Source organism: Durio zibethinus, chromosome 22 (genome assembly GCF_047325235.1).
Source record: "Durio zibethinus cultivar Kanyao isolate XHJ-2024 chromosome 22, ASM4732523v1, whole genome shotgun sequence".
Lineage (NCBI taxonomy): Eukaryota > Viridiplantae > Streptophyta > Magnoliopsida > Malvales > Malvaceae > Durio > Durio zibethinus.
Genome location: NC_143183.1, coordinates 1,309,367 through 1,381,455, shown reverse-complemented (window position 1 = coordinate 1,381,455; position 72,089 = coordinate 1,309,367). Strand labels below are relative to the sequence as shown.

Here is a 72,089-nt window from a genome sequence, read left to right as displayed (position 1 = left end):
GGCTCTATCCTAGGTTTAGGCACCTCTAAGGTTCATTATATGTGATTCAAGGTTAAAATCTAAAGGTTTCCAAATTGCTCCTTACATCATTGTCCATCACAGACTAGTAAGGCACCCTAATCCTCACCCATTACAGGCTACAAGCGAAAAAAGTTCAATTTGAATGGGAGTATTTTGCTAGCCACTGCGGAGGCATTAAACCTCATGAAAGTAATAGGTACTTTACTCCCTCCTAGAGGGACAAAGCTCGGGTATAGAGCTCATGTTATGCATATGCATATGAATGACATAATTAATAAAGTAAATAAACATGAATGAATAAAAAATCTAAACAAAAAAGGTTCAATTTTATTAGGCTTTTGGATAACACAAATTTATTTGCTGGCCTGACTCTTAGAGTTCCCCAACAGAGTCGTCAAGCTATCATAACGTCTAGATCCGGGGATCCATCGCTAGACATTGACTTAAAGGAGTCACCACCAATCTTTTTTATTTAGGTGCGATTGACCACCTAAGGAATCTATCCTTTCAGGGAACATCTAAATTTAAGGGTCCCTAAAAGAATAGGTTCGGGTCTACTAACCAGAACAAGGTTCGGGAGTTCGATTACGTGTGAGGAAGATTATAGCATCCTCACAACGCCAATCAAAAAATGGTACCAGCTTAAATTTGTGTTATCCAATGAGCCTTAAAATTTTACCAAGTAATTAATTATTAGAAATTATTCTCAATTGACTCTAATACTTTTAGCAAAAAATTGAAAAAATTCCTTCACCTCAAGAGTATGCAAGAAAACTATTGTTTCACTTGCAGAGGCTCCATCGTCGGATTATTTAACATTAACAAATAAAAAGGAAGAAAAGAATGATTGTTTTTTGTGCAGAAAAAATTGATACTTGTAACTTTTCCCCAAAATATTTTTTTTAGAAATTTTAATCTTGAGAAAAATTGATACTTTCAACTTTTTCCCAAAATATCTTTTGAAACTTTAATTTCGAGGAAAATTGATACTTTCAACTTTTCTCCAAAAATATTTTTTGGAAACCTTAATTTCGAAGAAAATTAATACTTTCAACTTTTCTTCAAAAACCATTTTAAAAATTTATTTTTAAGGAAAATTGATACTTTCAACTTTTCCTCAAAAACCTTTTTTGAAAATTTATTTTTAAGGAAAATTGGTACTTTCAACTTTTCCTCAAAAATTTTTTTTTTGAAAATTTATTTTTAAGGAAAATAGGAAAATTGATACTTTCAACTTTTCCTCAAAAAATTTTTTTTGAAAATTTATTTTTAAAGAAAATTGATACTTTCAACTTTTCCCCAAAAATATTTTTTTTGGATTTTATTTAAAGAAAATAAAATAATAAATCAAAATAAAAGTGAAAATAAAAAATAAAAAAATAAAGAAATAAAATATATATAAAAAAATTGGAACGGCTCGGCTCAGAGGTGTCGGCTTGACTCAGCTAACGGCTCGGAGAAGCAAGACACGCGCAGGTCGAAAGCGAGTCGACGCTCGGGTTGGGTCGGATCTCAGCAAAACGCGCAAATCCTCTGGGTTACTTAATGCAAAAACGACGTCGTTTTGAGAGGGCATATAAGGCTGATTCCTTCATTTTTTTAGTACACCGAGCCTCCTCTCTCTCTCTCTCTTCCTTTCTCTTCTCCTCATTCTCTTTAAAATTTTTGAAGAACTTTGGTTGAATATTCACCGGATTCTGGAAAATTCATCAAAATCTGGGTTTTTCACCGAAAGTTCACCGAAAAGTTGGTTGGTTTCTGGGAATCTTCATCGAAAACTAGGCAGCTGGCCGAAAACTTCAATCTTGACCGAAATTGTCACCGAAAAATTTAACTTTCGTCAAAAAATTCAATCGGAATCTGAAAATTTTTCAAAAATTTCCAGAAAAAATTCGCAGAAAAATCTTCAAAAATTTTCCAACGATTCCTAAAGCTATTCTAACGCCTCTAAACCCTTTTTCAGCTTTCAAATCTCTTCTGTCTGCCTTTTTCTTTCAGCCAGTAGCTTTTTCCTTTTGTTTTTCTGTCTGTTTTTCCTTTAATCCTAAGGGTCCTTTTATAGGTATTGATCAAAAGAGTTTTTAATCAATCCCAACTCCTCTTTGGATCGGGATTCAATCATGGAATCCAACATGGACTCTTCTGATTGAATCCCAATCCAATCTTCAACCGAATAAATCAAAAAATAAAAAATAAATAAAATAAAAATATTAATGAAAATAAATCAGATAAATCAAAAAATTAACAGATAAATTAAAATTAAATAATAGATAAATTATAACATATAATCTGATAAATATACATATAAATATTAACAAAAAAATAATAATAATAATAAGGATATATATTAATAAATACATAAGATAAAAATAAAAGAAGAATATATATAAAAACAATAATAAAAATAAAAATAAAAATAAAATATAAAATATAAAAATAAAAAAAATAGATTTACCTATTTGGATCAGGTCCAATTAATCTGAACCTGGATCAAATTGGATGTCTACAGTGATCATAGAGGATTAAAAAGAAAGTACAACCAGCAGCTTGACCTATTCTTAATTAGTTAATTTCTAAATTTATATTAAAGAGAGTGGCTACACTGTTGATAAGTATAACACTGGATTCCTCTGATTGTGGAAAAAAAAAAAAAAAGGAAAATTCCTCTTGAAACATAATTAAGGGAATTAATCAAAAAATAAATTAATCAAAATTAACAGGAGACTGGCCTGTTCTGCTTGATCAAAATTTGATTTAATTCATATGAGATTGTTTGACTTTAAGATTTATAATCCAATAATAAAGATTTTACTTCTTGGCCAAAAACAAAATGCTTTTTCTTTGTATAAGTATAATTGAGCTGGGCTGCACAGTCAGTGCTATTTAATTAATTAATATCTGACCGTAGTCTTTCTTGTCTTAATCAATATCTCATTCTTTGAATATATCAACGATTAAAAAATTGTATGAATTTTTTTTAGTTTTATATTGTACAAATTGATTTATATATATATATATATAGATAGATAGATAGATAGAGAAAAGATTAATTTATACATATAAAACAAAAAAACAATTATATATTTTTAATTATTTATTTTAATATATCTAAAAGATTAGATTAAATAAATTTTTTTATTTTATACTAACTCTCTCATGTCTAATATCTATCGAAATTAATGATTAAAAAAATATATAAAACTTTTTTAATTTTACATTAAATAAGTTAATCCTTTTTTATAAATATATAATAATTATTAAATTTTTTAATATAGATCTTGAATTTTAATTTTATTGATTCATGTAATAGCTTTTAAAAAATAAAATTGATTTACCTAATAAATTTAAAATTTAAATTTCAACATTAACAATCCTTTCTCTTATATACCTTGATAAGGAAAAAATCAATATAATTTTCTCCAATAATTTTGAATATTTTGATAAACTTGCTTAGTTTTTTTTATCTTGTATTTTATGAAGAGAACTCAAATCTAACCTTCAATTCAATCTTCATTATTTTCCTTATCCATTTCATTTTAAGTTCTTCTTTTGTTTCTTTTCTTGTTTTGATCAGATTTTTATGTCTACAATTAAAAGATAATTCCTTTTGAACTTAACCATGTCAATTTCAATGCTAAAAAATCTATTAGGAACGGGCCTACCGTGAATAGTTTGATTTAAAAGTAACATAAAAGCCTTGAGAACTAATCTAATGACTGGCTAAGTCCTAATCGAAATTGCTCGCTATAAATGCCCTGCAGCACTCCAACCATTCCCAAAACTCACAAACTTGAAAAGAAAGAAAATTAATTCACAGCAAATTCAACTTTCTAATCACTTAACCCTGAAGTTTTTGGAACGACTTTTCTGAGTCTATGCTTAAGATGGGAAATATAAAGCCTTTGACTGGCAAACAAGGACAAATTCGTGACAACTAACTGTAGGAAAGTGAACTGGTGAAGCAAATTGATCCTTTCAGTGACAATTTTTCTAAAATTTTTTATTATTTCAAGAAATCATTTTGATAAATAGTATTCATTTTTTTAATGTTAAATAAGACATTGTAAGTCTTCAGTACGAAAAGCCACACGGAAGATCTTCGGATTAATATTGTTTGATTCGTTGTGCTCAATTAAGAATTGTTTGTTTCAGGTGTATAGAACTTTGTTTTCACCAAACAATCTCATATTCTTTATTTATTTATTTATTTATTGCTATTTGAGGCCTCGAATAATTGTGGTAATTAAACTTTCCAAGATATCAACAAGAGTGCCGCATGACATATATATGCACACACACGATTGGCATACCAATTCAACTTCGTCTCGAACAAAATCATCTAATTATTAATCCAGTTATCAAAATGAATTCCGTGTAATACTTTTCAACTATATGAGCTTGAAAATATAGAACTTCTTGTTCAAAAACCGTCTGAATAGACATGAAAGCTGTAAAATACATTCAAAATATTGTTTGGGAATAAGATTGACAACAGAAAAAGCTAAACCATCTCAATGTCCTTCATATTACTACTCTCTGTCTTAAGGATGTTCATAATTTAATTTTAACTGAATTAATCGATTTAATCGATTTAATTCATTTAATCAGTTAATTTAAATTCGTTCGATTAATTTTTAAAATTAATAAATTTGATTCAATTAACGAAAACAAAATAATTTAATTTAAAATTAATCAAACCAATCGAATCGATTTAATTAAGTTTATCGGTTAGTTTAAATTCGCTCAATTAATTTTCAAAATTAATAAATTTGACTCAATTAATGAAAATAAAAAAAATTTAATTTAATTAATTTAATTTTAAATAATTTGATTTAAAATTAATCGAACCGTTCGAATAAATACCCTACTCTCTCCAACTCTTCTACCTTGCACTATGACTATCACCAAAATTCTATTATTGATAATTATCATATCTAAATTATTTTATTAAACCAAGTTCCATGGTCAATCGGCTCCGCTTTAAAGCATGATTGCCAAAAAAAAGAGTTTGAAGCAATGACGAATCAGTTGATCATAAAGGATAAAAAAACATATACAATCTGCAGGTTAACCTATTCGTAATTAGTTAATAATAGTTAATTTCTAAATATTAAAGATACTGATTACACTGTTGATAAGTTCAACAGTAGATGCCTTCGATAGAGGAAGAAAAAAAAAACAAAAAAAAAAAGAAAACTCTTGAAACGTAATTAACAGAATTAATCAACAGATACATTAATCAACGTAATCAGCAGGAGAATGGCCTGTTTTGTTCGGCCAGCAAAAAGCTTTTACTTTGTATTATTATGATTATTATGCTGGCCCGCACAATTAATGCTACTTAATTAATATTTGACGATTGCTTTTCTTATTTTATATAATAACCCATTCTTTGACTGTGTCAAAGTGGATAATGTATGATATCCATTGATAAGAAAAAAATATATATGTTACCTCACGTAGCAATTTAGTTTGCTCTTGTTTCGGTTGACTGGAATTTAATTTTATTAGGTCATCGTAAAAAGATGATTTTTATTAATTCGATATGAACGTAGATAAATCTATTTGGATTAATTCAAAAAGGAATGTACTAGATAAAATCTAAAATTCTTATACTGTTTGAAAAAATGAATATAATTTTTCTCCAATAATTTTGAACTTTTATCAACTTGCTTTTTAATTTTCATTTTTATATACAGGGCAGAAGGATTTAAAACTGAGTCTGCTTCAACGTTAATACTTCAATAACAGGAAGTAATATTTTGAAACTTACCTTTTTTTTTTGGTATTGAGTCATAATTTAAGGGTTTAATAAAGTTTGTTCTAACTTTTTTTTTTATTATTTTTAGAGCCACTGTACTGATAATGATGTGATAGTTGAGTGTGTGTTGGCTAGAAGGCTAAGAGAATTGACATGGAGCATAGAAATTATGGCGGAAAAAAAATCTCAAAAGTTGAATGAGTAAGGCAACTTCAGTAGCTGAAATTAGGGGTTAACGTATTGAAGTTGAATCAGTTAGTTGATTAATTAATTTAAAGTGACTCGCGAAGAACCGGTCAAACTGGCCAAGTCCCATATTACTAAATCCTTATAAAAATAATTCTACTTGATTGATTGTTATTATCATTAATCACTATAAATAGTGACACCAACTCAACCAAAAAAGTCACAGAAAATTTCAGACAAACTAAGCTCAAAGCAAACTTCAGTTAAGTTAGTAATTGTCATGGCTTCTCGTGTTCACATCCTGTTTCAAACCTTTGTCTTGTCGGTTCTTGCAGCCACAGCTTTCTCATTATCTCCGCATTACTATAAAAATGTTTGTCCCAAAGCTTTGCCAACCATCAAAAAACTAGTGGAGGCTGCAGTGCACAAAGAGCGACGGATGGGAGCATCTTTACTTCGTCTTCACTTCCATGACTGCTTTGTTAATGTATTTTACAATATATTTTAGTTCTAAATATTTTTCAGGAAATCTTAAAAAATTAGCTGTTGAGGGTATTGACTTGAACTGTTTTTGTCTTTGTAATTGCAGGGATGTGATGCTTCAAATCTTTTGGATCCGACGCCTACCCTTGATAGTGAAAAGAATGCTACTCCGAATAAAAATTCTTTAAGAGGATTTGAAGTGATCGACCATATTAAGGCGGAGGTGGACAAAATTTGTGGATGCCCTGTGGTTTCTTGTGCTGATATCTTGGCCGTAGCAGCTCGAGATTCTGTAGTTGCGGTGCGTATTTGCGTCTATCCTATTACTTATATCATTATTTTGTTATGCCATGAATAGTTACCTAATTTGTTGGTAAAAAAAATTGTAATGGAATATATGGTTTTCAATTGCAGCTAGGAGGGCCATCATGGAAGGTGCGGCTAGGGAGGAGAGATTCAACAACAGCCAATCGAACACAAGCAAACCTCGACCTTCCAAACCCGTCCATGGATCTCCCTGCATTAATCAACAATTTCAAGAATCAAGGTCTGAAACGGAGAGACCTTGTAGCTCTCTCTGGTGGCCACACCATTGGGTTTGCACGATGTTTTCTCTTTAGGAACAGAATTTACAATGCAACAAACATCGACCCTGTCTTTGCAAAAAAGCGAAGAGCAACCTGCCCATTCACTGGAGGAGACTCTATCCTTGCTCCTTTAGACCCAACACCTGTACACTTTGACATTGCGTACTTCAACAACTTGGTGAAGCAAAGGGGGCTGTTCATCTCAGATCAGGCACTTTTCAATGGCGGCTCCACTGATAAACGTGTAAAGACTTACAGTTCGTACCCTGAAGTTTTCTGGAAAGATTTCCGTAAGTCAATCATTAAGATGGGAAATATTAAGCCTTTGACTGGGAACCAAGGACAAATTCGTGTCAACTGCAGGAAGGTGAACCAATAAAAATGACAAGGATCTTGGTTCCAATCTAAGTTTAGTGGTAAAATCAGTTTGGAAAATCGAAATTACTAATGTCAAAATGTTAGGACAGATGTTTCATTCTCTTAGCTTTATTTTTAATCTTTCTTTATAAACAATAATGTATATTTCTTGTACCCTGTGATATCTATAAATGAAACATAACACTCACTCTGAGAAAGTAAGTGAGGTTTTCTTATTTTGTAAAACTTTAGCAAGACAAAAACAATTGATAAATTAAATTACTTTGACCAAAGTTTTTCATAGCACTTGGAACAAATCAGGTGACAGACCTTAATTGTTGATTAATTGTTTCAATCTATTTTTTGTTGGATTAATATTATGAATGCCTTTGAATTGTAGTGAAATATTAAATGAAGTGCCTAAATTTAAAAAATTTTTAATATGATATTATAAATTTATTAACTAATATGATATTTACTCCTAATGTACCTAGTTCTACATTATGATATATGAGACACAAATAACCCTCTAAACACCATCTTAATTAGTTAATAAATTCAGAATATGAGTATCATATTAAAAATTTCTTAAGTTAAGATATCAAATTTAACATTTCATTATAATTTACATATAGGCCATTCATAATATTTACCCTTTTATGTTCAATTCAAGGCTATAACAAAAATTGTCTCTTTGAATCTAACCATGTTTCTTCCGATATATTGCTCTATCAAATCCTACTATTGTATTTTTCATTATTATCAGAATCAGATCGAACCACCAATTTGATTGATTGAACCCATAAACTAGTGTTGAAATCAGTATAATTCTATAATTAAACAAGCTTTGTAATTAAACCATTTTAAATCATTGTGAACTGATGGTTTACATAATAAACCAATAAATTATGCGAATTTTTTTAATTAGATTGATTCAATACCAACTAGTAAGTTTAGGTAAAATATGAATAAAAGCCCTTCAAGTATTCAAAATAATCTAATTAAGCTCTTATACTACCATTTCATCTAAATAAACTCCTCAACTCTTGTTTTTTACTATCAAAACCCTTGTATCCTTATATTAATGATATGTTGCTATATTTTAAGACATATGGATAATGACATTGTAAAAAAAAAAAAAAAAACTTATACATGTGTAAAAATAAGCAATTTAAAAAAAATAATCTAACAAAAAATTGTATTAATTGATACCATAATTAAAAATAATTATAAAATTAATAATATATAAAATTAATAAAAAATGAAATATTAATAAAAATGATTAATTATTTGACAATGATAGAAAATAATTAATAAAAGAAAATCTATATATGTAAAATTAATAGAAAAAATCTACATTCATATAAAAAATATAAAAATGATTTTAATTTCCTTTGTACTAATTTATATAAACATGTAAATATTTCCTTTTTATTAATTTTATATATGGATATTTCTTTTTTATTACATAAAGATTAATTATTATATATTAATAAATAATATTTATATTTTAATAAATATAAATAATAATTATTGTCATAACATATAGATCCGAAAATCTATAGCTAGACTTAATAGATGAATGAAGTCGCTACTAATTTTTCTTAACTAGGTGTGATTGGTTACCTAATAAATCTATCCTCTTAAGGAACTCCTAAGCTTGACTAAAGGTCTCTAAAAGAATAGGTTTAGGTCTACAAATTAGAACAGGGTTCGGGAGTTCAATTACATATGGGAAAAGCTTATAGCATCCCCACATACCCTTCCGAAGGATGGTACCACTTTATTTTAAATTTATCCTAAGGTCTTGATCTAATGGTTTTAAGTTTTTTTGTTAAATATTGAAATAATTCATAAGATTCTTCCATCAATTTGATAGAATTCTTAAAAAATATTTTCTCACATCAAGAGTATTCAAGAATCCCATTTGATTTTTTAAAAAGACTACATCGTTGAAAAAATGTTTAATTATTTTTTTATTATCGAAAATATATCTAATTACTCCACTATTTTGTTCAAATTAAAAATATTTTTTTGTTTTGAATTTCTAAATTCTCCACCATTTTGGCCTATTTAAAAATTTTTTTATTTATTTATTTTTTTGTTTCAGAAAGAAAATAATATGACAATTATTTTTTATTAAAATTTTATTTAAATTCTTTCACCATTTGAGACAAATTTAAAAAAATTTCTCACCTAGAGATTTCTTAGAAAATTTATCATTTGAAATTTATAAGAATCTCATCATTGAATAATTATCGAATATTTTCAACCAAAAATTTTGTTTAGAAAAGAATACAATTACTTTTATTGAAATTTCATCTAAATTATGCTATCATTTGGGACAAATTTATAGAAAATTTCTCACCTAAAGATTTCTTAAGAATTTACCATTTGAAATTTCTAAAAATCTCATCATTGGGTAAGTTGTATTTAAATCCAAAATTTTATTTAATCTTTTATATTTTTTTGTTTTGAAAATAAATATTAATTATTGTTATTAAAATTTTATCTAAATTATTCCACCATTTGGGACAATTTTAGACAAAATTCCTTACCTAGGAATTTTATAGAAAATTTACCTTTTGAAATGTTTATAAATTTTATTATTGAAAAATTAATATATATTCTCAAAATTTTTATTTTTTTTTATTTTTTATTTTTTCTAAATTTAATCATGCCAAAATACTATGAAAATAAATAAAATAAATTAATAAAAAAATACCAATCAAGAAAATGGCTCAGCTTAGTGGCTAGAAGGCTCGGCTTGGCTGTAATAAAAAAAGTCGAAACGGCTCAAAAAATAGCTCGGCTTGGTTCGACTTGAGACAAAAACTGGAAAAAGTCGTCGAAATCTAGAAATTTTCTAGATTTTTTCAAAAACATTTTTCCTTTTTTTTAAAACCCCAAAAAAATCTTCGAAAAATTTTCTTGACTGTTTTCTCTGATTTCTACCTCTCTCCTTGATTTTTTTTGTGTGATTTAGGTCTGATATTTATAGGATTTTAATCTTAAAAAACCCTAGTCCAAATAGGATTTCCAATTCCTTTCAAACTTCAACTTTAAACCCAACCCAACTGGATCAGAGACTTTCACACAAATTAAATCACCTATTCTTTCATTTTTCCCATTTTTTATTTTTATTTTTAATTAACAAAAATCAAATGTAGACCTCCGGATAGATTGGGGTGTCTACAGCTGCTTTCTTTGCATATTTTTTGTGAAACAGGAATTGTGCAAAGACGTAGACAACCCAATCAACTTGATTTTTTTTTTATTTTTTGTTTTTTTTGAAAAAGTAAATAAAGCTCCTCTAAACAGAGGCTCAATGACTTTTGAAAAATAAATTGCTCTTCTAAACAGAGGCATAACAACTTTGAAAAATAAAAAGCTCCTCTAAACAGAGGCACCACAACTTTGGAAAATAAATGCTCCTCTAAACAAAGGTACCACAACTTTTGAAAAATAAATTGCTCCCCTAAACAGAGGCACCATAACTTTGAGAAAATAAAATACTCCTCTAAATAGAGGCACCACGACTTTGAAAAATAAAATGCTCCTCTAAACAGAGGCACCATAACTTTAAAAAAATAAATGCTCCTCTAAACAGAGGCACCACAACTTTAAAAAAATAAAATGCTCCTTTAAACAAAAGCACCACAACTTTGAAAAGTAAAATGCTCCTCTAAACAGAGGCATCACAACTTTGGAAAATAAAATGCTTCTCAACAATCATGTCCAAATGAGTCATAAATCAGGTTTCATGAAATGAAAACTCAAAGATTCACAATTTAAGTTCAAAATTCAAAGGTTCAGATTCACAAAAACCTTTCAGCTTTACAAGAATTCACTGAAACTTGATTCTCAAAATTTTAGTTTCACAAAAATTCAAATTTTCAAGATTTAAAGATTCACATTTGCAAATTGCAAGACTCGCATCCAACATTTAAAGATTTTCATTTGAATTTTAGAGATTCACATCCAAATTTTTTCATTCGAGTTCAAAGTTTCACGTCTGACAAATTTGGGGTTCACATCTAAGAAGTTTAAGCCTTTTTTGTTTGAATTTTTTGAGATTCACATCCAAAAGTTCAAGCTTTTTTGTTCGAAATTTGGAGATTCATATCTAAAAGTTTAAGCTTTTTCGAATTGAAAAGCTCACATTTAATAAATCTTAAAATTTCATATCTAAAATCTCAAAGGTTCTGATTTGAGTTCTTTTTAAAGATTCTCATTTAAGACTCAAAGATTCTCATTTGAAAACGTCTTAAAGATTATCATTTAAGACTCAAAGGTTTTTATTTGAAAACATCTTAAAGATTTTCATTTAAGATTCAAAGATTCGCATTTGAAAATGTCTTAAAGATTTTCATTTAAGACTCAAAGATTCTCATTTGAAAATGTCTTAAAGATTCTCATTCAAGACTCAAAGATTCGCATTTGAAAATATCTTAAAGATTTTCATTCAAGATTCAAAGATTCTTATTTGAAATCGTCTTAAAGATTCTCACTTAAGACTCAAAGATTTTCATTTGAAAATGTCTTAAAGATTCTCATTTAAGACTTAAAGGTTCTTATGTGAAAATGTCTTAAAGATTCTCATTTAAAAATCAAAGGTTCTCATGTGAAAATATCTTAAAGATTCTCATTTAAGACTCAAAGGTTCTTATTCAACAAATCTTAGAGTTTCACATCTCAAAGTTTCTCATTTGAAACTCAAAACTCAAAGATTCTTTTTTGAAATTCAAAGATTCTTTTTTGAAATTCAAAGATTTTCATTTAAAATTCAAAGATTCTCATTTGAAATTCAAAAATTTTCATTTGAGAACTCAAAAATTCTCATCAAAAGATTCACAATTTCTTTTTCAAGTGACCTAAAATTTTGTATGTAATGAATGTCATATCAATGATGTAAATGCTTTCTTAATGATGCAAATGCAACAATCTAGATTCTCACAATGCCATATTCTCAACCATTATTTAAATGTCTACTGCATAATGCAAATGCATATCCAAACCAAAGTTTCAAACATTCTCCAAACAACAATGCAAATGTAATGCATGTAATGTGGATGTCAATGTCATGAAATTCTAATCAAAATGTGGTAATATGATTTTCAAGACTCCACCATCTCATAATTTCTCCTTGTTTAGTTTATTAACACTTTGGAATAAACTTCATCAACTAATCCTCATTATTTTTTATCACTTGATCACCATTCATAGGCTTATCAGCACTAGTCATTTCAGAATAAATTTTGTCCACTGACCCACATTATGTTCATCACTTAATCAACATTCAGCATTAGCCATTTCAAAATGAATTTCATCAATTGCCTCATATCATTTAATCATAACTCACAGGCTTTTCAGCACTAGTAATTTCAAAATAAATTCTGTCATTTGTTTCACATTATATTCGTTACTCGATCCCCATTCACTAGCCATTTTAGCATGAATTTTGTCCACTGATCCTCATCATTTGATCACATCTTACAAATTATGTCTACCAATCCATCTCTATATTCATCACTTGATCATATCATCTTTTTAAATTTTGCTTTCTCTTTATTTTATAGGTCAATCCATCACCATATTCATCATTTAATCACATCATGTGTCTTCTCAAATCATCTTTTCATTTTTTCTTACCCCAATCATCTAGATTTCTTTCTAAAAGAATGCAAGAATTTTTTAAGTACACATTCATTCATTCACTATCATTTTAAATCATGAAAAATATAAGGCAATCATTCATTTCCTCAATTTATTCTGGGGATGCAATAGTAAGATAGCATAAGGTGAATTGGGTGAAAGAAAATTAAGGAGGAACAAGTTTGGCACAAAAACAAATGGGGCAAAAACAAGTTGGAAGCATGTCATTAGGATGCATGGTATATCCAAACAATGAATATTCAAACAATTCTAAACATTAATCCAGGATTTTTTTTCAAAACTCATTCCATTGATTGTCGAAATCATTTTGAGCTTATCAAACTTTATTCTAGCTTTGAAGGATCTTCAGATATCTTTATCTTTCATCAATTTGAACTATCTATCCAACCTTCAGGTTAGAGGTTTTTCTACTCAAATCGTCCTTTCATATTTTCAATTTAAGTCTTTCTTTTCTCTTTTTTCCATTTTTATCTTTTTTTTTTTTCAATTTCTCCATTTTTTCACCATTATTGATATCTCTTTCACATCAATCTTTAAAGTAACGAAGCATAATCTGTCGTTTTATCATGAGCATATCTTAGCCTAACATATGACCATTCAATTCGAGCATTCATATTTGATTCAAATAAATTTTTAAAGGTTATAATGTAGGCCATGGTGAGGGGTCATGAAAGAAATGGATAAAATAGGCTTAAAACATGTGTTTAAAGGGTTTAAAACCAAATGATCATCACTTGATGTAGCTTGGCATTTTGCCATCACTCTACGTCATTTCACTACTTTTTTTTTCTATCTTATTTTTCATAAAAAAAAAAATCTCATTACTTTACCTCAAATCATGTATGGCATTCATTTTTTTTTTCTATTTAAAACTTTTTTGTAATCTTTGAGCTCTTTTCTTTCTCAAAAATTAGCCCCCAAATGTGAAGGGTGATCCTTTGTCAGGGTTCTTTAGAAATCATAATAGGCTTAAAGGCGTAACAATGAATGATTTTTTAAATGATAAAAGAAATATGACCATTTTTCATCTCAAATGTGAATATTTTTCTTAAACATCATCTATTGAGCAAAAACAAGCTCATGGATCTTTGCACATCTTCAGGACATATTAATTTCACATCTGCTAGTAGCTAGCTTCTTTTGTTCAAATAATTTTCTCAATGTGAATAAGTTCTCAAAATTAAATCCTAGAATTATTGTTATCATTGTCTAAACATTCATCATTTGAAATTTGAGAATGGGAATGAAAAGTTATGAAAGATAACAAAGCATGAAACAATGGTTGAATGAAAGAGAAAATGTAATGAAATGCATCTACTTGTCTTTTATTAAAATGATAATAAATGAAATCCTATTGCATAAAAGAAATCTTAACATTACTCTAAAAAAAATCCTAAAATGGCAAACAGCTTCTAACCATCCTTAACATCTTTCTCAAAATTATGCCCTTGTGCAATCAGATGAAAGATTTTTATTGACATCTTGCCCCCCTAAGTCATCAAAACTCACTAAGCCTTTCTGGATCAAACTTTACATTTTATGTTTGAAAGTAGGACAAATTTCAATAGAATGACCTACATTCCCATTATGATAATCGCACGTCACATTAGCATCGTATCACTTTAGATATGGTGGCTTTAACGGTTCTAAAATAACTAAAGATACCAAGTTGTTCTTGATGAGTTCTGAGAATAACTCAGCATAGATCATAGGGATAAGGTCGATTTACACTCTTTCTTAGTTATCCCAAGATTTCTTTAAACCTCTTGTTTAGTTGTTAGACTTTGAAACTGATGCAGGTACTTGAAATGCTGATTGGTAGGTTAGGGGATAAGTTTATTGTGGATATGGTTTGTAAGGGTAATGTGAGATTTTTTTCATAGCAGAATAGTATGGAGAGTAATCTTGTGATGGATAAGATTGATAACCCCTGAATTATCTACCAAAGCTTACGACTTAGGCTTCAATCTCTTTCTTCTCTAACGTCTTCTTGGTATCTCTTCCTTTCAACTTATCATTTTTAATGGCATTCTTAATGATTTCATCCGAGATTACAATGTCAGAAATTTTTTTATGGCATTTTCTATTATCTTTTTATAATAAGAAGATTTTAAAATGCTGACGAACAATTCCATGGTCTCTTTCTTGGTTAAAAAAGGTTGCACTTAAAAAGTTATGTCCTCTACCTGTGAGCATATTTTTTGAATGATTCAGTTACTTTTTTTTCATATTCTATAAAGAAAGACGATCAAGAGCTAAGTCTATGATATATCGATACTGATTAATGAAATCATAAGCCATATCACTCTAAATGGATGCGAGTTTTGTCCAACTAGATATACAACCTAGCTATAGAGCCAATGAAGTTATCTTGGAACACATACATTACTAATTTTTCATTATTAGCATAGGCAGCTATTTTTTGATAGTACATGGTAATGTGAATTTTTGGGCATTTAGTACCATCATATTTTTTGAACTCTGACACCTTAAACTTCGAAGGAATAACAACATCTAGAACTAAACAAAGCCCAGCAACATCCACTGAACCATAAAACTAATGCCTTCTACAACCCATAACTTTTTCTCTAACAAGTTTATCTTCTGTTTAACTTTTGAGGCTTCTAAAGCTCATTCTTCTTGAGCTTCAATTTTTTTTCTTCTGGATCATCTAAATTAGGGACTGGTATTGGTTCTATTACCTTCTCGATAAAGACAAGATTTATATAACTCTAGTACTACCCTAAATTTGAAGTTGATGACATTTCAAGATATGTGTACCCTATAGGGTATGTGAACTACTGTGGTGGTGGACCTTGTATGGACTGGGCTTGCTGTGACCCAAAACTAGAAAGGTACAGAGGGTCATCCACCTCTTGTGATGGATGATCCTGCTAGCTAGTATTCTATTTTACTTCTTTTCCCTTGTTTAACTTATTCAAGGCCTCTAAAATCTTGTTCAATTTCTTTTCAAGCTTTTTTTGGGCTTTCTCTATCCTTTTAAGGTGGTTACAATTTTTTTGTTTCATCTGTATAGCTCAAGACTTTATATTGTATTGGTGAGTGAAGTTCTTACTGGGTGGAGCTATCATTAAACCTTGAGTACCATAATTATGATAAGAAATGCTATATTTTATACAGGATATGTCGATGCATAAATGGAATGTGTATCTTCATGGATGAAATGAAAATGATACAGATGCACAATGTTACATATGATAATAAAAATGATGCATGGTATGATAATGTAAATGCACAAAGTTAAAAATACATAAATTATTCCTTCTTGTGTCCTAAATTTAGGGTTATACCTATCACTGGATAGGAAAGGTTCTATCTTAGGGTCGATTTCTTAAGTGTAAACTATATGCTAGGTTAGGTGATTTTGACTACTAAAGGTTCTCAAATTGTTCCTTACATCATCGTCCATCACAGACTAGTAAGGCAGTCCAATCTTCACCTATCACAGGCTACCAACAGAAAGGATTCAATTTGAGTGGAAGTATTTCACTAGCCATTACGGAGATTATCATCTCACGAGAGCGTAAGTACTTTATTCTCTCCTAAAAGGGACGGAGCCCAGGTATATAGCTCATGTAATATAAATGCATATGATAGTGTGTGAAGGAACATATGGGTTTCATGCCCTAAAATAAAAGAAAACAAAAATGTTAGTAAATAGATAATACAAATCATTACAATTTAAAATCATCAGACCAAAGGATAGGATAAATTCAAAAATTTTAGCTTAACTCTCTAGCATCCTCAGTGGAGTCGCCAAACTGTCATAACATATAGATCTGAAAGTCTATAGCTAGACTTAACAAATGAATGGAGTTGCCACCAATCTTTTTTAACTAGGTGTGATTGGTCACTTAATGAATATATCCTCTTAAGGTACTCCTAAGCTTGACTAAGGGTCCCTAAAAGAATATGTTTGGGTTTACAAACCAGAATAGGATTTAAGAGTTTGGTTACATATGAGGAAGGTTATAGCGAGGAAGGTTATAGCACCCTCACATGCACATCCGAATGATGGTACCATTTTATTTTAAATTTATCCTAAGGTCTTGATCTAATGGTTTTAAGTTTTTATGTTAAATATTATAAATAATTCATAAGATTCTTTCATCAATCTGCTAAAATTCTTAAAAAATATTTCTTCACCTCAAGAGTATTCAAGAATCCCATTTGATTTTTTAAAGAGGCTCTGTCATCAGAAAAAGGTTTAATTATTTTTTTATTATCGAAAATATATCTAATTATTTCACCATTTTGGCCAAATTAGAAATATTTTTTTGTTTTAAATTTCCAAATTCTCCACCATTTGGGCCTATTTAAAAATTCTTTTTATTTATTTATTTTTTTTTGTTTTGGAAAGAAAATAATATGACAATTATTTTTTATTGAAATTTCATTTAAATTCTTCCACCCTTTAGGACAAATTTAAAGAAATTTTTCACCTAGAGATTTCTTAAAAAATTTACTATTTAAAATTTCTAAGAATCTCATTGTTGGATAATTATCGAATATTTTCAACCAAAAATTTTATTTGGAAAAGAATACAATTATTTTTATTGAAATTTCATCTAAATTATTCTACCATTTAGAATAAATTTAGAGAAAAATTCTCACCTAGAGATTTCTTAGAAATTTACCATTTGAAATTTCTAAGAATCTTATCCTTGGATAATTTGTATTTAATTCCAAAATTTTATTTAATCATTTTTTTTTGTTTTGAAAATAAATATTAATTATTGTTATTAAAACTTTATCTAAATTATTCTACTATTTGGGACAAATTTGGACAAAATTTCTCACCTAAGAATTTTATATAAAATTTACCATTTGAAATTTCTATAAATTTCATTATTGGATAATTAATATTTATTCCCAAAATTTTTATTATTTATTATTTTTTATTTTTTCTAAATTTAATCATGCAAAAATACTATGAAAATAAATAAAAAATTAATAAAAAAAAATACCAAACAAGAAAATGGCTCAACTTAGCTGTAAGCAGCTCAGCTTGGCTACAATAAAAAAAGTCGAAACGGCTCAAAAAGCAGCTCGGCTTGGATTGGCTTAAGATTAAGATCGAAAAAAATCATTGGAATCTAGGAATTTTTTAGATTTTTCCAAAAAAAATTTTACTTTTTTTTTTTAAACCCCAAAAAAATCTTCAAAAAATTTTCTTAACTGCTTTCTCCGCTGCCTCTCTCCTTGATTTTTTTTGTGTGATTTAGGTTTGGTATTTATAGGATTTTAATCTTAAGGAACACTAGTTCGAATAAGATTCCCAATTCCTTTCAAACTTCAACTTTAAACCCAACCCAACTAAATCAAAGACTTTCACACAAACTAAATCACCTACTATTTCATTTTTTCTATTTTTTATTTTTATTTTTTTTTTAACTAGCAAAAATCAAATATAGACTCTCGGCCAGATTAAGGTGTCTATAATTATTATTTATAATTATTTATTAATTATTAATTATTATATTTATTAAAATATAAATATTATTTCAAATTATTAAAATATAAAATATGATTTTAATAAAATGTTAAGTAATTTCATTTCTAACTAGTAATTAATTATTTTATGAATTTTATATTTTAAAATTTGTAGTTTATGATATACTTTAAAATTTATAATTTTATGGTTGAATTATTAAACTATAAAAGTTTGAATTTTGAATTTTAAAATATTTATATTTTTAATAATTTTGTTATTGAACTGACAATTGACATGTTTGATCCAGTGATTGAACTATTAACCCAATAACTTGAAACTTTGAACAATTTAATATTTGATATGATTCTAATACTTGCGGTATTTTCATTTTAAAAGTAAGAAGTCAAACAGATACTAAGTATAAAAAAAAAACAATATTATTAAAATATTAAATTAGAAGGATAACATTTCATCTTTCTAAACTTTTTAATTAGGAAAATTCAAGCAAGTATATTTTAAATCAGCATACACTTTAACCATTTTCTTCTTTTGTTAAACGATCTATCTAAAATTACTTAAAAATTTATCATAGAATTATAGGCCCTGTTTACTTCTTAACTATGATAAATACATATGAGCTATATATGTGTGTGTGTGTGTGTGTGTGTGTGTGTGTGTGTGTGTGTGTGTGTGTGTGTGCAGAAGACAAAATTAATAATTAAGATGTGAATAAATTATAAGCTCATGTTGCAAAGAAGAACTCGTCAAAGCAAAGTCGAATAAGTAACTGAAATGACAATGAACAAGCTTAATCAAACATACGTTGTGAAGAAGGTCAGAAAAATGTACCTTGAATAGTTAGCCGCCGGCACCAGCAGCCAAACCTGAAGCCTCTAACGACATGCTTTGGGTAACTAGTGGGGAATTGTGGTGGACATGGTTACTACGTGCATGGTTGGGGAATTTTAGAAAAATGTATTGTATCATCATATGCCCCTATGATTAACAAACAAGCAAAAATGTACGAACAAAGTCTAAGGTTAATTAACACAGTGTTGTAAAAAGGTTCAAAGAAGAAAAAAAAAGTCAGAAAAACGTTTTAATATTTATAATAATTTATCTTGACATCTTTAAAATGTAATATTCTATAAATATAAATTCAAATTTTAATATTTACAATTCATGATCTTGTCTTTAGACGACTTGTCTTAATGGATAAGTCGATTGAGAAAGTAAACAAAAGGCTCCTAAGAGCTAGTCCATTAATTTGCAAAGTCCAAACCTAACAAATCCATGCACTTGAAAGTAATTCCTAGCTCTCTATCTATAAATATCGAAACCCACCAGCCAAAGAGTCACAACGGAAACCTCAAGTACATAAATTAAGCAAATTTAAGCCTATATTTGGTTACCCTTCAATCCCATGGCTTCGCACACTAACCTCCTTCTTCATGCTTTTGTTTGGTTGGCTCTTTCAACCACAGCATTTTCCTTATCTCCCAAATTCTATGACAAAGTTTGTCCCCAAGCTTTGCCAGCCATCAAGAAAATAGTGCAGGCTGCTGTCCACAGGGAGCGGCGCATGGGAGCTTCTTTACTTCGTCTGCACTTCCATGACTGCTTCGTTAATGTAAGCACATTCCATTCAAAACGTTTTATTAAATTTATATTGGCATTTTCTAAGTTCCATTCATTATATTTTGAATACTCTTCATTGCTTTGCAGGGCTGTGATGGTTCACTTCTTCTGGATTCTACATCTAACTTTGAGAGCGAGAAAAATGCACTTGGTAATCTGAATTCTGTGAGAGGATTTGAAGTAGTAGACCAGATTAAGGCTGAAGTGGACAAAGTTTGTGGACGACCTGTGGTCTCTTGTGCAGATATCTTGGCTGTTGCAGCTCGTGATTCTGTAGTTGCGGTGAAGACTCAAACTCTCTTTCGTTGTCAAAATTTTATCAATTGAATTAATAACAAACATTTGTAATGAAAACTATTATGGTTGCAGCTAGGAGGCCCAACATGGGAGGTTCGTTTGGGTAGGAGAGACTCAACCACAGCTAGCAGGACCCTAGCAGACAGTATGCTTCCATCTGCATCCATGGACCTCCCTGCATTGATCAACAACTTCAAGAATCAGGGCTTGAACCAAAGAGATCTTGTAGCTCTCTCTGGCGGCCACACCATTGGGTTTTCACAATGCGCTATCTTTAGGAACAGGATTTACAATGCAACAAATATTGATCCTGCCTTTGCAAAAGAACGTAGAGCAACTTGCCCTCGCACTGGAGGTAACACTAACCTCGCTCCTCTTGACCCAACACCTGCACGCTTTGACACTGCATACTTCAAAAACTTGGTGAAGCAAAAGGGACTACTCACCTCAGATCAGGCACTTTTCAATGGCGGCTCAACTGATAAACTTGTAAAGACTTACAGCATGAATCCTGAAGCCTTTTGGGATGATTTTGCAAAGTCTATGATTAAGATGGGAAACATTAAGCCATTGACTGGGAAGAAAGGACAAATTCGTGTCAACTGCAGGAAGGTGAACTGATGAATATGTTTGTTACATATTCAGCTATTCAGTTGTCATTTATTTTTATTTCTTTTGTTGTATTAATTCCGTTGGTAAAGGTGTCTTTGTTGTAAAATAAGAGGTCCTTGTCTTAAGCTCTTCCATGGGAAAGCACATAGAAGAAATCAGATTTAGGCCTCGCATTCGTTGTACTCATTTTCAAGTGTATAATAATAATAATAAAAAAATGGAACTCTTTCGAATTTATTGTTATCTCATCAAATAATCCTAATTGGTTAATATCCTAGCTATTTATTGGAGGCAAGTGGAAGGTGGTCAAGCATAACGAACTAATAGATTTTTATTTGCCGAAATTAGTTTCCACTTGCGTTCGGAAATTTATATTTAAGAGAAAATCTTCAAATTTTCAATACCTATATAAAACAATTCTATCAATCAATGGTTAAAATAATTTATTTTTAATACACCGTCAAGATATAAGTATATTATAATATCACATTAACGAAACAAATTTAAATTATTACAAACTCTTAAAATAAATAAATACAAATATGATTTTTTTTAAAAAAAAAAATTAATTATTAATGAAGTGATATTATCTATTTTATTGATGATATATAAAATTTATATACTGATAATATATTAAATATAAATTTTAGTTAAAAATAGGTTAATAGAATGAATTTTTTTTATATAAATTACTAATTTTTAAGGCATTACAACTTCATTAAGAGATTAAACCAAAAATTATAAAAGGGTTTCCACCAACAGGAGATCCCAAACCAATTTTTAACAAATAGAAGGTTGGACACAACTAGGAGATCTGTAGTGGTTGTATTTGAGTTAGCGTGGTTTTATAAAATTTTAAGTATTGAGACACTGAGTCGACTGTTTTTAACATTTTCTCACGTGTAAATATTAAAATTTATGTATATTTATTTTATAATGACTTGTTAAGTTCCAAATGTATATATGCACTTATAAAGCTCACGTATATATATTTAACTTAAAATGTACGTAAAATGTACAAATTCAATACAATGTCAAAATATTGTATCATCGTATGTAATCAACCCAAGCAGGAGGAACAAGGCTAAACAAAAGACAAAAAAAATGTCAGAAAAGCGGAACGCCGCAAGCCGCCAGCAGCCAAGCAAGCCTCCAACCAGGTCGTTAAGAAATTTGCACATGCCTTGGGGAGAAATCTTGTTCTGCACTCAAAGTAGGTAGCTAGCTAGTTGCACTAGTAATGTTGATAAGTTCAGCTTTTCATTACATCATAAACAAGACATCCAAGTGCATAAGTTATATCCATCGACTTTATTCTTAATTTTCGGCATAGAAAAATTTTGATGAAATTTTTTAGGTCAAATTTGTAAAATTTTTTATTAAAATTGAATTAATAAAAATTGTAATAAAATAAATTTAAATTAATAAATTAATAAAGTTCAATGAAAAAATTAATAATATGTAAAAAAAATTGAAAATATCATTTATAATTAAAATTTAATTAATGTTTATTTAATGATAAAAATTTTATTAAAAGTTTTACTAAAAATACATATCTAATAAATATATCAAAATTTATTATTATTTTTTCAAAATTTACATACTTGATTAATGCATTAATACTTTTAATTTATCAATTTTTATTTTTATTTTAATTTTTATTTAATCAATCTAAATAAAAAATTTCATGAATTTCACTTAAATAACTTCATTTAAGTATTTTTCTTCCTCTAACCATAATTCATTTCGGCAGAGATTTTCTCTTTTTGAGTGTGATAGATGTTCATATGTAATTAATTTTTAATTTACTAATAAATAGGACTATAAATGACTTTTAGACCGATTCGTTTTAGCCTTATCCACAAGGAAGCAGTCTAATTGGGAAAGAGAAGAATTTTCTTTCTTTATCAGCTTGGATTGAGAGAAGCACTTCTTGAATAAAATGCTGAATGAACCAATCTTATCATCCAGAAAAGATATTAAGCTTAGGTAAAATTTAAGGATATCTTGATTATATTATCAAAAATTAATGATTTTTAATTTTCATTAAATAAACAGGTATTGAAAAATAATTTCCTTTGTAAAATCTTTGTAATTCATTGAGAGTAAGCTAAAATCTAACCTCTCTTTTAATTATATCTTGAGCTTTCTGCTTTTTTTTATAAGCTAAAATCTAATTATAATTAGCTTATTTTATGTGAGATTTGAACTAATTTTTACAAATCTTACCCTTTTTATTGGCACTGTATTGTACTCCTTTCGTATGTGTTTGGAGCAATTGTATAATTTTGGTTAAAGGATAAAAAATGGTTATGAATTATAATTAAAAAATCATTTAAGCCCTTAACATTTTATTTTAAATACTTGAGTCTTAAATTTTTTATTTCAACTCAATTAAATTTTTAATTGAATGAAAATTAATTACGTGATAAAATTAAATCAATTAATATTCGAACAACAATTAATTGAATTTTTAAAGTGATTTTAGATAGAGGAAAGAAAAAATAAAAAAAAATTTATTTTATTTAATTTTTACATATATTAACTGCTTAACATATAAATTTTTATTTATTTTATTGATTTTACATGAAATTTTATCTTAATTAATAAAAAATAATGATACTAACTTTTTCATTCAAATAAAAATTTAATTGGATCTTAATAAATATTGGAAATTTTTGATTAAGTGCAATAAAAAATAAAATTTTAAATAAGTTTTTAATTATAGGTCACGGACTTTTTAGGCTGTTTAGCCTATAATTTTAGCAGCCTCGTGTCTCAAAAGATGTGGATATTCTTTGTTGCTTGCCTGAACAGCCAATCCCTTTGAGCTAGTAAACAAAAGCTCCTAAGAACCAGTCTAATAATTTGCAAAGTCCAAAACCAGCAAATCCATACACTTCAAAGTAATGCCAATGGCTTTGTAGCTATAAATATCGACACCCACCACCCCAGGAGTCACAACAGAAGCCTCAAAAACCGAAATCAATAGTAGCAAATTTAAGCTTAGTTACTTTCTCATGGCTTCTCGCACTAACTTCCTTCTTCATGCTTTTGTTTGGTTGGCTCTTGCAGCCACAGCTTTTTCATTATCTCCCAAATTCTATGACAAAGTTTGTCCCCAAGCTTTACCGGCCATCAAGAAAATAGTGCAGGCTGCTGTCCACAGGGAGCAGCGCATGGGAGCTTCTTTACTTCGTCTGCACTTCCATGATTGCTTTGTTAATGTACATACATAATGCATTCACTTCAAAACGTTTAATCAGCTTTCTCATCCATTTGTTAAATTTATTTTCTAACTGAACACTCTTTATTGTGTTGCAGGGCTGTGATGGTTCACTTCTTTTGGATTCTACATCAGCATTTGAAAGCGAGAAAAATGCACGCGGCAATCTGAATTCTGTGAGAGGATTTGAAGTGGTAGACCAAATTAAAGCTGAAGTTGACAAAGTTTGTGGACGCCCTGTGGTCTCTTGTGCAGATATATTGGCTGTTGCAGCTCGAGATTCTGTAGTTGCGGTAAAGTCCAAAGCATTTTCATCTTAAGAAATTAATCAGTTCAATTAATATAGAATAAGCATTTCTAATGAAAACAATAATGGTTGCAGCTAGGAGGCCCGTCATGGAAGGTTCTTTTGGGGAGGAGAGACTCAACCACAGCTAGCAGGAGCCTAGCAGACAGTGTGCTTCCATCTGCATCCATGGACCTCCCTGCATTGATCAACAACTTCAAGAATCAGGGCTTGAACCAAAGAGATCTTGTTGCTCTCTCTGGCGGCCACACCATTGGGTTGTCACAATGCGCTATCTTTAGGAACAGGATTTACAATGCAACAAATATTGATCCCGCCTTTGCAAAAGAACGTAGAGCAACTTGCCCTCGCACCGGAGGAAACACTAACCTCGCTCCTTTGGACCCAACGCCCGCACGTTTTGACACTGCATACTTCAAAAACTTGGTGAAACAAAGGGGACTACTCACCTCAGATCAAGCACTTTTCAATGGTGGCTCAACTGATAAACTTGTAAAGACTTACAGCATGAACGCTGAAGCTTTTTGGGATGATTTTGCAAAGTCTATGATTAAGATGGGAAACATTAAGCCATTGACTGGGAAGAAAGGACAAATTCGTGTCAACTGCAGAAAGGTAAACTGAAGAAGCTAGTTGTTGTGCTCTGGTATTGTCCAACTCCAATTCGTCGTCAAAGTTTTTTCTATATTAAGCAATGGTATTTTGTATTCGTTGTTGAATAAGAGGCCTTAACTCTTCTATGGACCTTAAGTTGTTTAACTCATTGTATTTTTAGTTTATAAGTATAAATTTCAAGTGTATAAAAATTAAATGTTTTATATATTATGTCTCCTCAATCAATCCCACATTCATCAAAATTTTGAGGTAAGTTGAAGTTGGTTGGTTTAATAATAAAATAATAAAAATTTATATTTGACACACTATTAATGTATAAGCTTTATAAATTGTCAGTAAATCGAATAACACCATCTCATTAATAAATAATATCAAACTTTAAAATAAATATATAAAAAATTATTTTTTTAACAAACTTACTTATTAATGAGCTGAGATAATTTGCTTCACCTCATTAAAGGTGATATTATTTTATTCATTAATAACATATAAAATCTATACACTAATATATATCATATATAAATCCATAAAATAATACATTTAACTCAAACTAATTTTTTGTCCCTTCACCTCCTCAAAAATGTATGAAAAAAAGGTTACAATTTAGGACTCAATTATAGGAAGCATTTAATGATATGATGAAATTTCTATGATGTGATTGTTAGGATATTTTATCTCATTACAAATTAATCAATCACTTAGTAACGTGAGTTCTTAATAATTAAACTTCAATTTTGGTAATAAATGTCAAGAGAAAATTAAACTTTATAAATAAAATTAGTAGGATGAAATATATCTTTTAGTGTATATATTAAAAAATAAAAAATTAATTAATAAAAAAAATGAGATAATATGACAATATTTTAATTTTACTTGTAAGATTAATTTAAAAAATTACATAATTAATTAATGTATAAAAATGAATTTAAATGACATACTAGTTTTTACGTATGTAGGACAAAACCTAAAGAAGAATTCTTATGTAAATTTTATATTGTTCCCACATTAAAACAAAGAAATGAAAACTAAATTGATGAAAATATATAGATATAATTTTATAATTGTAGACACTTTATTTTGTTTGAGATTATTGTTTTTAGACAAAAATGAACCCTCAATTATTAATTAGACCCGATTGGGAAGCTTTGGGTCTAAAAAAAAAATTTTAATTTTAATTTGATTTAATTTAATTTATTTTTGTTTAATTTTACTTGTAAAAAACAAAAGGGAAAGTTTGTAAAAACGTTGTAAGAAATTTTGGTGCTTGATTTATATAATTATATTAAAAATTTTGCAAGAAATTTTGACGTGTGATTTATGCAATTACGTTACTGAAATTGATTCATAATAAAAAGTGATTGAATCCTATAAAAACGGCACCGAATCCACCATTACAGGATCCCATCAACCAAACCCAAAAATTCCCACACATCGACCCATTACCAGCTTTAATCACCAAGACCACTCTCCATCACCACTTACCACCTACTTTGGATCCCACTTGATCACACTATCCAAAGAAAATGGAATCGTCAACATTTTCATTCTTTCACGTTTTGTTCATTTCCCTCTTGGTTCTAAATCTTGTTTCTTCCTCGGCAGTTCAAGACCCAGAATTAGTTGTAGACCAAGTTCACAAGAAGTATCAATGCTTCGAGAAGGAACTTGGGTTACTTGTCCTGTGTGTCATAACGTCTAGATCCGGGGATCTATCGCTAGACATTGACTTTTAGGGAGTCGCCACCAATCTTTTTTTGTCTAGGTGCGATTGGCCACCTAAGGAATCTGTCCTTCAAGGGAACACCTAAGTTTAAGGGCCCCTAAAAGAATAGGTTCAGGTCTACTAACCAGAACAGGGTTCGGGAGTTCGATTACGTGTGAGGAAGGTTATAGCACCCTCACAACGCCCATCAAAAGATGGTACCAGCTTGAATTTATGTTATCCAAAAGCCTTAAAATTTTACCAAGTAATTAATTATTGGAAACTTTTCTCAATTGACTCTAATACTTTTAGCAGAAAATTGAGAAAATTCCCTCACCTCAAGAGTATGCAAGAAAAACTACTGTTTCACTTACAGAGGCTCCGTCGTCGGATTATTTAAAGAAAAAAAAACAAAATCAAAATTAAGATAGAAAGGAAGGAAAGAATGATTTTTTTTTTAGGGAAAATTGATACTTTCAACTTTTTCCCAAAAATATTTTTTGAAAATTTCGATTTTCAAGGAAAATTGATACTTTCAACTTTTCCTCAAAAACCCTTTTTTTGAAAATTTATTTCTAAGGAAAATTGATACTTTCAACTTTTCCCTAAAAAATTTTTTTTTTGAAATTTATTTCTGAGGAAAATTGATACTTTTAACTTTTCCCCAAAAATATTTTTTGGAAATTTATTTTTCTTTTAAGGAAAATTGATACTTTCAACTTTTCCCTAAAAAATTTTTTTTTTTTTGAAATTTTTTTATTTTTATTTAAAGAAAATAAAATAAAAAAAAATAAAAAAAAGAATATTACATAAACCTAATCTAATAAATAAAAAATAAAATAAACAAATAAACAAAGAAAAAAAATAAAAAAAAATTCAAACAAAAAAAAAAAACCTGGAGCGGCTCGGATCGCGGCTCGGCTCGGCTCGGCTCAAGGAAGAGAAAACGGCTCGGGGGAGCGGCTTGGCGGCTTGGATCGGCTCGGCTCGGCTCGGAGGGGGGCTGGCACGCGCGGGTCAAAAAGCGGGTCGACGCCCGGGTCGGGTCGGGTTCGGCAAAACGCGCGGATCCTCTGGGTTACTTAAAGTCAAAACGACGTCGTTTTGAGAGGGTATAAAAGGCACCTTTCTCCGTTTTTCGACAGAACGCTCCTCCCCCTCTCTCTCTCTTCTTCCTTTTTCTCTCCCTTCTCTCTAGAAACTGAAGAACACCGGTGTCGGATTCTGGAAATTTTTGCCGGAATCTGGAAATTTCGCCGGAAGTTGGCCGGAAGATCGCCGGTTTCTGAGATTCTTCGTCGAAAACTGGACTGGTCGCCGGAAACTTCAAAGTTGGCCGGAATTGTAGCCGGAAAATTCAAATTTCGCCGGAATTTTCTCCGGATTCTGGAAATTTCTCAGAAATTTCCAGAAAAAATTTTCGCCAAAAAATCTCTAAAAATTTTTTCTCACTCCCAGAACACTCCTAAACTTTTCCTAGCTTCCTATACGCCTCCTTTTCTCTTAAATCAGTAGCTTTGCTTACTGTTTTCTGTCTGTCCTTGATCTGTCCCAGGAGGGTCCCTTTTATAGGGATTGATCAGGAGTTCCTGATCAATCCCAATTCCTCCTTGGACGGGAATTCAATCTTTGAATCCCACTGGACTCTTCTGATTGAGTTCCCCTCCACAGTGGGATTCTTCAGCCTTGAATCTTAGCCCTCCAAAATTAAAATCAAAATAAATAAAAAATACTAGATAATTAGAAAAGATAAATCAAAAGATATTATAGTAAAAAAAATATATGATAATCAGGAAAAATCAGAACAGATAAAAAAATAATAATAATAAATATATAACTATATACATATAAATCTAATCTAAAAATAAATAAATAAATAAATAAATAAATATATACATAATAATAAAATACATAAAATACATAAAATACAAAATAATACAGGACAAATTGAATTGGGCCCTATCTATTTGGGCCAGGCCCAATTGATCTGGGCCGGACCCAATTGGGTGTCTACACTGTGGAAGTGGGAACCCCATTGAAGACTATTGGAGGTGTGACCCGAATTCGACGAATAACTGTCAAAGGTTAGCTGAATGTGCAATTGGGTTCGACAAGAATGCCATGAGAGGAAAAAAAGGTCGAATCTATGTTGTTACGGATGCTGATGAAAATGATGCTGTGAACCCTAGGCCAGGTACTTTGAGGCATGCTGTGATTCCACTGTGGATCATTTTCAAGGGAGATATTGTGATTACATTGAAGCAAGAGCTAGTGATGAACTCTTTCAAAACAATTGATGGTAGAGGTGCAAGTGTTCACATTTTGGGAGGACCATGCATCACCATCCATTATGTATCAAACATCATCATCCATGGCATCCACATACATGATTGTAAGCCTGGGGTAATGCCATTATAAGAGACTCTCCTCATCATGCCGGGCATTGGACTCCATCGGACGGTGATGGTGTCTCCATCTTTACGAGCAGAAACATCTGGGTTGACCACTGTGCAGTGTCTAATTGCCATGATGGACTCATTGATGTTATTCATGGATCCACAGCCGTGACTATCTCCAATAACTACATGACCCATCATGACAATGTCATGCTCTTGGCCCCAGTGATGTTAGGAAAATGGGGTCCAGCCCCATGTAAGTGATTTTGGACCAAGTAAAGGCCATGGGCCTTGATCTTTTATTTTACACAGAACCTTAGCTACTTAATAAAAAAGATGTGGGATTGTTTTAAGTGTGTGTCGAAAACCAAGTAGAGAAAGAAAAAAAACCAGAAAAAACAGAGAGAAAAAGAAGAAGGGAGAGTTGGTTGAACGAAAGTCGATCCGTGATCCGATTGAGTTGAAACCTTGTGAGGAGGCTTATGATTCAGAGTTCTACATTCTGAATGGTGAAGATCGGGTTTGAAGCTCTCTAGGAACAAATCCAGGGTGTATTTATTGAGTCACTTATTTGGTGAGATTTCTTCAATTGTTTCTTTAGTTATTGATTAGCTCTAGTTTTAACTAGAGAAAAACTTTGTATACCTATTAGTTGATAGTAAAGATTTTTCTGGTGGTCGGTGATTTTTTTTTCCTCTACACTGGAGGGTTTTTCACGCAAATCTTAGTGTGCTTTATTTTTTTTATATTTTTTATTATTGATTGTTGTCTATTGCTTCTGTATTGTTGTGATTATTGCTTCAGGCACAACAAGTGATATTAGAGCGAGGGTTATTTTGAGACATCGATACAGAAACAACCCAAAATAGAAGAAAATTTTGTTTGAGATCATGAAGGGTGATACAGGTTCCATGATAAAATTGACAGCATTGAATTATTCAATTTGGAGGCCTATGATGGAGGATCATCTATACTGCAAAAATTTGTATGAACCAATATTTGGTGATTCGACTAAACTAGCAGATATGAAAGATGAAAGCTGAAAGAAGTTAGGTAGAAAGACACTGGCTATAACCAAAAAATAGGTTGATATCAACGTGCTCCATCATGTAGTATAGGAGTCAGATGCTCACATTGTTTGAAAAAAATTGACAGCATTGTATGAGAGAAAAATAGGTATGAATAAAGTTATACTTGTTAAAAAGCTTGTAACTTTATAGTACAAGGATGGACGATCTGTTACAGAGTACTTGAGTGATTTTTAAGATATATTTAATCGAATGACTACTATAAAGCTTAAGATGGATGATGAAATGAAAGCGTTATTTCTTTTGGGTTCATTGCCAGATAGCTGGAATACTCTAGTTGTGACTGTTCTTAATTTAGCTCCTGATTATAAAGTGACACTGGATATGGTAAAAGACAGTATGCTTAATGAAGAAGCAAGGCGAAAAGATGTAGACCCTGGGAATCAAGCTCTGGTCACAAAGAACAAGGGTTGAAATATCGACAGAGTTCAAGACTCAAAAGGCCATGGTAAGTCTAAACATAGATCCAAGTCTAGAGGTAAAGTGAAGTGTTTCTATTGTGGTAAGGTAGGTCATATAAAACGAAATTGTAAAATCTTGAAGCAAGAGCGAAAAGATGAGAAAAGTAAAAGTTCAGATGATGACAATGTTACAGCAGTGAATTCAGATAGTGATTCAGTTACTTTAATTTGTACACATGGTGATTGTAATCATGTTAGTGATCCCGACATTAAGTGGATAGTTGACATAGAAGCGGCATATCATTGTGTTCCTAAGAGAGAGTTGTTTACAACTTACAAAGCAGGAGACTTTGGTTGTACCAAGATGGAAAACAAGAGTGTATCATAGATTGTTGGGATTAGTGATATTGTTGTACAAATTAGTACAGGCTGCATGTTGACTTTGAGGGATGTCAAACATATTTTAGATATGAGAATGAACTTGCTTGCTATTAATGTCCTTGATAAGGAGGGATATGAAAGCCAATAAAAGAATGGACAGTGAAAGCTTCTCAGAGGATCTATGGTAGTTGCAAGAGGAAAATTATGATGCATAATGTATAAGACATGGATGCAATTAAATGGTAACCAGGTAAATACCGTTGAAAATGATGCTTCAACAAACTTGTGGCACAGGAGGCTGGCACACATGAGTGAAAAAAGGTTACAAGTTTTGGCAAGACAGTCTCTCATTCCCTTGACCAAAGGTATGTCTCTCGATTCATGTGATTATTATTTATTTGATAAGCATCATAGAGTTTCTTTTCATAAAAGTTCTCAAAGAAAAGAAAATAGATTGGAATTAATTTATTCTGACGTATGTGGTCTCATTGAGGTTGAGTCATTAGGTGGTAGCAGATATTTTGTTACTTTTATTGATGATGCTTCACGTAAGACTTGGGTGTATATATTGAAATACAAAAGTCAGGTATTGTAATATTTTTAAAAATTTCATGCCATGGTTGAAAAGATAACAGGGTTACCCTTGAAGTGTATTCAAACTGATAATGGTAAGAAATACACATCTAAAGGCTTTGAAGAGTATTGCTCAAAACATGGGATTAGGCATGAAAGGACAGAACCTGAAACACCGTAGTATAATGGTAGAGCTGAAAGAATGAATCACACCATTATGAAAAAAGTCAGATGTATGTTGAGGATGACAAAATTACCAAAGCCATTTTGGGGTGAAGCAGTCAACACAGTTTGTTATTTATTTAACAGGTCACCATTAGTTCCTTTGGGCTTTGACATTCCAGAAAGAGTGTGGACAGGAAAAGATACTCCATACTCTTACTTGAAAGTTTTTGGGTGTAAAGCATTCATACATGTACTGAAAGAGCAGAGATCAAAGCTTGACAGTAAAGCTACACAGTGTGTGTTTGTAAGATATGGTGATGAGAAATTTGGCTATAGGGTATAGGATCCAGTAAAAAGAAAGATAGTCAGAAGCAGGGATGTGGTCTTTCATGAAAAAAACCATAACAGACCTTGAGAAAAATGAGAAGACTACACAGGTTACTGTTGAGTGTGATGTTTTAACACCGACAGGGACTCTACAGAAAAGAGCCACAGATGATGAAAATGAGCAAGAAACAGAACTTGAGAATATGAATGAGCCAGCCACAGTTGGTGATGAGCCAGATGCTATTAGTTTTGAGCAGGGGTAGCAATCCTCTCTACCTGAGAGTGTTGAGCAAGGGGAGCTACCTTCGGCATCAAGTGATGTAGAGTTTCAGTCCAAGAGATCTACTAGAGAGCACAAGCCATCTATCAGGTATCCAAGTTCAGATTTTATTTTAGTTACCAGTGAAAGAGAGTCAGAAAGCTTCCAAGATGTGTAGGTTACTTCGGATAGAAAGCATTAGTTAAAAGCAATAAAAAAAGAGATGGAGTTATTACGAAAGAATGGTACTTATGATCTTGTTAAACTTCTAACAGAGAAGAGGCCATTAAAGAATAAATGGGTGTTCAAGTTGAAAAAGGATGGTGACAAACTAGTGAGGTACAAAACTCGATTGATAGTAAAAGGTTTTTCTCAGAAACCACGCATCGATTTTGATGAGATTTTTGCTCCAGTTGTAAAGATGAGTTCTATTCGAATGGTACTGGGATTGACAGCTAGTTTGAATTTTGAGCTTGAGTAACTTGGTGTTAAAACTGTATTTTTGCATAGTGATTTACAATAGGACATTTATATGAATCAGCCTGAGGGTTTTAAAGTGAAAGGAAAAGAGCATTTAATTTACAAATTGAAGAAAAGCTTGTATAGCTTGAAACAAGCTCCACGACAGTGGTACAAGAAGTTTGATTCTTTTATAGTGAGTCATAGCTATAAAAGAACAGCAACAGATTCTTGAGTGTATGTTAAACAATTTTTTAATGGTAACTTCATTATCCTATTATTATATGTTGATGATATGTTGATTGTAGGACAAGATGCTAGTATAGTTTACAGGTTAAAAGAACAATTGTTTAAGTCTTTTGATATGAAGGATTTAGGTCCAGTAAAGCAGATTCTTGGTATGGACATTATCCGGGATAGGAAAGCTGGAAAGCTATAGTTGTCATAGGAAAAATATGTTGAATGAGTGCTTGGTAGATTCAATATGTAACATGCTAAATCAGTTAGCAGTTCACTTGCCAACCATTTTTATCTAAGTAAAAAATCTTGTCTAGTGTTTAAGGAAGAGCAACTAGCTATGTCTAGTATTCCTTATTCTTCTGCAGTCGATTCTTTAATGTATCTTATGGTTTGTACAATGCCTGACATTGCTCATGCAGTTGGTGTAGTGAGCAGATTTCTTTCTAATCCAGAAAAGGTTCACTGGGAAGCAGTGAAATGAATTTTTAGATATTTGAGGGGTAACTCAAAAATGTGCTTGACTTATGAAGTTTCACAACCAATTCTAGAAAGGTTTACGAATGCTGACATGATAGACGATCTTGATGGTAGGAAATCTACTTCAGGATATTTGTTCACTTTTACAGGAGAAGCTGTATCTTGGCAATCTAAGTTACAGAAGTGTGTTGCTTTGTCAACTACAGAGGCTGAGTATATTACAGCAACTGAAGCATGTAAAGAAATGCTTTGGATGAAACATTTTCTTCTTGAATTGGAGTTGAATCAGAAAGAGTATGTGGTATTTTGTGATAATCAGAGTGCTTTAGATTTGAGTAAGAATATCATGTACCATGTTAGAATAAAGCACATTGATGTTAGATATCATTGGTTACGTTCAGTGATTGAAGAATAACAGATGTTATTGAAGAAAGTTCATACTGATAAGAATATAGTAGATATGTTAACTAAGATACTTCCCAGAGAAAAGCTTGAGCTTTGCAGTAACTTGGCCGGAATGAGTTTCCTGGCCAAGGTAAGTTCCAAATGAAATTGCTATGGTGATGAATCTCCTCCTAATGGGGTTGGAGGGGGAGATTGTTAAAAAAATGAGGTTCAGCCCCATGTAAGTGGTTTTGGACCAAGTAAAGGCCATGGGCCTTGATCTTTCATTTTACACAGAACCCTAGCTACTTAATAAAAAAGATGTGGGGTTGTTTTAAGTGTGTGTCGAAAACCAAGTAGAGAAAAGAAGAAAAGCTAAAAAAAGTAGAGAGAAAAGGGAAAAGGGAGAGTTGGTTGAATAGAAGTCGATCCGTGGATCGATTGAGTTAAAACCTTGTCAGGAGATTTATGATTCAGAGTTCTACATTCTGAACGGAGAAGATCGGGTTTGAAGCTCTCTAGGAATAAATCCAGGGTGTATTTGTTGAGTCACTTATTTGGTGAGATTTTTCCAATTGTTTCTCTAGTTGTTGATTAGCTCTAGTTTTAGCTAGAGAAGAACTTTGTATACCTATTATTTGATAGTGAAGATTTTTCTGATGGTCCGTGATTTTTTTTCCTTTACACTGGAGGGTTTTCCACGTAAATCTTTATGTGCTTTATTTTTCTTATATTTTTTATTATTAATTATTGTCTATTGCTTTTGTATTGTTGTGATTATTGCTTCAAGCACAACAAGTAATTCCTACACACAAGACAAGAACGTGCAAGTCACTATTGCCTTTAACCATTTTAGGGAAGGGCTAGTTCAAAGGATGCCAAGGTGTAGACATGGATATTTTCATGTGGTGAACAATGATTACACACACTGGGAAATGTATGCAATTGGTGAAGTGCTAATCCTACCATCAATAGCCAAAGGAACAGATTTCTTGCACCAGATGATAGATCTAAGAAAGAGGTGACCAAGCAAAAGGATACGCTAGAGAATAAGTGGAGAATATAGAATTAGAGTTACAAATATAGCAGCCGATATTACTAGGGACACTGAAATTTTGCCTGGAGGCAATATTGGGACTGATCATGCTATTTTTTAGCAAGAGACTTCTGCAGGAAATGTGAGCAGCGAGAAACTGCGGGAACAGAAGAAAGCCAACCCAGTGACCGACCCGATTGTTTTGAAAAAAAAAATTATCTTGATTTTTTCCCTAATTTATTTATTTATATTTATTTTTTCATTTGTTATATCAAGTGCTAATTGAAGTGAAAAGAAATTAAAAAAAAAAAGTAAAAATAATAAAAGAAAATCTTTTCAAATAAATTCATGAATTCTATCAAATTATTGAAGAATTTTCATAGATTTAAATTTTATGAAATCCATCAAACTATTAAAAAATTTCGTAAATTAGTTTTCAAAAAAAATAAATAAATAAATAAAATAATTTTTTATCCTCTAAATTATTGGAGGATTGCTTTCTAAATTAAATTTTACCAAACTATTGAAAACCTAATGAGATTTTTAAAATTTTTACAAATCTTTTTAAAATAAAATCTTACCAAACTATTAGGAGATCTGTCTCAAAGTAAGTCATAACAAACTTTTGGAAGACTTTACTTTTTTTTTTAGAATAAAATACTTTAATGAATCCCACGATGGAGCTCTTTCAGAGTGAGACACTAATCCCCATGAATACTCTTGAGATGAGAGAACTATCTTAAAATTACTATCAAACTTTTTGGATGATTTTAAGACTAATTTTTAATATTAAACAATTTGGTAAATTATAAAAATAATCAAGGCTTGGATGATTTGAAATTCAAATTGGTACCATCTTTTGAATGGGTACTATAGAGGTGTTATAACATTCCTCAAAGGTAATCATATTCTCGAACTTAAACTCTAGTTTCGTAGATTATAATCTATATCAAGTGGCCAGACTATAGCAAAATGGTGTATTAGCGACAGTTTTGTAGCGGCCTTTCACTTACAAACGCCACTAGCTTTTCATGTTTTTATAAAACTTCAAGTGTTTATTATCCAAACACCACTAAATATTCAAATAGTGACATTGTTACTTATAAACGTCACCCAAGACTTGATATTAAATGATATTAAAGGCGTTTCTCAACTAAAATGCCTTGAATATTTTTTATTAAAAATTTTAGTGAATAGTTAAAGTATATTTTTGACAGACAACGCCTTCAATAATCACGTCATAAAAAATTATATAAGATTAATGAAGGCGTTTTCTACAAGAAATGCCTTTAATATTTGGATCAAAAAATTTCGTAAGCTTATTGAATTTATTTTGTTCAAAAATACCTTCAATATTAAGCTTATCAAATTATTTGGATCATACGAATGTTTACTATAAGGTTGTAGGTTCGATCCCTCATTTAGCCTTTTTTTAGGTTTTTGCATAGATTATTTGTAATTGATTATTCTAGGTATTTTCTTGACAAAAACGCCTTCACTGATTGTTTTAAAAAAATTTTCATAGAATATTAAAGGCGTTTTTCGTAAAGAGACACCCTTAATAATCCATAAAAAAATATATGAAGTCGATTCTTGAAGGTATTTTTGGCTGAATTTGCATTCTATAATCCAATCAGTAAATTTTTTTTTTTGTGATTTTTAAAGGCGATTTTGTAAAAAACGCCTTCAATAATTCATAGAGAAAACTTGAATGGGATGCTTGAAGGCGTTTTTAGCTCAAAACGCCTTTAATATTCCCAACGATAAATTTTAATGGTCGGATTATTGAATGTGGTTATATCCAAAAACGCCTTCATAAACATTTTGTTAGAGATTATTGAAGGCATTACCTATAGGAAAACGTCCTTCATAATCCATTCGATTAATTTTTATTTGGTATTATTGAAAACGTTTTTTACCCAAAATACCTTTAATATTCCACACAATAATTTTTTTGGGGATTCTTGGAGGCGATTTTGGTAAAAAACGCCTTCAATGTTTTCTGTTAGAGGTGATTGAAGGCATTTTTTGCTAAAAATGCCTTCATTAATCCCATCAAAAAAAACATATTTGATACTGTATATGTGAAGTCAGTTGTAGGTTTATGTCCAGAAAAACGTTTGCTATCAGTTATATATTTATGTCTAGAAAATATTTAGTTTATATATATGATACTATAAATTACATTTTTGAATTTACATAATAAACATTGTTGTATTTCAATAAATTGACCACACATCCGAAATTAAAATTGATAACGTTGTCATATTAATATACTTTTCTAAAATAATTGTATTCAGTAATTTATTAAGTACACATAGTGTATTCATATTAAATATAACAATAATATTAAACCAATACCCCCAATGTACAAACTTAAAGTTTTCATTCAACATGAAATGTTAAAAACATTATAACAATTTGTTCCATATATATTTACATTCAACCAACAATGTCTAACCTAAAAGTTTATCAACATTGATAAATGAAAATACATAATCACACCATTCTTTTCGGACTTCATCCAACTCCTCTTCCGTGAAGCTTTTTTTACCCTCCCACTAAAAAAAAAAAAATAGAAGTAAATGTTCAGAAATGAGAACATAATGTACCATTTTATTTTTTTGAATATATAACGAGTTTATGAAATTTATACTAACCTTGAATGATGTAGTCATAAAATCATGTAACACTATCTCCTGCATAAAACGAAAGACATAATATCTACATTCAGTATTACTAGGTTGACGAGGTACCTAAAAATTAAATTAAGTGAGTTTAGAAAATATTTATCTACACAAACTTAGCATTAAAAGAATATATTTCACATTTACCGATAATGACACTCATTGTGATTTCTTTATCTTCTTATCGGATGCAGATATTACCCTAAATTGAAAAGAAAAAAATTAGTGAGAACATAAATAAAATTACTTATGAAGAAACAAAACATATATAATATAATAAAGTGTAATACCTCTTTTATAAAAGTTTAAATATCGGGATTAAGCATCGCCGTTGGATTAACTGAATTAAGAAGGTATGGCGTTAAAGATTTGGTGTCAATCACAATAAACATCCAATGACGACTACGAAATAATAACAATGATATACTCAAAATATGCATCAAATCATATTTAGGTAAGGTTAGTGTAATTAAGGTTGGAATATAGCTTACTGCACATTATACGAGAGCAAATAATAATCAGTCGGTCTTTTCATGCATAGGATCACATAATTAGCACGATATACGACTGTGTCATTCTGCTTACTAATGAAGTTGGGGTTAATGAATCTAAATCTGTTGGTCAACTATCTTCCCTTCAGCTCTCTATATAAGAAGCTACACGATAACAATCAACACTGCTGGTTAGTATTACACCCTAATACTAATTAAAATATTTATCAGATTTAAAAATATATTGACCAATCACACTTTAACAAAAAAAATTAGTGACGACTCCTTTCATTTATGTTTACCAATAAATCTACGAATATATATGTTATGATAATAAGTAGATCAATAATATGTAAAAAAATATAAAAATATATAAAAAAAATTAAAATGATATTAATAAACAAAGTTGTAAAAGTTTTAATAAAAACACCTATATTTACAATATTAAAACTTGCTCGACATATTTGAAATTTTAAATATATACTTGATCTATTAAATAATCTCGATCAATCTATTGATTTAAAATTTTTTTAAATTTAATTAATTATTCTTAATATAAAATCATCCAAATTTGACCTGAAGACTTTTTTTTTTTTTTCTTAAAGCTCCATTTGAATCTAATCGAAGTGCGCGGTGAGAATAACATGCTTTTCACCTCATTTCGCACCAAAGTCATTTGGATAACATGAGCACAGTGTGTTTGCATCAACTGTACTAAGAATTTGAATCGCAGGGGGGAGGCCCCAGTGGAGATTCTCCCCTTCCATTGCATTACCTTTTTTCATTTTTAACCTCACTTTTTTTTATCCTTAAAATTAGTTTAAGGACAAAAATATCCCTAGCACTTTAACTTTTGTTTTTTATTTAAAAATTTTTAAATAACTTTATTAATTTTATATAATAAATAAATTTTTATAGTATTTTTAAAATTTTTTTATTATATTTAAATTTTAATCTAATATTCTTTATAATCATTTTTTATTATATTTTACCTCATTTTTATTACTATATTTACATTCAAATATATATCTTATAATTGATTGTAATTTTATTGTGATAACGATTAATCTTACCACCATCGTTATTTTGAATTTCAACTGAATTAGTTTCTCCACTTATCCAAATTGACTCTAAGGCGTGCATGTATAAAGTTAGCCTATATTTCTTTCATGTTGATGATAAATAGTTAAATTAAAAAAATATATTATATACTTTTTTTTCAATAAACATTTATTTAATATACTCATTTTGCACACTTACATAATATATAAATTTTTAAAATTCTATTATAATCCATAAAAATTTTAACACTTTATACTTAAGTCCCTAAAATAAAAAATTAAGTATGTAATATTAATGTAATAGTTGAGTGCAAGTAATACTGCCCTAAATTTAATAAATCTTACATATATATCGGTTAACAAATTTCTTAACAAGTGTCTAAAAGTTTTGATCTAAACTTATCAAATTGAAAAGTTATATCTCAAAATAAAGATCAAGGCAAAGTTCAAATCTTAAAATAAATATTTAATCTTTCAAAAAAAAATTTTTACATCCTTAGTAAAATTTTTAAATTCAATCCCAATTGGATTTGAAATATATTTTATTAATAATATTTTTTAAATTTAATTTTAAAATATATTTAAAAATATTAATATAAAGCTATTTAATACTTTAACTAACAATGAACTTTAATAGGTAAAAGTAGGTTGAATTTTTTTAAGCTTTTTGAGGTATCAGTAGGAACGAAGATAAGGGGGTTAGACAGAGGTCAAGATCCCCCAAAAAAATTTTTTTATATAATTCTAGATTAGTAACCAAACTTATCAATATTAATATGCCTCTTTCTTTCGCTCATTTAATTTATTATTTGACTTTTCCTTTTGAGTGTCGATCGAGCTTAATTTTAATTCAACTTTATCAATAAAACACCTTCAATTTTAGTGATGATAATGGCTGAATTGAACTTACTCAATTTATTAAATTTTGTTCATTTTTAAAATTTTATGTTATTTTATTGTTAATTTAAAAAAAAATTATTTACATAACTTCATTTTCAATCAAATAAATATAGAGTTAGAAATTTAAAATAACCCAAATTTAAAATAAAAAGGATCTTATTTATTTTTATATTTTTTTTAATTATTTTGCCTCATGAGACAAAAAGAAAAAAAAAATCTGCTAGCACGTGAAGACGTGGGTGGATGAGTAATATAAGTCAATTTCTTGTAGATATATAATTCGTATTTTTAATGTCGTATTTGATATATATATAATGATATAAATTATTAAAATATAAATATAACATGAATTATAAATAATGTTTAAATTTTAAATACTAATACAACACATTTAATATATATATATTATATAAAATATGAACATATATACAATTAATTTATTTAAATATGATATAAATAAATATGAATAATATATATATAAATAAATATGATTAACATGAATATATATATATGAATAAAAATAATTAATACAAATATATATAACAACATGATTAAAAAAATTAATAACTATAAATTATTCATCATTTAATACTTAATGAATTTAGCATATTAATAATATAAAAAATACTTACATATTAAAAAATAAAATATTTAATATTCATTTAATGTATATTTAATATATATTTTTTAATTTTAATTTATATTACATGGCTATATTAATTTTTAGTATCAAATTTTAAATAATAAACTATTAAAAATTAAAAAATAATAATATATAAGACTAATATTAATATTTATATTGTATCTTTATTATTAATATAAAAAATAATTTTATAATAATAATTAAATGAGTATCATAATTAAATATTTAAATTAATTTTTATATGAAATTAAATAATTAATTAAATATCATAATTAAAAAATTAAAAATTAAAATAATTTTTATATATTTATATTAAATTAAAATAAATATAAAAAATATGTTAAATGCATTAAACATATTAAATATATATTAATATAATTAAATTAAATTAAACATTTTATTCATATTACATTAAATGTTTAAATAAATTACTGTATATATAATACGAATTATATTATATTAAAATTCATATCAACATAAATTAATCCGAAACAATTTTCTTTTAAATACGTATATAATTTTTAAGCTATTGTATCAAATTTATGGATAACAAAGCGCCAGCAACCTAACACTGACAGATCATTATTAATATTCGGTGAATTATTGTCTTGTCCATTCAACAACAATTTTGTGGTTGGAAATTAAAATACCTTATCGCAATAGGAAGCAATCTTTTTATAGTCGTACGACGTTTAATCTGTTAGCCATGGTCCACCATTTCAACTTTAAAAAATAAAAAAGTTTATTTTTTAGAGAAAAAATAAAAAAGATTTATTCTTTCAAATCAAAGGCCAATAATTTATGTTTTTTATTAGATATATATAAACAGAACACCAATGTTGTCACGCATATTAGGATAAAAATAGACTGTGTATTTAATATTTTAAATTTTAAATTTTTTATATACTTTTATTAATTAAAATAAAAAAATAAGATTATTAAGTGTCAAAAAAAAATCATTTTGTGACATCTAAAAAGATTTATAAAGAAAATAGGAGCGAGTATAAGAAACCAGTGATCGACCCAAAAATGGAATGAGCTCCATTAGAATCGAAGATTATAAACAATTTTCATGATTTCATATGGCAATTTTGAGGGCGGTGCTTGCTGTTACTATGCTTTCTATGGTTCTCCTATCTGTTTTATGGAGGGCAACGTTTGATTTAGGTGATCAGGAAGATTTAGGTGATCAGGAAACTTTTCTTCAATGTCTTGTAGACGATTCTCACCCTTCCTATCCTATTTCTTCAGCAATCTATATTCCTCAATTCTCGTCATATTCATCTGTTTTGGAATCTTACATTAGGAACCTTCGATTCAATGAGACCTGGACCCCAAAACCATTCCTTATTCTCACTGCTTTGCATCAATCCCATATCCAAGCAGCCATTGTTTGTGCTAGAAAGCATGACCTCCAGATCAAAATTCGAAGTGGAGGCCATGATTACGAGGGCTTATCTTATGTATCTAGTGTTCCATTCTTCCTCCTTGACATGTTCAATCTTCGATCCATTGATGTCGATATAGGAAATGAGACTGCTTGGGTTCAGACAGGAGCAACTCTTGGTGAACTATTTTACAGAATTGCTGAGAAGAGCAAAATACATGGCTTCCCAGCTGGTGTTTGCCCCACAGTTGGCGTTGGTGGTCACCTCAGTGGAGCTGGCTATGGTAATATGATGAGAAAATATGGCCTTTCTGCTGATAACATAATCGATGCACTTTTAATTGATGCTAATGGCAGACTTCTTGATAGAAAATCTATGGGTGAAGATCTTTTCTGGGCCATTCGAGGTGGAGGAGGAGCGAGCTTCGGTGTCATTCTTGCATATAAAATTAAGCTGGTTCGTGTTCCAGAAAAAGTCACAGTGTTCAAAGTTGGAAAAACCCTGGAAGAGAATGCGACAGATATTGTGGACCAATGGCAACATGTTGCAAATAAGCTACCTGAGGAGCTCTTCATCAGACTTGCCTTGGATGTTGTAAATAGCAGCAGTCAGAGCAATGGTGAAAAGACAGTAAGGGCTTCATTCATTTCCTTGTTTCTTGGAGATTCTGAGAGCCTCCTTTACATCATGAATGAGAGATTTCCTAAGTTGGGTTTAAGTAAATCTGATTGCATTGAAGCCAGCTGGCTTCAATCCGTCCTTTTTTGGGCCGAAATTCCAATCGAGACAGAAATCAATATTTTGCTGGATCGAAGTCCACAAACATTGGTTTTTCTGAAGAGGAAATCAGACTATGTGAAGGAACCAATTCCAAAACCTGGTTTGGAGCGGATTTGGAAGAGAATGATCGAACTGGAAGTGCCAAGAATGTTATTCAATCCTTATGGTGGAAAGATGGCTGAAATTCCAACAACAGAAATCCCATTCCCGCACAGAGCTGGAAATCTATGGAAGATACAGTATATAACAAATTGGAATGAATCTGGGATTGAAGCAGCAAATCATTATATAGATTTGATAAGGAAACTCTACGATTACATGACTCCTTTCGTGTCCAAGAACCCAAGGCGAGCATATCTCAACTACAGAGATCTTGATTTGGGTGCCAGCTACAATGGGAAAGGCCTATACTCTGAAAGAAGAGATTACGGAGTCAAGTATTTTAATGGTAATTTCGATAGATTAGTAAAGATTAAGACTGAGGTTGATCCTAGTAATTTCTTTAGAAATGAACAAAGCATCCCAATTTTTCCCTATCAAGATTCAAGAAAATAGGGATGCATAGTGACAGATAATATATAATCTTTTATTTGATGTCATGAATTTCATTACTATTATTATTTATTTTATGATGGTGAAGGTTATATTGCCTATAATATTGGATGTGTAATAAATTACTAATAAAAGAAGGCCATAATCAGGTCATTTAACCATGGCCCATTTGTTTTCTCAAATCTCAACATATTTCTTGCAATTCTGTTGGCTACAGCGGGAAAAACAAAAGTAAAAGAAAAAAAACCAACGAACAAAACAGAAAAAGCCCACTGAAAAACCAAGTCAAAACTCCCATCTTTTTGAACAAAACATAAAACCATGGAAGATGAAGAAAAACACCGTTGATTTTCCTTTTTCCCAGGCTTCCATCTTCTTCGTATTTATAGACTCAACTATGAGTTACCTGAACACAACAGAACCAAAGCAGCGGCAGCTTTTCGCATTTCTTGGTGACGATTATGTGGAGATATCTGAGAAGAGGAATATCAACTTCCACCAGGGCCAGAGCCACTTCACGGTCACGGTGGGACCATGTCACTCCAGATACTAAGGACCCATCAATGTATTGGAATATGATTCATATCTGAGTAAAAAATTTTATATTATTAAAAAATTTAAATGAGATATTTTATATATACATGAAAGATCGAAGAACTTAATAACTTAAGCTTTTAGGTTGAAGTGATGTCCAACATATATGTATGTACTCTTTGGTATGTTCTTACGACTCCAAGTGTAATTAATCTCCCCAACAAATGATATCAAAGCTAAGATTACGACGGGTTCGAAAAGTCACAAGTTCGAGTCCCAGTAATGTTGCTAGGGGGAGATTGTTGATAGATCAAAGGTTGGCCGCATCTATCAACTCCATGTATTCGAATACCAATATTAAATATTCGACTTGGATGCAATGAGTATATAATAATATGCAGAAACGAAACACCTAAGTGGGCAATGTGTTAAGTCAACTTGGAGTGTAAGTTTAAGGGAGCAGTGAGACAACCTATGTGACAAGGTTGAATGCTGTAGCCTAGCCTAAAAGCGCAGTAGAGATGTGAGGTTGTCTGACTCAAAGGAAGTGTTGATAAGACTTACTCAGGAGAGCTGAGGTGGAACTTGATCAAAATTCACTAGTGAATGGAGAAAATTGTTGGGATATGGTTCACATGTGAATAAAGAATCCAACATCATTAAAAAATCTGAATAAGATGTCCTATATATACATGAAGGACCTAGGAATCTAATAGCTTAAGCTTTTAGGTTCAAATGGTGTCCAATATGTATGTATGAGCTCTCTGGTGTGCTCCTATGGGCTCCAAGTATAGTTTATCTCTCCAACAAGATTTTTTTGTGGTTCGTGATTTTTTTCTCTACACTAAAAGATTTTTCAAATAAATTTTGGTGTGTTTTATTTTTTCTGCATTAATGATTACTGATTGTTGATTGGTGTCTATTACTATGGGTTTATTGTGATATATTGCTTCTATGTTGTTGTGTTTATTATTTTAGGCTTGACAAATGGTATCAGAGCAAGGATTATTTTGAGACAAAAATACAAAAGCAGCCCAAGATAGAAGTAAATTCTATTTGATATCATGAAAGGTGATACAAGTTTCATGATAAAATTGACAGCATCAAATTATTCAATTTAGAAACCTATGATGAAAGATCATTTATACTGCAAAGATTTATATGAACAGATATTTGGTGATTCGACTAAACCCAGCAAATATAAAAGATAAAAACTGAAAGAAATTATATAAAAAAATACTGGCTATAATAAGAAAATGGGTTGATATTAGCATATTCCATTATGTAATGCAAGAGGCAGATGCTTACATTGTTTGAAAAAAATTGACAACATTGTATGAGAGAAAAATAGGTTTAAATAAAGTTATGCTTGTTAAAAAGCTTATAATTTTACAGTAAATGGATGAACGATCTATTACAGAATACTTAAGTGATTTTCAAGGTATATTTAATCGGATGACTACTATAGAGCTTAAGATAGATGATAAAATAAAAGCGTTATTTCTTTTGGGTTCATTGCCAGAAAAGCTGGAATACTTTAGTTGTGATTGTTCTTAATTCAGCTCCTAATTACAAGGTAACATTGAAAATGATAAAGGACAGTAAGCTTAATGAAAAAGCAAGGCGAAAAGATGTAGACCCTGAGAATCAAACTTTGGTCACAGAGAATAGAGATAGAAACATCGACAGAGGTCAGAACTCAAAAAGCTATAGTAAGTCTAAACATAGATCTAAGTCCAGAGAAAAAGTGAAGTATTTCATTGTGGTAAAGCAGGTCATATAAAATGATATTGTAAAATGTTGAAGCAAGATCAAAAAGATGAAAAAGGTAAGAGTTTAGATGATGGCAATATTGCAACAGTGAATTCAGATAGTGATTTAATTATTTTGATTTGTACACATAATGATTGTAATCATATTAGTGATCCCGACATTAGGTGAATGGTTGATACAGGAGCGGCATATCATTGTATTTCTCAAAAAGAGTTGTTTATAACTTACAAAGCAAGAGACTTTTGTTGCACCAAGATGAGAAATAAGAATGTGTCACAGATTGTTAAGATTGGTGATATTGTTATACAAACTAGTATAGGCTGCAGTTGACTTTGAGGGATGTTAGACGTATTTTAGATATAATAATGAACTTGCTTGCTATTAATGTCTTTGATAAGAAAGGATATGAGAGTTGATAAAAAAAATGGGCAGTGAAAGCCTCTCAAAAGATCTATAGTAGTTACAAGGAAAAAATTATGCTGCACAATGTATAAGATATGGATGTAATTGAACAACAATCAGATAAATGTCATTAAGGATGATGCTTCAACAAACTTATGGCACAAGAGGTTGACATACATGAATGAGAAAAACTTACAGGTTTTGACAAAACAACCTCTCATTTCCTTGATCAAAGGTATGTTTTTCGATTCATATGATCATTATTTATTTGGTAAGCATTGTAGAGTTTTTTTTCAAAAAAATTTTCAAAAAAAAAATAAATTGGAATTGATTTATTTTGATATATGTGATCCCATTAAGGTAGAGTCATTATATGGTAGCAAGTATTGTGTTACTTTTATTGATAATGTTTCAAGTAAGACTTAGGTGTATATGTTAAAAAAAAAAAGCTAAGTATTGCAGTATTTTTAAAATTTTCATATCATGATGAAAAAGATGACAGGATTACCCTTGAAATATATTTAGACTGATAATGATGAAAAATACACATCCAAAGACTTTGAAAAGTATTATTCAAATCATGGGATCAAACATAAGATGACAGAACCTGAAACACCATAGCATAATGGTGTAGCTGAAAGGATAAACTGCATCATTATGGAAAAAGTCATATGCATGTTGAGGATGACAAAATTACAAAACTATTTTGAGGTGAAGCAGTTAATATAGCTTGTTATTTGCTTAACAGATCACCATCAATTTATTTAGACTTTGACATTTTAGAAAGAGTATGAATATGAAAATATGCTTCATACTCTCACTTGAAAGTTTTTTGGTATAAAATATTCATGTATGTACCGAAAAGAATGAGGTTAAAGCTTGATAGTAAAGCCATATAGTGTGTGTTTATGAAATATGATGATGAGAAATTTGGCTACAAAGTATAGGATTTAATGAAAAAAAAGATAGTTAGAAGTAGAAATGTGATCTTTCATGAAAAAAAAAAACCATAACAGACCTTGAAAAAAATGAGAAGACTACATAAGTTACTATTGAGTGTGATGTTTTAACACCAATAGGGGTTCTACAGGAAAGAGCCACAATGGTGGATATAAGCAAGAAACAAAACTTAAAGATATGAATGAGTCAGTCACATTTAGTGATGAGCTAGATGTAATCAATTTGAGTAGGGGGAGCAATCTTCTCTACCTTAGAGTGTTGAGCAAAGGAAGATACCTTCAGCATCAGGTGGTGTAGAGTTTTACCCTAGAAGATTTACTAGAGAGTACAAGCTATCTATCAGATATTCAAGTTCAGATTTTATTTTAGTTACCAGTAAAGGAGAGTCAGAGAGCTTTCAAGATATACAGACTACTCCAGATAGAGCGCACTGATTAAAAATAATAAAAAAAAAGATGGAGTCATTGTAAAAAAATGACACTTATGATTTTGTTAAACTTTTGAAATGGAGGAGGTCATTGAAAAATAAATGGGTGTTCAAGTTTAAAAAAGATGGTGATAAACTAGTGAGGTACAAAGCTCAATTAGTGATGAAAGTTTTTCTCAGAAATCAGGTATCGATTTTGATAAGATCTTTGCTCTAGTTGTGAAGATGAGTTCCATTCAAATGGTATTGAAATTAGCAACTAGTTTGAATCTTGAGCTTGAGCAACTTGATGTTAAAACTGTATTCTTGCATGGTAACTTACAGGGGGATATTTATATGAATTAGTCTGAGGTTTTGATGTTAAAAGGAAAGAGCACTTAGTTTGCAAATTGAAAAAAAGCTTATATGGCTTAAAACAAGCTCTGCGACAGTGATACAAGAAATTTAATTCTTTTATGGTAAGTCACAGCTATAAAAGAACGACAGCGGATCCTTGTGATTATGTCAGAAAATTCTATGATGGTAACTTCATTATTCTCTTAAGCAAAGTAAATTCTTGATATAGACATTATTCGAGGTAAGAGAGCTAGAAAGCTGTGATTGTCATAAGAAAAGTATGTTGAACGAGTACTTTGTAGATTCAACATGCAACATGCTAAATCAGTTAGCAATCCATTTGTCAACCATTTTTATCTGAATAAAAAATCTTATTCGGTGTCTAAGGAAGAACAACTAGTTATGTCTAGTATTCTTTATTTTTTTACAGTCAATTCTTTAATGTATCTTATGGTTTGTACATGGCCTAATATTGTTCATACAGTTGGTATAGTGAGCAGATTTCTTTCTAATCAGGTAAAGATTCACTGGGAAGAAGTGAAATAGATTTTAAAATATTTGAGGGGCACATCAAAAATGTGTTTGAGTTATGGAGTTTCACAATCAATTCTAGAACGGTTTACTGATGCTGACATGACAAGTGATCTTAATGGTAAAAAATCTATTTTATGGTATTTGTTCACTTTTATAGGAAAAGCTGTGTTTTGGCAGTCTAAGTTGTAGAAGTGTGTTAGTTTGTCAACTACAGAGGCTGAGTATGTTGCAGTAACCGAAGCAGTAAAGAAATGCTTTGGATGAAACATTTTTCTTTTTGAATTAAAATTGAATCAGAAAGAGTATGTGGTATTTTATGATAGCCAGAGTGTTTTAGATTTGAGTAAGAATGCAATGTACCATGCTAGAACGAAGCACATTGATATTAGATATCATTAGTTATGTTCAGTGATTGAGAAACAGCAGATGTTATTGAAGAAGTCTATACTGAGAATGTAGCAAATATGTTGACTAAGATACTTCTCAGGGAAAAGCTTGAACTTTGTAGTAACTTGGCCAAAATGAGTTCCTTGGCCAAGGTAAGTTTCAAATGAAACTGTTATGGTGATAAATCTCCTCCTAACCAGGCTAGAAGGGGAGATTATTAGGAAAATGGGGTCCAGCCCCATGTAATTGGTTTTTGACCCATCAAAGGCCATGGGCCTTGGTCTTTCTTTTTACATAGAGCCCTAGCTACTTAATAAAAAAAATATGGTTGTTTTAAGATTGTGTCACAAACCAAGAAGAGAAAGAAAAAAAGCAGAGAAAAATAGAAAAAAAAAAAGAGAAGGGAGGGTTGGTTAAACAGAAGTTGATCCGTAGTCTAATTAAGCTAAAATTTTGTCAGCAGGTTTATGATTCAGAGTTCTATATTTTGAGCAGTGAAAATTGGGTTTGAATTTCTCTATGAACAAATCTAAGGTGTATTTGTTGAGTCACCTATTTGGTAAGATTTCTTCAATTCTCTCTCTAATTGTTGATTAGCTCTAGTTTTAGCTAGATAATAACTTTATATATCCATTATTTAATAGTGGAGATTTTTCTGGTAGTCCGTGATTTTTTCTCTACACTAAAGGGTTTTACACGTAAATCTTAATATGCTTTATTTTTTTTATGTTATTGATTATTAATTATTATTTATTACTATAGGTTTATTACGATATATTATTTATGTGTTATTGTGTTTACTACTTCAGGCCCAACACAATGCTATCATCAAAGCTTTTCTTGTTGACCCTTGTCCTTACAAGATTAATCTTGGAGTGGTTTTTTTTTTTTTTTTCTATCACAATTGCTTGTTCCTCTTTGGGCATTATAGGAAATAATAGTAATAAGAATAACTCTTAAAGTTTTCAGGGAGCTTACAGGGATGATGAAGGGAAACCCATTGTTCTTCAATGCGTTAGGGATACCAATTTCTTGTGAGTTTCATTTTCATTATAGTTCTAATTTTTCCCCTTTTTTTATTTGATATTTGATTTAATTCTATAGTTGGTCCTTTTTAATCATTCATTTGATTTGCATAAGACAGCAAGTTAATTAGAACTTAATATAAAATTTTAGTTCTTTCCTATCAGATATTGATGCTCATTTTTAATTGGCATCTCTGTAATGAATTGAAATTTGTTGAATGTCCTCGAGTGCAATATCTGATGCATATGTTGAAAGCTGAATTTGCAATGAGATTTTGGGTATAACTTTTTTATATTATTATTTTTTACTTTTTGATTGAGTTCATTAAGTGTTTGAAAATTTCAGTGCTTTTGTTAGATAATATCCTGAATTTCTTAACCTTTGGTTTTTAAAATCTTATATTTATAGAAGTAATCCTCTTACCTGTCCTTTTGAAATGTTCTTGCTGATTTATTATTTGGTAAATTAACATGTTCTTAATCCTAAATTTGTATAGACTCTTTGCTTACCAGATGAGTTCATTGTCTTTATACATCTTCTAACTCCAAATATCTTCCACTCTAATCTTCTGAGATGCTTTGGCAAGGAGTCAACATCTACTGCAGTTAGCTCGAAATTTGTTGAGGAGAGTGCAAAATTGGTATATGGAGAGGATTCAGATATTATAAAAGAAGGGAGGTTTGCTGGAATTCAGGCTCTCTCTGGAACCAGTGCATGTCGTCTCTTTGCTGAGTTCCAGAAACTATTTTTCCCAGATTCAAGAATATATTTGCCTGATCCAACTTGGTCCAAGTGAGTTGTCTTTTACCCTTTCATTTCATTATATTGTTTAACGCTGTAAACATGGATATGCAAAAGATTTTTCACTTTTAAGTCCCTAAACCTGTGGCTAAATCACATTTTATTCCTGTTTCACACAGTCATCACAACATTTGGAGAGATGCTCATGTTCCAGAGAGAAACTTCCACTACTACCATCCTGATTCGAAGGGTTTAAACTTTGTGGGACTCGGATGATGTTAGGTTACATACAGTGATCCACACTCTCTCCCCACCCTCTCTTGCCCTTCCTAATGGGTTCCAAAGTAATTATATTATATCTTCAACAAATATATATGTCAAATACATTCATAAAACCACCAATCAGGCACACATTAACATGTTTCACACGTATGTATGATTCCAGCAAACTCAAAGAGGTAAGTTCTGTCAAGTAGAAAAGGATCCCCTATAAATTCTTCTTTTGATATGACTCCGGAACATTGCCAGTGATTTGCAGACCTACATACATATGCATATGTATAATGCACATGCACATACAATGCACATACAATGAAGAAGTTAAGACTGTTAAATGCTTAATGCACATCTAAATGGACATGAAGTTAAATATTTTAGTTACAAAGATATTACATATGTATATGCATATTCATTTTTGCTACAGGAAGCTTGGATTATATGCAACACTACAATATTTGCATACCTGGATGTTGTGAAATACTGTTAAATGTCTCGACTATGATCTGAAATCAGTTATTGACTGCTTTTGTTTTATTTGTTTGATGGTTCCTGTAGAATGCGCCAGATGGTTCTTTCTTCTTACTTCATCCTTGTACCCATAACCCTACGCTTTGACACTGCATACTTCAAAAACTTGGTGAAACAAAGGGGACTACTCACCTCAGATCAAGCACTTTTCAATGGTGGCTCAACTGATAAACTTGTAAAGACTTACAGCATGAACCCTGAAGCTTTTTGGGATGATTTTGCAAAGTCTATGATTAAGATGGGAAACATTAAGTCATTGACTGGGAAGAAAGGACAAATTCGTGTCAACTGCAGGAGGGTAAATTGAAGAAGCTAGCTGTTGTGGTCTGGTATTGTCCAACTCCAATTCGTCATCAATTTTTTTCTATATTAAGCAATGGTATTTTGTATTCGTTGTTGAATAAGAGGTCTTAACTCTTCTATGGACCTTAAGTTGTTCGATTCATTGTATTTTTAGTTTATAAGTATAAATTTCAAGTGTATAAAAATTAAATGTTTTATATATTGTGTCTCCTCAATCAATCTCACATTCATCAATATTTTGAGGCAGGTAAGTTGAAGTTAGTTGGTTTAATAATAAAATAATAAAAATTTATATTTGATATATTATTAGTATATAAATTTTATATATTATCGATAAATTAAAAGATATCACCTCATTAATAAATAAATAAATATTAACTTTTAAAATAAATATATAAAAAATTAAATTTTTTAATAAACTTATTCATTAATGAATTATCGTCATTTAATTCATTTTATTAATAAGATGATATCATCTGATTCTCTAATAATATATAATAATTATATGTTACAATGTGTCAAATATAAAGACATCAAATAAAGCATTTAACTCAAACTAATTTTTTTGTCCCTTCACCTCCTAAAAAATGTATGAAAAAAGGATAAACTTTAGGACTTAACTATAGGAAGCATTTAATGTTATAATGAAAATTTTAAGATGTGATTATTAGGAAATTTTATCTCATTACAAATTAATTAATCACTAAGAAATGTGAGTTCTTAATAATTAAACTTCAATTTTGGTAATAAATGTCAAGCAAAAATGATACAAGAAATTAAATGTTAAAAATAAAATTAATAAGATAAAACATATCTTTTAGTGTATAAATTAAAAAATAAAAAATTAATTAATAAAAAAATGAGATAATGTGACAATTTTTTAATTTTACTTGTAAGATTAATTTAAAAAATTACATAATTAATGTATAAAAATGAATTTAAATGAAATACTTGTTTTCATGTATATAGGACAAAACTTAAAGAAGAATTTTTATGTAAATTTCATATCGTTTCCACATTACAACAATGAAATGAAAACTAAATTGATGAAAATATATAGATATAATTTTATAAGTAGATGAACAATATGTAAAACAAGAATAAAAATATATATGAAAAATTAAAATGATATTAATAAACAAAATTTGATCAATACTAAATAAATTGTAAAAGTTTTAATAAAAACACCTATATTTACAATACTGTCCTAACTTTAATAGATCTTACATGTGATTTATTGGATAACAAGTTTCTTAACAAGTGTCTAAAAGTTTTGATCTAAACTTACCAAATTAAAAAGTTATATATCCAAATAAAGATGAAACCAAGTTCAAATCTTAAAATAAACATTTAATTTTTAAAATCTAATTTTTTTTATACATCTTTAGTAAAATTTTTAAATTCAAACTAAATGGATTTAAAATATATTTTATTAATAAAAATTTTTAAATAAAATTTTTAAATATATTTTTAAAATATTAATATAAAATTATTTAACGCTTTTGTAAGGTTTTGAAGTGCGGATGGAGCCAAGGGTTAGAGAGAGGTCATGGTCGCTCCAAAATTATTTTATATAATATTATATCAGTAACCAAGCTTATCAATACTAATATGCATATTCTCTTCTCATTCAACTTCTTGTTTGACTTCCTCTTTTGAGTATCAATCAAACTTAATTTAAATTCAATTTTATCAATAAAACACCTCCAATTTTAATAATGATAATGGATAAATTGAACTTACTCGATTTATCGAATTTTGTTTTTATTTTTAATTATATAATTTTTTAATATTTTTAAAAAAATTTATATGCATAACGTCATTTTCAATAAGTAAATTTAAATATAAGAATTCAAAGGTGACTAAAAATTTATTTTAAAAACATCTTATTTATTTTATATTTTTTAATTGTTTGGCCGCACGAGACAAAAAGAAGAAAAAAATCTGCTAGCACTTGAACACGTGGGTGGCTGAGGAAGAGGCATCAATTCCTGAATAATAATTAATAAATCACCAGCAACCTGCACTGACACATCACTATTAATATTCAGTGAATTATTGTTCTGTCGATAATTATTTATTAAAATTATTTTAAATATATTATTTATAATTATTTATTTTAAATTATTAAATATTAAATATTTTATTTTGATTTTAAAAATTAAATAATTTATTTATTTAAAAAATTTTTTACCAAAAAAATAAAAAAATAGTCTTGTGGTTGGAAATTGAAATATCTTGCCACAATAGGGAGCAATCTTTTAATTGTAGTTCGACGTTAAACTTTGAGCATGGTCCACCATACAAACTTTAAAAAATAAAAGAGTTTATTTTTTCAAAAAAAAAAAAAAAAGTTTATTTTTTCAAATCAAAGGCCAATAATTTATGTTCTTTATTAAATATATATAGACAGACCATCAATAGCTGTCACGCAGATTAAGATAAAAAATTGATTTTTGTGTATTTGATATTTTAAATTTTAAATTTTTTGTATACTTTTATTAATTAAAATATAAAAAATAAGATTATTAAGTGTTAAAAAAATCATTTTGAGACGTTTAAAAAGATGTATGAAGAAAATAGGAGGAAGTGGGAATGCTATGAACTCCATCAGAATGGAAGGTTGTAAACAATTTTCATGATTTCATATGGGAATTTTGAGGGCAGTGGTTGTTGTTACAATGCTTTCTACGGTTCTCCTATCTGTTTTATGGAGGCCAACGTTAGATTTAGGTGATCAGGAAACTTTTCTTCGATGTCTTGTAGACAATTCTCACCCTTCCTATCCTATTTCTTCAGCAATCTATACTTCTCAATCCTCCTTATATTCATCTGTTTTGGAATCTTACATTAGGAACCTTCGATTCAATGAGACCTCGACCCCAAAACCATTCCTTATTCTCACTGCTTTGCATCAATCCCATATCCAAGCAGCCATTGTTTGTGCTAGAAAGCATGACCTTCAGATGAAAATTCGAAGTGGAGGCCATGACTACGAGGGCTTGTCTTATGTATCTAGTGTTCCATTCTTTGTCCTTGACATGTTCAATCTTCGATCCATTGGTGTCGATATAGGAAATGAGACTGCTTGGGTTCAGACAGGAGCAACTCTTGGTGAACTTTTTTACAGAATTGCTGAGAAGAGTAAAATACATGGCTTCCCAGCTGGTGTTTGCCCCACAGTTGGCGTTGGTGGTCACCTCAGTGGAGCCGGCTATGGTAATATGATGAGAAAATATGGTGTTTCTGCTGATAACATAATCGATGCACTTTTTATTGATGCTAATGGCAGACTTCATGATAGAAAATCTATGGGTGAAGATCTTTTCTGGGCCATTCGAGGCGGAGGAGGAGCGAGCTTCGGTGTCATTCTTGCATATAAAATAAAGGTGGTTCGTGTTCCAAAAAAAGTCACTGTTTTTAAGGTTGAAAAAACCCTGGAAGAAAATGCGACAGATATTGTGGACCAATGGCAACATGTTGCAAATAAGCTCCCTGAAGAGCTCTTCATCAGACTTGCCTTGGATGTTGTAAATAGCAGCAGTCAAAGTAATGGTAAAAAGACAGTAAGGGCTTCATTCATTTGCTTGTTTCTTGGAGATTCTGAGAGCCTCCTTAACATCATGAATGAGAGATTTCCTAGGTTGGGTTTAAGTAAATCTGATTGCATTGAAACCAGCTGGATTCAATCCATCCTTTTTTGGGCCGAAATTCCAATGGAGACAGAAATCAATATTTTGCTGGATCGAACTCCTCAAACATTGGTTTTTCTGAAGAGGAAATCAGATTATGTGAAAGAACCAATTCCAAAACCCGGTTTGGAGCGGATTTGGAAGAGAATGATCGAACTGGAAGTGCCAAGAATGTTCTTCAATCCTTATGGTGGAAAGATGGCTGAAATTCCAACAGCAGAAATTCCATTCCCGCACAGAGCTGGAAATCTATGGAAGATTCAGTATCTAACAAATTGGAATGAATCTGGGATTGAAGCAGCAAATCATTATATAGATTTGACAAGGAAACTCTACGATTACATGACTCCTTTCGTGTCCAAGAACCCAAGGCAAGCATATCTCAACTACAGAGATCTTGATTTGGGTGCCAGCTACAATGGAAAAGGTCTATACTCTGAAAGAAGAGATTATGGGATCAAGTATTTTAAGAGTAATTTCGATAGATTAGTGAAGATTAAGACTGAGGTTGATCCTAGTAATTTCTTTAGAAATGAACAGAGCATCCCAATTCTTCATCAAGATTCAAGAAAATAGGGATGCATAGTGGCAGCTAATATACAATTTTTTTATTAGATGTCATGTATTTCATTACTATTAGTATTTATTCCATGGCCGTGATGCCTTATAATATAGTTGGAGCAGATAGTAGACCCTATCATCATTCGTCTTCTTGAAGTAAGTTTGAGCACCATTTTGAATTTTCATTTTTCCTATTGTTTGTCAAGGCAGTAGATCCAAGGAAAACAAATAGAAAAACATTAAAATTTATCTCATAATTCAACTTTTCTTTCCTTTGCTCCACTTGATCTCAATTGCAGGAATTTCCTCCAACGAGCAAGCTAGATGCTAAAGTATATGGTAATCAAAATAGTGCTCTCACAAAAGAACATGTAGAACGTAACTTTGAGGGTCTCACTATAGAAGATGTAATGTTTTGTATATTTCTCAATTTCATTCAAAAGTACAGTATATAAATTAGTGTTTCGTGAATTTTTTTAACTTGAAAAGAATTTGGTTGAAAAGGCACTAAGGAGCAACAGGTTGTTCATATTGAATCATCTTAATACATTTATGCTATACCTCAGGAGGATAAACTCTACTTCTACAAATACTTATGTGTCTAGGATTGTCTTACTTTTGAGGAATGATGGGACTTTGAAACCATTAGCCATTGAATTGAGTTTACCACATCCAGATGGGGATCAATATGGGGCTGTTAGTAAGGTGTACACAACAGCAGAACATGGAGTTGAAGGTTCCATATGGCAGCTGGCTAAAGCTTACATGGTTGTAAATGACTTTGGTGTTCATTAACTCATAAACCATTGGTATGGATATTTGCCAAGAAAGCTTAAATTTCAATTGCAATTATACATTGGTTTGCTTCAAACTGAAAGGGGGTTTATGCATACGCTTTTAATTTGATCACAGGTTGAACATGCATACAACAATTGAGCCATTTGTGATTGCAACAAACAGGCAGCTAAGTGTGGTTCATCCAATTCATAAGCTTCTCCAACCTCACTTCCGTGACACAATGAACATAAATGCATTCGCTCGGTAGATTCTGATTAATGGAGGTGGAATCCTTGAGTTAATAGTTTTCCCTGCAAAATATGCCATGGAAATGTCGTCAATAATATATAAGGATTGGAATTTGCTTGACCAGGCACTTCCCAAACATCTCAAGAAAAGGTAAATCCTGCTGTATTGACAAATTCATGGTTCAAAAATGATAATAGATTAGATTCAAATCTAAATTCAGAGTATTTTTTAATGCATTTAGTTATTGTTTTATCGAAATGACATTCTTCCATTTTCTGAATTCAGAGGAGTTGCAGTTGATTATAAGAATTCACCAAATGGTCTTCGCCTACTGATAAAAGACTATCCATATGGTGCTGATGGATTAGAGATTTGATTTGCAATTGAAAAATGGGTCAGGGATTATTACTCTTTCTACTAACTTTATCAAATATTACTCTGTTATTACTAATTCATTAAATTTTATAAATGTTGTCATTCCAAAAAACTACCATTTACAAGAACTTTCAGAAAGTTCTCCTCAAAACTATTTCTCAGCTGTTCCAACTCCAATATCTGTGCACATTAACAGTTTTCTCCCAAATTCATTCAAAATCGAGTTGACAAAAACTAATTCAACAAGGCCTCCACAATCTTTTGTTGGTCATGTGGATAGTCTTTTATCAGTAGAGAAATGTATAATTCAACATTTGGTGAATAACAGGGTTAGTTGGTCTGTCTAGCCTTTTGGAATCTGACTTGAAATATTCACTAACTTATTCAATAAGGCCTCCACAATCTTTTTTACCACATCAAAAACTTTTATGGTTACTTGATGCATGCACATTAAAGGATGCAGGTCAGTATAATTCTTTCCATATCTTTGTGTTTCTTATCTGGAAGCTTAGTGTTCTTTATCCTTTATGCTGTAGTGCATGCAAAAGTTTCTAGCTTTGTTCATGAGATGTGGTTTTGGTGGTATTTGTTATTGTGGAGCCAGCGCTCTGCCTCTATCAAGGTCTGTCAATAAAAAAGCTCTGCACTTTATTTCAAGGATATGTTGCTCATTTCATGATTTGCTTCTTTCCATTTCAGAATTTCTCAATTTCCACTACCAAATGTACTTATTTAGCCTATGAAAACAGATAGTGCAATGGAAACTTCTCTCTTCCCTTTACCTTTTGCTTTTGTTCTTTACATATTTACAATTTCCATTGCTTATGATTTGAGTTTAGGTTGTGTGATTAGATGTTTTAAACTGATATTATGATAACATGGGTAGTAAAATTGTCTGTTTTTTTTACTAATCTTGGTAAGTAACATTACATTTACATTAAAATATTGTCATTTTACATTACATAAGTTTAGAATTAAAAGTAATCTTGAAAATCGGTTGATGATGATTTTTTTTTGTTTGGAACCTCCCAGTGTCTAGTAACTACTTTGGACTCCAAGTAGTTGGAAGTTGAGCCGAGTCAGACCCCATAAGGGGGCAAGCTCTCCCAACACTTATCTTCTCCATTCACAAGACTCGAAACTAAAACTTTACTTAAAAGGAACCGAGCTCCTTAGCCACTCCAACCAATAGGTGTTGGTGGTTGATGATGACTTTCATTCTTACTTTTTCCCCTTTAACTTAATTTAGGCAAAGTACACATGATATCAAGGATTTTTCCTTGCACTGTTTGAAGCATAACGTTGCTTCATGTGTTCTCTAGCAAACTTGTTTCCCAAAGACAAATATGCATAGTTTTCTTATTTTATGTTAACCGCATATATCACTTTAATTTATTATAACAGATTGGGCGAAACTGGATCCTCAACACTAGTTAATGTAATAGTTGAGTGCAAGTAATGCTGTCCTAAATTTAATAGATCTTACATATATTGGTTAAACAGGAGCAACTCTTGGTGAACTTTTTTACAGAACGGCTGAGAAGAGCAAAATACATGGCTTCTGAGCTGGTGCTTGCCCCACAGTTGGCGTTATGGTAAGATGATGAGAAAATTTGGCGTTTCTGCTGATAACATAATCGATGCACTTTTTGTTGATGCTAAGGCAGACTTCATGATACAAAATCTATGGGTGAAAGATCTTTTCTGGGCCATCCGAGGTGGAGGAATGAGCTTCGGTGTCATTCTTGCATACAAAATTAAGGTGGTTCGTGTTCCAGAAAAAGTCACTGTTTTTAAGGTTGAAAAAGCCCTGGAAGAAAGTGCGACAGATAGTGTGGACCAATGGCAGCATGTTGCAAATAAGCTCCCTGAAGAGCTCTTCATCAGACTTGCCTTGGATGTTGTAAATAGCAGCAGTCAAAGTAATGGTGAAAAGAAACTAAGGGCTTCATTCATTTCCTCGTATATAGGAGATTCTAAGAGCCTCCTCAACATCATGAATGAGAGATTTCCTAAGTTGGGTTTAAGTAAATCTGATTGCATCGAAACCAGCTGGACTCAATCCATCCTTTGTTGGCCCGAAGTTCCAATGGAGACAGTAATCAATATTTTGCTGGATCGAACACCTCAAACATTGGTTTTTCTGAAGAAGAAATCAGATTACGTGAAAGAACCAATTCCAAAACCTGGTTTGGAGCGGATTTGGAAAAGAATGATCGAACTGGAAGTGCCAAGAATGTTCTTCAATCCTTATGGTGGAAAGATGACTGAAATTCCAAAAACAGAAATTCCATTCCCGCATAGAGCTGGAAATCTATGGAAGATTCAGTATCTAACAAATTGGAATGAATCTGGGATTGAAGCAGCAAATCATTATATAGATTTGACAAGGAAACTCTACGATTACATGACTCCTTTCGTGTCCAAGAACCCAAGGCAAGCATATCTCAACTACAGAGATCTTGATTTGGGTGCCAGCTACAATGGAAAAGGCCTATACTCCGAAAGAAGAGATTATGGGATCAAGTATTTTAAGGGTAATGTCGATAGATTAGTGAAGATTAAGACTGAGGCTGATCCTAGTAATTTCCTTAGAAATGAACAACGCACACGAATTCTTCCCTATCAACATTCAAGAAAATAGGGATGCATAGTGACAGATAATATATAATCTTTTTATTAGATGTCATAATTTTGTAAACACTCAATTTGATTCAGCTCGAATCAATTGGATCTGATCCAAATAGGTAGGCTCACTTTATTTTGTATTTTTATATTTCTTATATTTTTATTTTTTTATTATATTTTACTTTATTTTGTATTTTATGTATTTATTATTTATTTATTTATTATTACTATTTATTAATATATTTTTATTTTATTTTTTATTATTATTATTATTTATCTATTTATATATATTATTATTTATCTATTATTATTATTATTATTTATCTATTAATCAATATATTATCCTTATTATTATCTTTTTATTTTTTATTTATTTTATTTTTTTCTTTTCTTCTTTTCTTTACTCGATTGAAGTTGGATTAGGATAAAAATTTGAGTTCTACCGTGAATGTGGGATTCAATCAGAATCTAGATTAGATTCAAAGATTGAATCTTAAATCCAAAAGGGAATAGGGATTGATCAGAAACTCTTCTGATCAATCCCAATAAATAGATCCACAAATCAAAAGACTGAAACACAGAAAAAAAGAGATACGGGCTGCAAGAAAAAAGGTAGACACAGAGAAGATTTAAAAGCTAAAAAAGGGTTTTGGTGCATAAGAACAGCTCTAAGAATCAGTGGAGAATTTTTGGAGAATTTTTTACGATTTTTTTTCTGAAAAGTTTTTAAAAATTTTCAAATTCCAGTCGAATTTTCTGACGAATGTTAAATTTTTCAGTGATTTTTTCAGCTAGCTGCTCAGTTTTCGACAAGAATTTTCAAAAATCGATCAATTTTTCGACGAACTTTTGGCGAAAAAACTCAGATTTCGACGAAAATTTCCAGAATCTGACGAGATTCAACCGGAGTTCTTTGGGTTTTAGAGAGAAAGGAGAGAAGAGGAAGGGAAGAGAGAGAGGGAAGGAGGGTTCTGTTGAAAAAACAGAGGAATTAGCCTTTTATACCCAGTGAAAACGACGTCGTTTTGGCGTCACTATGCTCAGAGGATCCTCGCGTTTTGAAGTCGGTGACCCGACCCGAGCGTCAACCTGCTTTCGACCCGCGTGTGACCCATGTCTCTGAGCCATTTCCCTAGTCGAGCCGACACCCCGAGTCGCATCTCTAAGCTGTCTTTTCTTTCTCAAGCCGAACCAAGCCGAGCCCTCAAGCCGAGCCGTTCCTAGGTTTTTTTTTCATTTATTTATTATTATTAGAATTGTTTAATTTTTTATTTTATTTTATTTTTTTATTTTATTTTCTTTAGATAAAATTAAAAAAAATATATTTTTGAGGAAAAGTTGAAAGTATCAATTTTCTTTGAAAATAAGCTTTCTAAGAAATATTTTGAGAAAAAGTTGAAAGTATCAATTTTCCTTGAAAATAAGCTTTCCAAAAAATATTTTTGGGAAAAAGTTGAAAATATCAATTTTTCTTAAAAATAAGTTTTCAAAAATGAATTTTTGTGGAAAAGTTGAAAGTATCAATTTTCCTCGAAATTAAAATTTCAAAAAAAATTTTGAGAAAAAGTTGAAAGTATCAATTTTTTCTACACAAAAGCAATCGTCTTTTTCTCTTTCCTTTTTATTTTCTTGATTTTTTTAATATTAAATAATCCGACGATGGAGTCTCTGCAAGTGAAACAGTAGTTTTCTTGAATATTCTTAAGGTGAGAGAATTTTTTTAATTTTTTGCTAAAAGTATTAAAATCAATTGAGAATAATTTTTTATTATTAATTACTTGGTAAATTTTTAAGGCTTATTAGATAATACAAAATTAAGTTGGTACCATCTTTCGATAAGTGTTGTGAGAGTGCTATAACCTTCTTCACACGTAACCGAACTCCCGAACCTTATTCTGGTTAGTAGACCCAAACCTATTCTTGTAAGGACCCTTAAACTTAGGTATTCCCTGAAAGGATAGATTCTTTAGATAACCAATCGCACATAGATAAAAAAGATTGGTGGCGACTCCTTCAAGTCAATGTCTAGTGATAGATCTCCGGATCTAGACATTATGACAGCTTGGTGACTCCGCTGAGGATCCTGAAAGTCAGGCCAGCAAATAAATTTGTGTTATCTAAGAGCCTAATAAAATTGAACCTTTTTGTATATAGATGTTATTATTCATTCATGTTTGTTTACTTTATTAATTATGTCATTCATATGCATGTGCATAACATGAGCTCTACACCCGAGTTTCGTCTCTCTAGGAAGGAGTAAAGTACCTATTACTTTCATGAGATTTAATGCCTCCTTAGTGGCTAGTGAAATACTCCCACTCAAATTGAACATTTTTCGCTTGTAGCCTATAATGGGTGAAGATTAGGGTGCCTTACTAGTCTGTGATGGATAATGATGTAAGGAGCAATTTGAGAACCTTTAGACTTTAACCTCAAACCATATGCAGTGAATCTTAAAAGTGCCTAGCCTATAGATAGAGCCATCACTCTTCCCTTTTACAATTGACCAAAAAGCATAAGATTCATATTCCTCTTATTCTGTGTGATGTTTTAATTTACTTAGTTATTTATTTATTTCTTTTTTTTGGGCATACTAACCTTTTTCTCTCATTCTTTTTCTTTGGTTCATGCTTATATCATAAAGTTGCATAAAGAATATTTGCTTGAGAAACAGTCTTCAATAAAATTTTTCATGGACTCCATTGAACGACTAGTTTGTTCTTCATCCGTATTAGCACATTGTGAGACACCCAACGAAGTAAGAATCCAGTCAGAAAAGATTCAACTGAAGATGGGAGATTGTTTATCAATCGGATATGATTCTACTTTGTCTCAAAAAAACATCTATCCTCCTCAAACAAAATAATCTAGAAGATTTAGTTGACATATAGAAGAAGATGAGTCCGTCAAGACAAGAGCAGTTTTGCCAGAGACATGGGCATATAGCACACCTTCTTGTAGTAGTTATCGACGATCAACTAATCAGGGCTGCAACACAATTTTGGGATCCTGCATACAAGTGTTTCATCTTTAATGAAGTTGATATGACTCCAATCATCGAAGAATATTCAGTTTTATTGGGTTTGCACCTCAAGGCTCCTGATAAGATATATGTCAAAAAACATAAGTCAGGATTTCATAAGGATTTGGCTCAACTCATGGGGATAGACAAAGAAGTTATGGATTCTTATACAAAGAAGAAATAAGAATAGGTTTGCTTACCTTAAAAGTTCTTTCATGAGTTTCTAATGCAACATGCCAATAAAGAATGGGGGTTAGATATATTTGCCTTAGCCATATACAAAATGGTGATCTTCTCAAAGGTTTTGGATTATATTGAGATAGCGGTGGTTGACTTCTTCAAGACTATGATCAATGGCTGTAATTCTTCAACGATAATATTCTTAGAGACTATCAGATCTTTGAGTTACTATCATCGAAATGGAAGACGTTTTATAGGTTGCATGCAGTTATTATACTTATGGATGAAAAGCCATTTCGAATGGGGAAATGGTGCTTTCTCAAAGCTTTATATCCGTAATCAAGCTTCGATTAAGGAATTCTATGAAAGTGGGTGGTCAGAATGAAAGTTTAAAAAGGAATGGATAACTTTTATACAAAAGTTGACCAGTGCCGATGTAAGATGGTTGGGCCTATGGACAAATCGTGAACCTATGTTGTACCAATGTAGGGATAATACAGTAGTCTCACTTCTGAGTTTATGAGGAGTGACAAATTATGCACCGCTCCTAGTGAAAAAGTAGTTTGAGGCAGAACAGTTCATTCCTATGACTTATGAGCTTCATCAGTTAAATTTCTCTTACAGTAAGTCTAAAGCATTTCAGAAGATGAATGAGATGATTAAAGCATAAAAAAATCCTCGAAGAGTGAGTCATAGACCGTTTACTGATAAAGTCACTCCAGAGTACTTGGTTTGGAGAGCAAAATGAAGACAAGAAATGGTATTCACTTATGAAAGCTCTCAACCGCCAATAGAAGAAAAACTTGAAGAGACACCATCAAAATTAGAGCTTGCAACAAAAGAATTTGAGTCTGAAAAGGAAAAGTTAAAGCAAAAAATCTAGAAGCTTCAAGAAGAAAAAGACCAGTGGAATGATAGAGCTGAAAGTCATAAAGCTAAAGTTCGTAAGATTGCTAGAGAATGTGATACAGCTGTTGAAGACTTAGCAGAGCTATACCAAGAGCATAAAAGGTTATGTGTGAGAGAAAGGGCCAAAGAAATAACCATTGTTGAGCTGACTGAAGAAAATATAAGATTGAAGCATAAGTATACTGAATTGAAAGAAGAAAGTACCCAAGTACAGACAGAGAATAACATGCTAAACAGTTATCTAAGCAGGTTAAGGTAAAAGTTGAATGAACAAGAAGACCACATTACTGCATTGGTTAGGGAGCATAGAGAATTATCATACCAAGTCTGATGTGGTAAAAGAGAGAACTTAGGAAGACATAAATACATTGAGCACCTAATGACCCAAATCTGTAAAGGGATATGCAAGGCAAAAGAGATGGTGGAAGAGGCAGAGTTATTGAAACAAGCGGTGACCCCAGTAGGAGAATATGGACAGCGTCTATTGAACTTCATTGAGGAAGCCAAGGCCCAGTATGAACAGATCAAGTAATTTTATGGTTATAGTTTTAGGATGATAAACTCAATGTAAAAGTTCTTTGGAATAAATGAAATCTTTTAGTTGAATATCGTCTTTAAGGCAAATGTTCGTTGCATACATGTATTTTTCATTCATTGTATTCTCATTTATTACACTTAACAAAGTAACCATGTGATAGTCATGCAAATTTACTAATTCTAAAATATGGTACTCAAGGTTCAAGGATAGCTTCATCTAGTGAGAACCATGTCCATCAATACAACACAAGATCCAGAGTCAGACAAATGAAATAGAAAAACTCTCACATATTTGAAAAGCTAGAAAAAATACAAGAAAAAATTGAAAATGAGTTGAGCAAGATTCTATATGCTCTCAATAAGTTGAACAAAGGAAAAAGAGTAAAAAAAAACATAAGCCAACAAGTTCCCCTATTGCAAGAAGTGGCTGACCCTTTGTATCCTCCAGGTTTTGGCCCACCTCAAATCCAGTCTGCACAAGAGGTTCCATCATAACATTTCGCATATCTTATATATCCTGAAATGCCATCAGCCCCCAACCCAGGGCATTATCATAGCTATGTAAATTCTGTCTTTACTGAAAAGGTAGTAAATTGATTCCTGATCTAGATGACCTAAAAGAGAATGAGAAAGTAAAAGTGGTGAAGTCTCAGGGAGATCTAAAGATTAGTATGCTAGAATAAAGGCTACGAACTATGAAAGGAATTGGATTTTATAGCTCTCTTGATGCTGCTAGGCTGTGCTTAATCCCAGATGTAATCATTTCGCCAAAATTTAAAGTACCAAAATTTAAAAAATATGATGGTACGAAGTGCCCTAAAACTCACATCACCATATATTGTCGAAAGATGGTAGCCCATGATCATGATGAATAACTCTTTATGCATGTTTTTCAGAATAGCCTTACAGGCTCTACTATCAGGTGGTACGTTCAATTAGACAGAACCCGCATTCGCTATTAGAGCGATATGGCTCATGACTTCATCAGTCAATATCGACATATTATCTATTTGACTCCTGATCGTTTGTCTTTACAAAACCTGAAGAAAAAAGCAAATGAGTCTTTTAAAAAATATGCTCAGAGATTGAGGGATGTAACTTCTCAAGTACAACCTCTTCTAACTAAGAAAGAGACTATAGTGCTATTTGTTAGCACTTTAAAACCTCTCTATTATGAAAAGTTGATAGGAAATGTAACAAAAAATTTTACTGATATGATAATTTCGAGAGAAATTATCAAGAGTGCCATCAAGAATGGCAAGTTGGAAGGAAGTGAAGCATTTAGCAAAAGAATCCCGAAGAAGAAAGAGACTGAAGCTCAGGTTGTGAGCTTTGATAGAAAATAATTTTAGGGTTATCAACTCTACTCACCACAAGGATACCTTTCATATTACCCTACTGTAAATAACACTTCCCCTTACCCATACCAACCATTTGTACAATCGCCTTATCCCCAGACATATCAACCCCCTCTTAGGCCTCAGAATACTGCATATAGTCCTAACATTTAGCCTACCCTAAGACCTCAAAATCATCCAACTAACCCCATGAGTGGTTCACGAAAGCAACGAACTACTCGTGAAAAACTTATATTTGACCCAATTCTAATGACTTATACAGAATTATATTGGGAGCTTTACAATAGTCATTTGATTGCTCCTAATAAGTTAGAACCCCTCAAGCCACCTTACCCCAAATGGTACGATCCCACAACCTATTATGACTATCACTATGGGATTATCGATCATTTTACCAAAAATTACACCGTTTTAAAACACAAAGTGCAACGGTTAATCAAAGATGAAATGATTAGCTTTGATACAAGAGGGGTGACTGCACCGAATATTAGTGGCAATCTCTTGCCTAATCATAATGTGAATGCTCTAAGCGAAGAACAGGAGCACCATTTGAAGAAAAAAGTGGCAAAGATTAAGATGCCTTTTAGTCAGCTATTTGATATCTTGTGGAAAGTTGACATGATACAACTAGTAAGTTCATACAGTTATCATGGAGTATATATAGCCAGCACTAGTTGTAAATATCATGGTGGGACAATGGGCCACTCTATTAAAACTTGTAAACAGTTTCATCAAGAAGTACAAAAACTCTTGGATTCATACCAGATGGAGGTCTACGAAAAAAAAAGACTTAGGAGGTATTGAGGTGTCCATTACTGATAAACCTGCAAAGCTGTTTCCAAAGTCAGTGACAATTCATTGTGGGAACAAGCTAAAGTCAATCATAGACAAACTCATTCCCAGGTCGATAACTTTTAAAGTTTTGACTCATTTCCCGTACAAGAATGATAAAGCTATACCCTAAAGATATGATTATGATACAATAGTTCAAGGGCAAGAAGGGGATGTCTCCAAAGCTTACGTTTTTAATATAATTGATGTAACAGGTATTACCCGAAGTGGAAGGTGCTACACTTCAAAAATATTAGAGAAGGCTAAAAGAGAGAAGGCCAAAGAAAAAGAAGAGCGAAATAATCCTAAAGTAAAACCTGAGAAAGATTGCCCGAAGTCGGTATCAGAAAAAAAAGTTTATGAATTCTTAAAACTGGTAAAACATAGTAAATATTCAGTTGTTGAACAGTTGAAAAAATGTCAGCTCGAATCTCATTACTATCACTGCTACTAACTCAGAGCCATACCGAAATGCCCTGTTAAAAATGTTGAATCAGACATACATGGCACATAATGTATCTATTGAAAATGTGAATCACTTGGCTGGAAATCTAGTCATGCCGAATCACATTTCGTTCAGCGATGATAAGATTTTCTTGGAGAAAAAAAATGTCAAGGCTTTGCATATCATAGTCAAGTGTAAGAGTCATATCATAACCAAAGTCCTTATCGATAATGGCTCTGCTATCAATGTCATGCCTATGTCAACTTTGGTGAGGCTACCCATTAACTACTCTTATATGAAAAACAGTCAGATGATTATGAGAGCTTTTAATAGGATCAAAAGAGAAGTCTTGAGGATATCGAGATGCCCTTACAAATTGGGACATGCACTTTTAATATGAAGTTTCAAGTGATGGATATCTCTCCATCTTACAACTGTCTATTGAGAAGGCTATGGATTCACATGACAGGAGCTGTGCCTTCTACCTTATACCAAAAGATCAAGTTTAATGTAAAAGGTCAACTAGTTGTGGTAGTTAGGGAGGAAGACATGCTAGTGACCTAACCATTGAATACTCTGTATGTAAAGGCTACCAAAAAAGCATTAGAATGCTCCTACCGATCTTTTAAACTAGTTAATTCTATAGGCGAAGGACTTAAAAATCAATCTTTTTAAGAATAGTGATGAGCCAAGTCATCAATAAGGGCTAGTATCCAGGATCAGGGCTGGGCAAGAACTTGCAGGGAATAAAAAAACCCCCGACGGTGATAAACAATAGTGAAAGGTTAGGCTTGGGTTATGAGATAGTAGAATGGGAGATCAAAAGAGGCCAGTAGGAAAAACAGCAAAATTAATGGTTATCCCACACCTGTATGAGACTTTCAGACCTGAATGATTCATGTACCCAGATACAAAAAAAAACATGGAAAAAGCTTTTGTCTAGTTAACCATTAATGCTATTGAAGATGAAATAGAGATTAATCAAGAGGGGTGGGTCCGTCTTTGTCCACCAAATTATAAGCTGAGCAATTGGAGTGCCATTAAAATGCCTGTGACCTTTGAAATTGATACAATGTAATTATAACATCCCAATAGCTATTACCGAAGGCATTGGGGTGATCTTTCTTGTTAGGGTCATTTATCTTTTATTATTTTTAATAAAAATTAAGAATGATGCATTTTCATTCATTTCTTCTTGTGTCTTCATTATTTTCATCTTTCCAAACACATCTTGCCAACATATCTCATTTCATTCAATTTCAGGTCCTTAAATGAACGTGAAGATAATTATGATAACAATCAAGATGTTAGTTTTAAGAATTCAATTAACACTGATGAACTTGACAATGAAAAAAATTTTGAGGAATATGTTATGCCTTCGGACCTAATGAGATTGATTAAACAAGAAAATAAGCCAATTGAGCCTCATTAGGAGATAGTTGACTTAGTGAATCTAAAAGATAAAGAGAATAAAAAAGATGTCAGAATTGGCACTTCACTTTCATCAGGAGATAGACAACGTTTGGTAGACCTACTTTGAGAATTCGTAAATGTATTTACTTGGTCTTACCAGGATATGCTAGGGCTGAGCACGGAGATAGTGAAGCACAGATTACCTCTAAAGCCAGAATGTAAGCCAGTTCAACAAAAACTGAGACGAATGAAGCTTAAAATGCTACTAAAGATCAAAGAAGAGGTGAAGAAACAATTTGATATAGGTTTCCTACAAGTGGCTAAGTATCCAGAGTGGGTAGCCAATATAGTACCAATTCTTAAGAAAGATGGAAAGGTACGAATGTATATAGACTATCGTGATTTGAATAAAGCTAGTCCAAAGGATAACTTTTTTTTACCTTATATCAACACACTAGTAGATAACATGGCTAGGCATTCAATTTTTTCCTTTATGGATGGTTTCTCAAGGTATAATAAAATAAAAATGGCTACAGATGATATAGAGAAGACCACTTTCGTAACTATATGGAGAACTTTTTGCTACAAGGTCATACCTTTTGGGTTAAAGAATGTTGAAGCAACATATCAAAGGGTCATACTAACACTCTTCCATGACATGATGCACAAAGAGATTGAGGTGTATGTAGATGATATGATTACAAAATCTTGTGAGAATGAAGATCATGTCACCAGCCTCAGAAAGTTATTTGAAAGATTGATAAGGTTCCAACTCAAGTTAAACCCAGCCAAGTGCACCTTTGGGGTAAAGTCAGAAAAGTTATTAGGCTTTATGGTCAATGAAAAAGGAATTGAAATCGATCTAGATAAGATACGAGCTATTCAAAATTTATCACATTCAAGTACACCAAAAGAAGTTTGAGATTTTTTGAGAAGATTGAATTACATTTCTCGATTTATCTCTCAACTTTCCTACAAATGTGATCCCATATTTAACCTTCTCCACAAGAATAATCCTGAAAAATGAAATGAAAAATGTCAAAAGGCTTTTGACAAAATTAAGTAATACTTGTCAAACCTTCCAGTATTAGTGCCACCTATTCTAGGGAAACCTTTAATTTTATACTTAACGGTATGTAAAAATTCAATGGGATGTGTACTAGGATAACAAGATGAGTCTAGTTGAAAAAAAAAAGCTATTTACTATCTGAGTAAAAAGTTCATGGAATATGAATCCAAGTATTCTTCATTGGAGAAAATATGTTGTGCATTAGCATGGACTACCAAAAGACTCAGAAAGTATATGCTTTATCATACCACATGACTCATGAGAAAACTGGATCCAATTAAATATATCTTCGAGAAGTTTTTTTTGTCTGAAAGAATTGCTAGATGGTAAGTAATGCTCTCGGAGTATGATATTATATATGTGAGCCAAAAGACAATAAAAAAAAGGGTGCCATAGTAAAATTCCTTACAGATCGTGCTACTGAAGAGTATGAACCAATGAAGTTAGAATTCCCTGATGAAGACCTAATGACTATTTCCCAACTGGAGAAAGGAGAGCATAGAGAAAAATATTGAAGAATGTATTTTGATGAAGTTGCCAATACCTTGAGACATGGAATTGGAGTAATTTTGATCTCTCCAAAAAGATAATACTGCCTTGTAATAGCAAGGTTAAATTTTAATTGCACAAATAACATCGCTGAATATAAGACATATATCATGGGCTTACAAGCTGCTATAGATAGAAGAGTAAAAGCATTAAAGTGTTTGGAAACTCAGCTCTAGTTATATATCAGTTGAAAAGAGAATGGGAGACGAGAGATTCAAAACTCGTTTCATATCATAAGTATATTCTAGAGTTTATGAAACAATTTGAAGATATCCAGTTTAACCATTTACCTCGAGAAGAGAAACTAATTGTTGATGCATTGGCTACTATAGCTGCAATGATTCGAATTAATGACAATACTAACATTCAACCCATCAGGCTAGATGTTAAGGAGGTGCCAGCTCATTGCTCCAATGTAAAACAAGAAAAAAATGGGAAGCCCTGGTATTATGATATCCTGCAGTATATTAAGGATCAGCAATACCAAGTTCAAGTAACAAAAAATGATAAAAGGGTCATCCGAAGATTAGCTATGAGCTTTTTCCTGGATGGAGATGTTCTGTACAAAAAAAGTCAAGATTAAGTATTACTAAAGTGTGTAAGTAAAGTTGAAGCGAGAAAAATCATTAAAAAAATGCATGATGAAATATGTGAGGCACATACCAGTGGACATATGATAGCGAGACAGATTATGAGAGTAGGATATTACCGGTTAACAATGAAGAGTGATTACATTGATTATGCTCGTAAATGCCATAAATGCCAGATATATGCTGATAAGATCCATGCTCCGTCATCTGCTTTACATGTTATGGCACCACCTTGGTCATTTTCAATGTGGGGCATGGATGTCATTGGTCCTATCACTCCAAAGGCTTCTAACGGGCATAGATTCATTTTTGTGATGATAGATTACTTCACAAAATAGGTTGAGACAGCATCATATGCAAGTGTAACACGATCTGTGATTGACAAGTTCATAAAGAGAGAGATCATCTGTAGATATAAACTTTCAGAGAAAATTATTTCAAACAATGCCAAGAATTTAAATAGTAAGATGATGCAAGAAATATATGCTCAATACAAGATCAAGCATCATAACTCGGTACCATACCATCCGAAAATGAATGGGACAGTTGAGGCAGCCAACAAAAACATAAAAAAGATTTTGAAAAAGATGACCGAGACTTATGAAGATTGGCATGAAAAGTTACCATTTGCACTGCATGCATACCAAACATCAGTGCGCACCTTTACTAGGGTAACCTCATTTTTTTTGGTTTATAAGATGAAAGTTGTACTACCAGTGAAAGTGGAGATCTCATCCTTGAGGGTTCTAAAAGAAACTGAGTTGAAAGAAGCTGAATGGATTTGAGAATACTATGAACAGTTAAATTTCATAGAAGAAAAGAGATTGACTACATTATGCCATGGTCAATTATATCAAAGAAGAATGATGAGGGCTCATGATAAAAAAAATTAACCCCGTTGCTTTCGAGAAAAAAAGTTAGTCTTGAAAAGAATCCTTTCAATCCAGCATGATACTAAAAGAAAATAAACTCCGAATTGGAAAGGGTCATATATGGTGAGACGAGCTTTTTCGGATGGAATGTTGATACTGACTAAGATGGATGGAAATGATTTATCTCATCC

General features: G+C 31.1%; 4 protein-coding genes and 4 pseudogenes across 6 annotated transcripts; all 8 read left to right on the top strand.

The window, feature by feature from the left end:
- Positions 1–6,182: 6,182 nt before the first annotated feature.
- LOC111307638 (peroxidase RIP1-like) lies at positions 6,183–7,631 on the top strand. The gene is made up of 3 exons (XM_022905692.2): positions 6,183–6,455; positions 6,558–6,752; positions 6,866–7,631. The coding sequence occupies exons 1-3, from the start codon at positions 6,249–6,251 to the stop codon at positions 7,415–7,417; spliced, it is 954 nt and encodes a 317-aa protein (XP_022761427.1). The 5' UTR covers positions 6,183–6,248; the 3' UTR covers positions 7,418–7,631.
- Positions 7,632–19,875: 12,244 nt separating this feature from the next.
- LOC111307637 (peroxidase RIP1-like) lies at positions 19,876–21,310 on the top strand. Its single transcript, XM_089751707.1, has 3 exons — positions 19,876–20,156; positions 20,252–20,446; positions 20,534–21,310. The coding sequence occupies exons 1-3, from the start codon at positions 19,950–19,952 to the stop codon at positions 21,080–21,082; spliced, it is 951 nt and encodes a 316-aa protein (XP_089607833.1). The 5' UTR covers positions 19,876–19,949; the 3' UTR covers positions 21,083–21,310.
- A 2,704-nt stretch (positions 21,311–24,014) lies between these two features.
- Positions 24,015–25,426, top strand: LOC111307639 (peroxidase RIP1-like). Its single transcript, XM_022905693.2, has 3 exons — positions 24,015–24,300; positions 24,398–24,592; positions 24,682–25,426. The coding sequence occupies exons 1-3, from the start codon at positions 24,094–24,096 to the stop codon at positions 25,228–25,230; spliced, it is 951 nt and encodes a 316-aa protein (XP_022761428.1). The 5' UTR covers positions 24,015–24,093; the 3' UTR covers positions 25,231–25,426.
- A 1,216-nt stretch (positions 25,427–26,642) lies between these two features.
- LOC111307563 (pectate lyase pseudogene) lies at positions 26,643–35,139 on the top strand (annotated as a pseudogene).
- Positions 35,140–41,865: 6,726 nt separating this feature from the next.
- LOC111307636 (berberine bridge enzyme-like 8 pseudogene) lies at positions 41,866–43,683 on the top strand (annotated as a pseudogene). Its single transcript, XR_016332014.1, has one exon. The product of XR_016332014.1 is annotated as a berberine bridge enzyme-like 8 pseudogene (transcript).
- Positions 43,684–54,394: 10,711 nt separating this feature from the next.
- Positions 54,395–56,254, top strand: LOC111307635 (berberine bridge enzyme-like 8 pseudogene; annotated as a pseudogene). The gene has a single exon (XR_016332015.1). The product of XR_016332015.1 is annotated as a berberine bridge enzyme-like 8 pseudogene (transcript).
- Positions 56,255–56,646: 392 nt separating this feature from the next.
- Positions 56,647–57,496, top strand: LOC111307561 (putative linoleate 9S-lipoxygenase 5). Its single transcript, XM_089751998.1, has 3 exons — positions 56,647–56,862; positions 57,140–57,270; positions 57,406–57,496. Exons 1-3 carry the CDS (start codon positions 56,647–56,649, stop codon positions 57,494–57,496), a joined length of 438 nt encoding a protein of 145 aa, XP_089608124.1.
- Positions 57,497–59,078: 1,582 nt separating this feature from the next.
- On the top strand, positions 59,079–60,361 carry LOC111307560 (berberine bridge enzyme-like 8 pseudogene; annotated as a pseudogene).
- Positions 60,362–72,089: the final 11,728 nt, after the last annotated feature.

Coding starts and splice junctions, on each gene's coding strand:
- LOC111307637 (XM_089751707.1), top strand. CDS start 19,950: ATGGCTTCGCACACTAACCTCCTTCTTCATGCTTTTGTTTGGTTGGCT. Junction 20,157..20,251: donor TCCATGACTGCTTCGTTAAT/GTAAGCACATTC, acceptor ATTGCTTTGCAG/GGCTGTGATGGTTCACTTCT. Junction 20,447..20,533: donor CTCGTGATTCTGTAGTTGCG/GTGAAGACTCAA, acceptor TTATGGTTGCAG/CTAGGAGGCCCAACATGGGA.
- LOC111307561 (XM_089751998.1), top strand. CDS start 56,647: ATGCTATACCTCAGGAGGATAAACTCTACTTCTACAAATACTTATGTG. Junction 56,863..57,139: donor AGCTGGCTAAAGCTTACATG/GTTGTAAATGAC, acceptor TTCGCTCGGTAG/ATTCTGATTAATGGAGGTGG. Junction 57,271..57,405: donor CCCAAACATCTCAAGAAAAG/GTAAATCCTGCT, acceptor TTCTGAATTCAG/AGGAGTTGCAGTTGATTATA.
- LOC111307638 (XM_022905692.2), top strand. CDS start 6,249: ATGGCTTCTCGTGTTCACATCCTGTTTCAAACCTTTGTCTTGTCGGTT. Junction 6,456..6,557: donor TCCATGACTGCTTTGTTAAT/GTATTTTACAAT, acceptor TTGTAATTGCAG/GGATGTGATGCTTCAAATCT. Junction 6,753..6,865: donor CTCGAGATTCTGTAGTTGCG/GTGCGTATTTGC, acceptor TTTCAATTGCAG/CTAGGAGGGCCATCATGGAA.
- LOC111307639 (XM_022905693.2), top strand. CDS start 24,094: ATGGCTTCTCGCACTAACTTCCTTCTTCATGCTTTTGTTTGGTTGGCT. Junction 24,301..24,397: donor TCCATGATTGCTTTGTTAAT/GTACATACATAA, acceptor ATTGTGTTGCAG/GGCTGTGATGGTTCACTTCT. Junction 24,593..24,681: donor CTCGAGATTCTGTAGTTGCG/GTAAAGTCCAAA, acceptor TAATGGTTGCAG/CTAGGAGGCCCGTCATGGAA.